We start from the raw sequence: 59,396 nt of genomic DNA on the forward strand, positions 1-59,396 counted from the left end.
TTTACGTTGAAACTGCCGTTAGCAATGAGACTGGAATTTTGACGCAAAGATTAGTATCATATATTGGCCAGAACTGTACACGGGTTACTTTGGACAGGAATTTTTGCAGGTCGAAAGTTTCGCCAGAAAAAAAATTCGCAAAATTTTGGCACAAATTGTAATTTTTGGACGGATTTCGATTAAAAAACTTTCGCGAAAATCAAAAATCACTATATTTGCAGAGGAAAATATTTCCCAAGTGGTAAAAATTCTCTTCTTTCCTTTGTTACAAACCTGCTGTTTCCCTGTCAAAGCAAGAACAGTCGGCCAGAATTTTCTTATTTCGCGAAATAAGATCCACCAGGCTTTCAACGCCGGGTCACAATAACTTAAGGCTTTACCTGACGTTTCAGCGCCAAATCCCCCAGATAGTGATGTATATTTTTTTACAACTTTTTATTTGAGGACTCGCGTAATGCAAATATTGTGGTCCCTTCCATGAGTGAATAAATGATTTTTCTTATGCTTCAAAGGAAGGTGTGAGACAATTCCTAAAAATATTTTGGAAGTTAGGAGGGTAAAATGCAATGCTTCTATTACCCTACGGTGTGAGATGCACATCAATTTAATTTGTTTTTACTTGAAAGTAAACAAGGTGTATTTAGCTGTATCCATTCTTTTTTGATTGATAGACCAATATTTAGCGCAAAAGTGTAAAAACTATGTTAAAATGATACCCAAAGTTGGGTTACTAATAACACATATACAAGAAGTGTTACGGATGCGAGGACGGACACAAAACTATGCCCGAGGGAAGCCAGAAGCGTGAATGCTCATACGCGCGCGCGGAAAAAACTGACATGCATATGCAACTCTTCTGTTATATTCTTTAATAAAAAGAAATTCAATAACTTCTTGTGATGCCAAGAATTGCGAACTATTTATCCTTTTCTTAATCGCGACTTGCAGCATTTCAAAAACTTTTGAAATAGCAGTTCTGTTCGTTTGCTTACCTTTTATCCCGCTGATGAACTGCCCCAGCGTAGTTCTATAAGATTATCTATGGAGTTTAACTCGCACAGTTTTTGTACTTTTTATTTTGTTCGTCATCATCCAATAAGAGACTTAAAGTTTGTTTGTATGTGCATGCTATATAGGCTGTTTCAATCCCTGCAAAGCTCTGAACATTTTATCCTTTTCAAACTGTCAAAAACGTGCAGCAAAAAGATGTAACATTTCATAGGTGGCGGCACTAGATAATATTTTATGCACGTGTAATGGAACAATGTTGCATTGCATTGCATGCACACGAAAAGCTCTCTCTTTAACGTCAGCAATATCTTGATTAATGAAGCCATTTTCAATGCACTTATAATTGTGAGACCAAATATCTTGCAAACGAACAGACAGTTGTCCTCTTTTTACTTTATTTTATGTTTGTATATAACTCAGAACTTTACAATACTTTCTTGTTATTTGTGAGTGTATTTAAACTTGCGCTAAAAATAACGCGCGTTCGTCGTGTTCCCACTGCTTGAAAATTAATAACGCGCCGAAAAATACAATGACCCTGGGGATGAGGTTGATTGGTGGAAATCGGGTTTGAGGGCCCTTGTTCCATAAATTATCACACAGTTTCGGCCTTCGGAGTAAACAAGATGGTTGTGTCAGCTGCACGTGTCCCATCTGATCTTTATTCTCATGTTCACCACTTTCTTGTATCAAACGGTTTGAACAAGACAGCTAAATATTTTAAGAAAGAGACTAACCAGGAATATACATCTCCAATTGGTACAACGCTAATAGACATTTTTAATAAATTTATTGTCCAGAATGGCGAGGAGGAAGTGGTGAAAGATGATGTTAACAAGAAAGTTGACAAAAAGTTGAAAAAGAAGAGAAAGTTAAATACAGAAGATGAAGAAAATTTTGTAACAAAAAAGTCAAAAAAGGAAGAGATACAACATTTAGAGGACCATGATAATACAGAACAAGAAGTAAAAAAGAAGAAGAAGAAAGGTAAGGGCCACCGTCAAAAATATATTTGGTTAGCATCATTTCTAATTACAAAAGTGAGTCTGTCGGATAAAAATTTTTCGCGAAAAATTACAAAAATACTATATTTCGCAGCCATATTTTGTTATTTGTTTTAAGTGTATATACACCAGCTCTTTTTTTAGCCTCCGTTTTAAGTTCGATTTTTGTCAGTCAACGTAGTTTCCATGTTTTTTGCTTGTATTGCCATATAAATGCGAAGCAGGAAAATATAGTACTGAGTAGCGCAGTGCAGTCACCTATCGAAATAACATTCGGACGTAACAACCGTAATTTGGAGGACCAATGAAAAGGTAAATGGTGGATTTTGTTGCGTGTCGAAGATTGTTTGTGGATTGCTTGGTTTATTTTTTACAAATTTACTGACTCCTCTACAAATTTACTGACTCCCGACCCGACTTTCAGCTTTTAAAGGGAGTCCATCGGGTGACGGTAACCAATTATATTTTTGAGGGTGGCCTAAGAAAACTACTACAGTAAGGTGACAATTGCAACAACGAGGGTGCCGATAAGCCACATACGCCGTAAAAAGTGCGGGTGTTTTCAGGCGAGTTCGGCGTTTTAAAAAAAATCAAGTATTTGCCCGAAAAACCCGAACAATGCCCGAAACAAAAAGAAAAACAGACACAAATGATTCAAAACACTATAAAAATTAAAATAAACTTACTATGTGGTAGCGAAGTTCCCAAAAGAACTGTTTTTGATATTTTAAAATAAGATTTACTTGATAAATAACTTATGTATAAACTTTATTAACTCTTTTATATTCAAGCTCCTTCTTCCAACTATCGTCTGAATGGTATGTTACAAGGAATTGCATTTCGGGAATGACCCGGGCTAGTTAAGGAAAGTGCGAGCGGTTTCAACCGTCAATATAATTCGAAAAGTTACCCGAACTCGCCCTTATATATTCGGGTGTTTGCGGCTTATCGGCACCCTCGTCTGCAACAATTGCAATAAAACTGCCGACGTGAGATACATTTCAACTGATTTGCGTTGGCATTGCGTCGGTATTTTTTTTTTGTAGTAAAATTTTTCAGCTGGCAAAAACTTTTGTCATTCACCTTGTATTAGGCCTAGACCTCACATAAATTCAATGTATTGATCTCCTAAGACGATGACAAATGGAAATGGAGTACAAGTCCCATTGACCTACCTTCCCGATGATGTACTTCGTTAAGTTAATAGTTCACTGCCAACTGGCTTTCTATATATTTCGAGACTCAACTCATTAGAAAGTACGTTGTGCACGTGCTATTTACGAACTGAAGGTCAGGGCATTCAATAAGTTTAAACTGCTAGCATCTGTACAAATTTATGTATTTTTAAACAAAAGGTCAAATATGAAAGTGATTTTGTTTAAAGTTTTTTTTGATGACGTCATCAATCTGTACAATTCGAAACGGATTTGGAGACCCAGGTTTGGGAAACTTACCCAATTTAATCCCAAGGTGCCCCTAGTTACCTGCACAGTGAAAAATGGCTGATGTCACCGTATCGTTGCCAAGTTATTTGGCCTCGGAACAATTTAGGTGCATTGTAATTGATTCGTTAATTTTAATTAGAATATTGACGGTACAATAATATTTATATAACTTCGCTTTAAACATAACTATTTTGGCAATATTAAAGGAAAATGAACACATCCACTTTGCCTGTTACAGACACAGTCTTTGTATTATTATAAGAGATACCTATTCTTGATATTTTTTGTGTGTGACTGACATGACTCTTTAATCTTCTGTACACCTTATGTAAAAAAATTTTTTGTGTTGGGCTGCAAAAACAAGATACACTTAACCAAGCAAGTTTTCAAATTCCTTGCAACATTTACACTTGGATATATTTCGCTCAAATCATAGATAGATCTATCTATCTATCTATGATTTGAGCGAAATATATCCTTTACAAATCTTGTTGAGTTATGTACGCAGTGTGACATCACAAATCAACAAAATTAAAGTTAACTTTTGTTTAATAATCCAACAACCGTTATATTTATTTTTTGAAGCCACAATATGGATTCAGGGCTCTGATAGGTTTAAATATTTATTGTCGGTATTTTTTTAAAGTGTCGGGAACGAGAATATTCCATACACTTATTGCAGTTTTTTTTGGACCTTACGGGAACTTACTAAGTCAGGAAAATAAAATGATGTCAACCTCACAGCCACTTCGTAAAACTTTGTTGACAGTAGAGTAGATCTCTTTGCAGCTATCGTTAAGCACTGTAGGCCACTTGCCATTAAGGCCTTGTTAATGGTTATTTTGTTGCATCATATAGAGTAAGGTGATACAAGCAATATCGCATTCTCTTCGCATTCCACCCTACGGCCTGAATATAAGCACCAGATTTGTGTTTTTTGTATAAGCCAATTGTCAGGCGTGACACTTTTTCCCCTAAATTTATTTTATGTTGTGCGATTTTGGAGTCTAATTTTTTACGACTATGTTGGTTAGGTGTCTAAGTATGCCAACTTTTATGATTCAAAATTCGTTTTCGTACTATGAATTCTTATTTTGGAATAGTAGTTTAAACTTAATATCTCGTGAAAAACCGAAAAGTTTAGGAGGCCTTTTTAAAATCTTGTAAATAACCTACAAGAAATGGACCCAAAATATTGATTTCTAAAATCTGAAATTGCCAATACTGACATAAGTAAATAATAAACAAGAAGCCCTGGGGGCTCTAAGAATTTCCGCTCGCTACCAAAATATTTGATGACAACCTGCTAATTCGTTGTGTTATCGTGCCAAACATTCGAAGAAGTTTGGTGCTTGAAGACACACAAGTGACATTACATCTTACAACAAACGCAAACAAAACGAAACGTGTCATAATAAACTCACACTTTAAAAGAAATTGCGAGCAAAAATTATACCCAATCATTCATGGTTGAAAGTGGTCTTTCGATTGAAACGTTTATGGTCTTAAACGGCATTTAGTTGACAAAAAAACAAAATTTTGATGCCACCATCATGTTCAGCATACTTTTTTTTGTTAACTGTGCCAAATTTTGTGGAAAATAAAGTAGTTTTAATTTTTGGACCAATTTTGGCCTAAAATGACATTTAGGTGGCCAAAAATCGAAATTTTGATGCCACCATCATGTTCAGCATACTTTTTTTTGTTAACTGTGCCAAATTTTGTGGAAAATAAAGTAGTTTTAATTTTTGGACCAATTTTGGCCTAAAATGACATTTAGGTGGCCAAAAATCGAAATTTTGATGTCACCATCATGTTCAGCATACTTTTTTTGTTAACTGTGCCAAATTTTGTGGAAAATAAAGTAGTTTTAATTTTTGGACCAATTTTGGCCTAAAATGACATTTAAGGTGGCCAAAAATCGAAATTTTGATGTCACCATCATGTTCAGCATAATTTTTTTGTTAACTGTGCCAAATTTTGTGGAAAATAAAGTAGTTTTAATTTTTGGACCAATTTTGGCCTAAAATGACATTTAGGTGGCCAAAAATCGAAATTTTGATGTCACCATCATGTTCAGCATTATTTTTTTGTTAACTGTGCCAAATTTTGTGGAAAATAAAGTAGTTTTAATTTTTGGACCAATTTTGGCCTAAAATGACATTTAGGTAACAAAAAAACAGAGGAACGTGAAATCCCAGGGTCGATTTTTTCTCAAAAAATGCTCCAAAAGAGAAAACGACGGTTTTAAAGAATTTCCTACGCCTTCGGGCGCGGAAATTCAATTAAAAATTTAAGAGTTAAGCATGTTCTTATTTTTAGAAAAGAAAAATAAGAAGAAAGAAATCGAAAAAGTCGACGAAAATTCGAGCGAAAAACCAGTCGTGCCGGAAACGTCCTCAGAACTCGCTGAAGTCGGCAAAGACCAAAGTGTTTCGGAAAACGGCTCATCCAACGATGCAGTGCAAACGAAAAATGTACCGTTCCGCCGAGTGAAGGCCGAAGAAATTTTCGTTCCCGCACAGTTGCGTAATAATAGTTTTGAAGCGAAAAGAGGTTCGAGTGGCGATTGGGGTGAGAAAGCAAACCGCGATCTGAAATTTACACAGGGGAAGAGTTTTCGACACGAAAAGACGAAGAAGAAAAGAGGTAGTTATAAAGGTGGTATTATAAACACGTCCGTAAACTCTATCAAGTTTGAAGATAGTGACTGAACAGTACACCTACTGCTTTGCTTACCCTTCAAAAATTCGAACTTACTTGTATAGAATTTTAATTTTGCGAGGCCGTCTTGGTACCCTGGTAGCCTGGTAGAGTACAATAGAACCGCAGAGCACAATCGAACCGCCTAAGACGTTGAGATTTTGTGGTAATACTCTAAAATGCAGGATAAAGGCCCAGCCTGGTTTAAATGCAAAATGCATTATCCCGATTTTATGCCAACCCGGATATAAGCGCATGAGCCTTATAATCAGGATGTATTGTTAAAAGGAAAAAAAATCAAATAAAAATGTAGTAAGCACCTTTTCGGTTATATTTCAAGAAAAATAAGCTGCAGTAAATTACCTTTAAGCTAGGAAAATTGTTTTTTTTTATTGCTTAATTTTGGTTCTAGAAAAATCCTTTATACTCCATCCATAGGCTCACCTCAAAAGACCTTTCTCTGGATATAAGTCCAGGACCTATATCCGGTATTTTACGGTAGCTACGATCGCATATCAGTACGTTTTTACTGTTTCTAACCAAAGAATTAAAATTTGCTTAATAATTCTAAAATTAAAAAAAATAATAAGCCACACAGGAGATATTTCGCTCTGCTTGACAAAAAAAGTTCGAGAATATTGAAGTCTGCAGTTGTTCTTTTAACGCTATAGTTTAAATTACTTGCACGGACATGACTTCAAAATATATGTGTGTTAGCTTTTATGATGTAATGCTAATGTAATAACTTCTATATGAGTTATATGTAACTCATGATAGGTAATATGTCGTATTCGCGTGAACTGTTGTTGTTTAATGCAGTGTGTTCTTCGGCAAATATAACAACTGATATGATGATATCTTAAACGGATTACGAAGTAAACCCCATAGCCACTCGGTCAAGCGCCACTGATTTTTTATTCGCCCCAACCCTTTCACAACTCGGTTGCACAGTCAGCCCGAGAAATGTGTTTCCGAACCACATGTGCGGCTTTTAGTATGACTCTCACGTCATGTCATAGAGAAAAAAATGCTGATTTATATGCCGCATGGCAAGTGCCGGCAATGCATCGTCTATTGCGACAGTCGCGTGCAAGAAAAAAAACTTAAATTAGAATTGACCGGCTTCAGTTCTTACTAGCAAATTTCTTCCACCCTCTTTTTCTTATACAATGCTTTCCTAATTAAAAATTTCCTAAAATGTCTCAAAATGGCCAATTCCCGAAAAATTGTTCTTAGTGTAATGCAATTTTTAGACACCACGAACATTGATCAACCTTGGTTGCGAAAAAACTGAATTGTCGTCCACTGTTACGGTGGACGAAAATGGGTCGTTAATAAACATTTACGGTAGACGTTCAAAACGGTAAATATGGTAACACTGTTATATTTATAAATAAAAACACTCATTATATACTTGATTTTTATGAGTAACAATTTTTCACTAACAGCTCGATATTAGCAAAAAATAAATGCCTTAAACTATTTGCGTATGGTGAGACGTGAAAAAAACAACAGCTTCTGTAAAATTCGCGTCAATATTAGAAAGTCTTTAATGGCAAAAATGTCTTTCGCGAGAGTTACATTATACATTTCACGTCGGATGGTGTATAGCAACCATGGCCTTGCCTTAAATATCTCTGTGTCATATAGGGGTAGCCTCATGACACCCATTTCAAAACAGAAAGGTTTTTGTTAAATTCCTCCAAAAATTATTTGAGGATCATTAATTATTTTATCTATGGCAATCTTCATTTTGTCTAAATCATGTTTATCAATGCCATTAAATAGATTTAAGCGAGGAAAGTCTGGAGGCTGCATAAAATATGACAGACACACTCCTTCGTAGAGGCTTTCACTTGTACTTTTTAAAATGCCTAAAAACCGCTTCGCAATTTTTGATTCGCTCCAGTCTCTTCTTCTTCTCAAATGATCTGTTTCGTGAAAGAATATTGTTTTTAGATGATAAGCCGATAGCAATGTTAGATTCGGATCGTTATCGCGAATTTCCGTCAAAATGCGAAGAATTTTAATACGGCATCCGTCCGACACAGTGCGCATTTTGTTTTTCTCAGCAACGAAGAATGATAACTTCCAGACAAGTTTGCTATCGTCATGGATACTGTCGCTGTTGTCACTGCTGTTGCTTTCGTCAGAATTAATGCTGGTGTTGTTGTTGTTATTTTGTTGGTAATCGTTGTTGCCGTTTCCGTCGTACAAAGTGTCGGTATATGGAACTTGCACGGCAACGACATGTGAGGTCGACGGACAGTCCAGTCGCGACAGATCCCTTCTACAATCAGGTATAGTTATAGACGGCAAAATTTTGACATGAATGTCGTGATTTATAATAACGCTGACATTGTACCTTCCCTCTTCTAATTCGAGTGACTGCAGTTCAACAGGTAGTTTTTCGCGCTTATTAGTGTCAATATGCTTTCGAAGGACATGGACAGCTCTTTTGACGTAATGACGCAGAAGCCTCAAGACAGATTTAGGTGAAATATATAAACTATTTTTTCCCATACAGTCCGCCCAAACTACTTGGTCGATGGGTTGGACCCTCGCAAACTGTGGGTTTTTATCTTTTAAAAGATAAAGGGAATTATTCGAACCAAGTGACAATTGAAGCATCATTTCAAAATAAATCGGTTGACCAGCCTGTAATCCATCGTAAGGAATTCCAAGCGACACAAGGCTGTTAGCACGAAACCTTGAATCTGCAGTTTGAACCTTTCGAATGATTTTGTGTACCACGTTGTATGCGATGTCTTCATAAGAAGTTTTTCGATGCAAGCCTAATTGAACTTTGTTGTCATAGAAATCTTGAAGTTGTTCTTTTAAACTAAGAATTGGTTCCTTTGGTGGAGGAATATCTGGAACAGTTATTTGCACTATAGAAAGATTAAAAACAATATACCAAAAGTTAATGTCACATACGGAGACTTTGGCCTAGATGTGTTAATTGTTATCCAACAAGGCGACTACGTGAAATGGTTAAAGACGCTGTTTAAAAAATGAGCCTTTTGCGTTGAAAAAAATTGAAATTTAATACTACTAAACCAGACGTTATTTCACCCTGCTAAGCATTCTCTACCCCAGAGATCTGTCGAGGTTTTTATCTCAAAGAGCTTTGGGGACGAGAATGCCTGCCAAATTGACTTTTTAGTAATCTATTGTATGCTAGGAGCAAAAACGAGATCTTATTCCCATTTAATATGTCGCATCTATTGAAATGAGCATTTATTATACATACGCCGAGATAGAACTATAATTTCATATCCATTGAACTGAGCATTATACTGTGCATCCAATTGTGGAAAGACTTTTTTTAAATTTGTGATGTTTAACAAAACAGAAAAGACTGGGCACGAGCGGAACTCTTTATGTATTTAGCATCTAAGCCTAAATTTGATAGTGATGTGTTCTTATCTTCGTCCTTATAAGATTAGATTTAAAACGAAAATAGGATCAAAATTGAGTACATTAATAGTTGTAAAAAAAATATGAGGACAAAAGTAGCTATGTATAATAAATTTGAAAAATAAATTTTTTGAAATAATAAAGAATGCTCTTTTAACCTGTAGAACCTCTCCCGTTATTCTGGTCAAAAAATTATTAGCTTTTCGAAACTGGAGGGGCAATTGGGGGCCGAGGAAGAAACCTAGTTTGGTTCTCAGGACAACTTAACTGTGAAGCAGTATTTGCCTGATTTTAGCCCGAATATTGCTGTAACTCTCCTCGTAGATAGATTAAGAAACATCTGTTGCGATATATGTTGTTCATCAAATTTTTTCCTACTTCGGCCGAATAAGTTAACTTTCAAATAACCATTGTTTTGCGGCTATATGGAGGTGACTTATTAAAAGGTTGTGTATTTTTGCTTTTTGTAAGAACACTTAGATAAAGGATCATATTTAATACTTTATGCAATGCTAGATTCTAAGAGTTTCAAGAGTTTGAAAGAACGTCGCGATTAAGCGAAAAACTAAGAGCATAGTAAGAACCTACACAGTCTGTATATACTCTAAGACTATGTGAATAAAATATTAGATTTACTAAAAAATTATTTTTTTCAAGCATTTTTACATTTTCTACTACATAATAAAAATTCCATCCTGAAGATATTTATTCCTATCCGTAAATTTAACAATAACTTTATTTGTTGGACGAACACAATTAATATTTTGGAAAAAAAATATTTCGCTTGATAAAGACAGACATACTAGTTTCATACCTTCAGTAACGTCATCCTCAGGCTCCTCTGGTATCACTTCCATGTCTTATCCTTTAGAAAGATAAGCACCATATGGTATCGCTTCCTCTACGTCTTCGCAGTCACATAAATCAGAATCAATTTCATCTTTTTCTTCAACTTGCAAATCCGTTACGCGTTGATGATTAAATTTAATGGCTTTTGTGGTGTCTCCAGACATTTCTTGAAATTGTTTGTGAACTTGACTACAAAAAGCTGTTAAGTGGTTGGAAATTGTTTGAATCTCGCTGGTTATCAATTCTGCTGTATTCTTACAAAATAATTAGCGCTTTTTTGTATATTTTGTTGTCAGTAAAACTTTGTGTGACAAAACTCTCCTTTTGTATAACCAATGTTAGCTACAATTTCTCTATTCCTCTACGAAGGAGACTTGTTAGCATAATTACTTTAAAATTATCTCAAAATGGCGGACAATCAACAACAAATGTTATCATAAACTTAATTACCAGATTCTTTTTGTATTTACAGAACGGGAGAGTGTTAGTAAAGGGTAGCAAAACATTGCTATAGTCCTACGTTTTCTCGAAAAACAATATTATATATAATATATCATATATACATATATATACCGGTTGAGTCGCAGGCACTTTTCTAATTGATTATACAGGGAAAAGTTTCTTCGCGCCTTAGTGTAAAATTGCAAAACATTCTGCGCACACATGTAAGTGTTCAAACGCTTTATACAGTTTAGTTTTTATACCTTTGTATATTAGCTCATAATCCTTTTTTTAGTTTAAAAATATTCCTTTTATCAAGTAGAAGATTGGGATGCCTCGGCGTACAGTCAAGGACTTTCACGGTCCAGCCATTGCTTCAAAATCCCTCTGCAGCTACCCCTCAAAAACCTGCGACGTCATCAACATATATTATCAAAATTACTCACATCATCAAAATTTGACGCATGCGCAAAAAGGATCCTAACTTGAGTTCAAGGACATCTGACAAAACTTGAGTAGAACGGGGAAAGTCCCTACTCAAAAAAGCTGATTCTCATATCATCTCACAACTCCAGACATGTACAACAAGGCAGTTTGGTGGACCCTTGGACTCTCAAGCATGTTCAGTTCAATGTAAGACGCAAAGCATGTGCAACAAAGCTGTTGCTTCGGTGCATAGTCTACGGTTGATATGTAATATCTTTTGCTGGTAGTTCTGTTAGGAATACATCCCGTATAACGGAGACAGTTGCGTATTCCATGGCACAGGTTTGTCCATTACTCGATGGTAGTTGTACCTTTAAACACAAAATAAATGAAAGGATGCAGAAATTTAAAGACAAGACTGTCAAATCAAAAGACTTTTACAGTGGCGTAACGTTACAATACTGAGGATGTGAATGTCGAAAACCTGGTCCTAAGCGACCCTATCCCTGAAAACAAGGGGAAGGACTGAGAAATATGTGTTCCCCTGTTAAAAAGACTCTAAAACATACTTACTCCCATGGTGTATCGCAATAAAGAGAGGGTTTCGTTAACTATGCCATTGGATCTCGGTGACTACCTGAGTGTTTTCGCTAAGTATTCCCAGATCTGGAGCAAGTCCAGATCTGGGAATACTTCCCAGATCTGGACTTGCATAGAGATGTCGGAAGGGTATTGCTTTACCAACATAGGTGTGAAGAAAAAACGGTATATTAATACTAAACTTAAAGAGTGAGAGAGTAACATCAGAACAACCTTTCACAAAACAGGTACCCTACCTTGTGAATGTACGGCAATCATAAATTTGGTGAGCGTCTATAGACAGGAATGTAACTACTACGCACAGACATACTTGGAAGAGCGTAGTACAAGGCGATCCCTATGCATGGCGCTAGCTACCTTAGCGACTTCGATAATGATGACGAGAGCTTGTTGTAGTAGGGTTTTGTAGGTTATGCATTCCTACCAAGCAAACTTAAACATACTGAGGAAGGAAGCAGCGATGTTAGGCATCAAAGGAAGATCGAAGATATCAAAAAATGAAATGGATAGAGCCATCGGAAAAGTCAAGTTTAAGGATGCTTCAACGCAGACCATGGGTCCGTGCTGCAAGCCATGTGTAGAGATGATACAAGAGGTGAATCTAGAAATGTATATGAAATCGCTTAGTAAGAGACGTTATGCACACGATGATGGGAACATGATCATAGATCAAATAACAGGAGAAATGATCGGTTGTGCTGGCGGAGACGTAGATAGATTAAGATACGGGAGATGTAATTAATATGATAAGGTTTAACTTATACCGAATACTCAGGAGAATTCTCTAGGTACTGTTGGCATACTGAACAGATTGTAGTTTTTTAACACTTTGTCCTTACCTTCCTGCCTACCTCTTGCGATTAGCTCTGCACGCATTGTTCATCGATGTTATCAATGATACCTTAACTCTTTGTCGCACTGTTCCTTCAGCACTATATAGCGTTACTTTTCCTGCATAATTAAGCTAATAGTCTTACACGACACTGTTTTCTATGGCCTTAGAGATTAAAGCAACGATGGAGTTTAGCTTGGACTATACTGATACTCTCATGCTTCTGTGCCTTTACCCCTAATCTTTTCGAAGCATCTCTCAGATCTGCTTGGCCGATTCCCATAGCTAACTTTATACCTCCCATAGCTATACACAGCGGAGTGCTAAGCCCTGTGGCTAATGATCCAAGACCACAGCCAGAATCTTAGACTTTTTACCATCAAGGAGGCGATCGTGCTTATCCAGCTGGGAGCAAACACCAAGACTCAGCTATAAGATTCTGCAGTGACTAAAATAGTAGGGACTTATTCCACATGCCCCTTAAAAAGGGTGAAAACCGATCTTTATCGACTGAGCATAAAAATTGTGGTTGGACCTCTAAATATAACAAAAAATCTCTTCTTCTCAACTTACCCTGTTCAACGCCGTACCTGTCAGAGCTATCGAAACTTTGTACGATAAAAACTTACGGCCTCGCTTTAAGCGTGCTGATGTGGTGAGATTTTTGGCATTTCTTGACATAAAAGCAACATGCGGAAACGTGTAAACCACGGTGTGATATTAAAGGGGTGGCTTTAAGTCACCTCATATAGCGACCTAAGCATGCTAATCCTCACGATATATTTGTAGTAGTACACGGTGCTATGGAAATAGCGTGTAAGTCCCGGAAATCCAAAGCTGTAGCATTGACAAAGTGGCTTGCAAAGAAAGATGTTGAAAAGTTGGAGGATGGGGTTCAAGAACTTTGTCAGCTAAACGGTAAGTAGCAGCAAACCATTGTGATGCTTGGAGATGATCTCGATGCTAGGGATCAGATAGTGCTGGGGCTGCAGACACAGCCTGCGGCTCTCAGGAACTATGAAGCGATGTCGATGTCAATGAGGATATACTTGTACGTATACCAAACAACATGTCGTGTGACATAAACAGGAAGTCAAATTGGCGCGTTTCGTTCGATTTGATAATGTTAAAATGTGGGTAGTCGATCCGATGCCGAAGCCAGAGCAGCTGACGACATAGTCAGTGTTACACTTTTTTTTTGAGACAACTTGCTTTCTGCAACGAGCAACTTGAACTTCCTCAGGCACAAGAGCTTAGGGTGAAAAAAGTGTGTGGCAAATAGATGATAAAGCAAAAGTAAAATTGACAAAAAGAAACAAAGTCAGAGAGAAAACATGACACATTTCTCGAGTAGGATGAAAAGAATTAGTATAAACAAAAATTTACTGTAAAAATTATATAAATCTTTATCGTCTGGTGCAAGTGCTGGAGATAACACAGGGGTTTTTCATAACAAATTTATCTCCAACCGATTTTATGTACATGGGAAGTGATGGCAAAAAAGTTAAGAAAGGATGGAACAAATTATATGCGAGTAAGTTTTTTTTTTAGTTTTTTTATTCCTAGCTAGACTAACAAAACTTTTAAAACGGTAGCTAGGTATATGCCAAACAAGACAAAGTTCCGACATGTTTAAAAAGTCTTAAAGTAATTTAACCTGTATAGCACAACTATATCCTGACTGCTTGATCTGTAGGCATGCCTTTTTTGCCATTTCCCTAAACGCAGAAAGTCATGTTGCCGTATCTACTACAAGTTCACTCTTTCGTCAACACACATGACATTTCGTGCGACACACATGGAATATAAAAATAAAAGGTTTGACAACGGCATTGATCTCAATTTTTTTAGTACTTTAATCAGGTTTCCGTATTTAAAAGACTGGTACAAATCCCTGTTGGCCTTTTATCAAGTCATTGTGATCCTTAAAAGAATTGCATAGAAGTTGTTGCTAAAGAGGTTGTATAGGATCGCTGACGATTGGTGAAGAAAATATTTGTGACATTTTGAAGATGGCATCGATTGAATGATTTTAGGATGGACGGCATTAGTCATGACGACTTGATCAATTTCCAAGGTATTGTGACCAAGACATGGTACAACGGCGTCGAGGATCCTCTTCAACTTTTTGGAGATTTTCGAGGTTACATTTCTTGCAAAAATTTTAATTCGTCTAAATAGTTCAAAAATGTGCTTAATAATTTCCAAATTTTGTCGAAACTGTTGCGATTTAATATTTTCAAATAATTAGTCCACAGTTTTTAAACATCCAATTCGTTAACTTTTATTGGAAAAGCAGGAATCAATGACATTTTGAGCAACTCGTTCGAACTGAACGTCTCCAAAATCGTTTCAGGGAAGTGATATTTGTTACCCAAGAGGTTAAGAAAAAAAGTATGTAATATTTTTTCAATTTTCAAATTTCTTGCTGAGAAAAAGTTTGTGTTTAAAACAAATGCCCTACAGAAGACGGAGATTTTTTTGTTTGTGAGCTTTGATCATTAAAAACAACGCAAGAACTTCTTTTATGTGTTCTTATAAAACAGTAGAAAAAAAGTTATGTCCACAGACTGTCGAAGCACCATTTCTTATTTTTTGAAAAGCGAATATTATAATAATATTTTCCGAGTGTCAAGAATTTTGCGATTTGATGGTAAAACATAGCTTTTGAAACTAGACTTAACAAAAATTTAGTGGATAAACTTGATTTAATAGAAAACATGGCATTTTTATGTTAGTCACAGAAAGCAGACATTGGCCAAAAATATTACTTAGTCATACGGTTGCTATTAATAATAAAATCGTAAATATATTTAGATAAGACATTTGTCAATAATAAAAAAGACGTCACGGTTTAAATTGACGGCAAATAAAATCAATACACAATGACAATGTCAAATTGGCCTAAATTTTTTAAAGAAAGGGAAAAAAATATGCATTGTATAAATATTTTATTCACAAGAAACAAATAAATTAACTAAATACAATTCTCTAAAAAATGGAGAATATAAATATATCCCAAATTGTGTGAAATAAAAACCAAGTTCGTACCCAGTACAAAGCATAATTGTGCATCTTATAAACTGCAATCTTTCACAGGACTCACGCAAAAGAGCCCTCATACTGAAATGGGTACTTAAACAACAACTATACCTTCGTATCTACGTTCACTTGTAAACTTGGTGGGTTATAATTATTATTTTGTTTTGTTCGTAATATACCTAAAATCAATTTAATATCATCCTTCATAGAAGATTCGAGCCTGTGTAATTGTTGTCTCATATCATCAATATCTTTCTTAAGTTCTTCACAGTTACAAGGAGAATGGGTACTAGAAGGGTTCCTTGTCACGTTGGGCGTGGTCGGAGTGTTACACTCGTTTACAGAGTCTAGTATACTCTTCTTTCTCTGACTATTTAATCGTTGTTCACGAAATGATGAACGACTGGTGGATATGTGCTCAGAAGACACACTTTGATGCGCTGCGACATTTGGCATAGAAGTGTTCATATCTCGTTCTTCAAGCTGAAATGAAATGGCAGAGAACTTTGTAGTGCATTGTAAGTGGAGCGAGTGATATGGGATGCTAAACTACGCTTTTCTATAGCGTAAAAAGTTCTTTTAATCAAGAATAACAATTACGTATTACAAGTAAATTGTAAGACGCGGTTAATATTGTGCATTACCAAAAACGTACTTTTCTCGCGCTTTTTTATAATCAAAATTTGCAGGACAAACGGTAAAATATTACTGTGGGCATTAGGTCAAAAAATCACGTGAGAAGTGTTATTCCTTACCACAAATTATTTTATCAAGAGCTTGGTTTAAATTGACAGGGTTTTATTTTAAGAATACTTAAAAGTTACAGTGACCAAATAAACCGCTCCACTTACCTCTAAATCTCTCAAGTCGAACGTGATTTGCATTTCCTCGTTAAAGGTTTTGCGAAATTCAGGATATGCTCTCATGATGTAAAGTAGATTGTCGCGTGATATGGAATGCAAGTCGCAATATGTCAACGCTCGAACACTTGCTCTCGCTTTCCCAGTCACACGAACAGCAGTGAATCCAAAGTTTTCACCAAACGAGTCTCCTTTACCTGATCAGATTAATAATAATATATATAGATATATATCGGTAACAACACGCTGTAATTCGCACGCAAGTTAGTATTTCACAAACATACACGTGTTCTTTGTAAACAATACTACTTTCAACCTAGTACTTGAGGATTTAAAACAAACTGTTCTAAATTGATTAAAAAGTTGCTTAACGGTTGCTTAAACACGTCGTACATTTTTTAAGGTTACCATAAAACTTTGCTGAAGATATGCGTATTCATACACATTTTTTCTTTATTGTTGTCAAATTCTTATTAATATCCACAGTAAATTGTTTTTCGGGTTAGAATCAGAGAAAAATGAGATTTTTTTATTTGAGTATAAAACGGATTACCACGAAGAAAAGAAAAGAACACCCAAAAAGTTAAACAACAATAAAAGAACAACAATAACAAATATATAAAAACAACAACACACCTAATATAGCTATGATTGTCTCATTAAGAATGATTTCGACAGTTCCTCTACCAATCCAATATAAATTCGAGATCTCATCACCGGTATGTATAATATAATCACCGGGAGGACAGTGAGTTGTAAGTATCTTCAGCGATAAGGAGCGCAAACAACCCGGACTGGTGCCACGGAAGGCCGGATTGCTAGATAATAAATGTCGATTCAGATGCAAACATATATCAGCTTGAAGACCTTCAGGAAAATTTCGTAATACCTAAAACAGTAACAAAATATTGATGAAATTCTTTATGCAAACACTACGTCGAAATTGGAGCATCATAAAACAAACCATTTAGGTCTCGTTTTATCCACCCGATATAATTTAGAAAGGGATATATGCTATGACAATAAAACGTGGCCTAGTGATAACCAAAATGAATAAAATTTACATAACGACTTTTTTCAGTAATACAAATGTATATATGTATTTGCATAAACGCCGTCAATGTACATGTCAAGGAAAGATTTTTTTTACAAAAATTTACGCAGTGTTAACGAAGAAAGGAATTGCATTTCTATAATTTCAAACAGTTGTTATAAAGTATACGAAATTCGAGATGTTTCAGTTTATTTAAAAAAGTAAACAATGACGAACGCACGCCGTACGGTAAAATACACGACGCTGCCGACAACATACCTCGTTCATGTCGATACCGTTTGTATAGGAGTAATCATATTGAGAATAATCTTCTAATCGCTGTCGAAGTGGTGACGGTATTTGATAGAAACGAATAAATTCTCGAACTTTCCTCATCGTCGCATGATAATGCGCCATGCCAGAATATAGACGTTGTATAATCGCCGTCACGTTACCAAAAATCACAGCATGCATTAAAGCTACAGATAAAGAAAGTGATTGTGCCGCAGGAAATAATTCGCATAGGGTAAATTCTGCAAAAGGTTTTTGAACAAGTAAGAATCTTTAGGAAATACTGAATTTTTTAAAATTAGTAGAGTACTATGAAAAGTTTGAACGAAAAACTTATAAGACATTGGAAATATAATCAACAAGTTTAAAAGGTTTCATCCCAAGGTAATGTGGTGTCATTGTAAAGACGGAATGCCACCGCTATTGGATAGAACAATGGAATCAACGCATCATGTTCCTAGTTAAATTTGACTTTTAGCTATACACAGCATCTAGGGCTTCGCAACGATCCGTCAACCAAATGATTTTGAATTCACTTGTGCAAAGGAACTCCAAAACAGCACACTTCGAGTATACATTGGTTAGCTTGTGTGTAAAAAAAGAAACTCTTACCTCCTAAAAACATGATCAAAATGGTGAATACTTTTTCGCCATTTGTATTAGCTGAAACATTTCCAAAACCAACGCTTGTTAAACTGCTGAGTGTAAAATACAACGCCGTTAAATATTTAGTTTGCAAGTCCGGTCCACTGTCCGGTATGGAATCATTATACGGCATGTGAGTGGCATCCCCAAGCTGAGTTAGCCAGCCTAAAGAATTCTCCCCCGGGCGTTCAAAGTTTCCAATCGCGTACCACATACATGCTAGCCAGTGAGCGACCAATGCGAAGCCGAACATAAGTAGCAGTAACAGTGCCGTACCATATTCGGAATATCGGTCAAGTTTGCGTGCTACACGGACCAATCGTAATAAGCGAGCGGTTTTTAGCAAACCAATCAAGGTTGTGGTCTAAAATTAAAAATATTTTAAATTAGAACAATAATAGGGTCTGTTAACAAAATCACATTAAAATAAAAAGGGAAAATTTCCATTTTCCTAACCTTTTCCGAAACAGTTATTTTACGACCAGAATTACAATTTCATAACAAGCTACGACAACCAGATCTATATTCTAGTATTTTTCTAAATTTGTTTTGGCGCGAAATCTAGACAGAGTTTAAAAATTATACACCTTACTTGGTCCGTGTTGCCAATCATTATGAGCAATTCAAACGGAATGGCGGCTAACAAGTCGACGACGAACCAACCTTTCATATAATTAACAGCAACTCGACACGGATCACTGACCACTTCGTCGTTTGAATCAACAAACGTCGTACGGAAATTGATGAAAATGTCGATAATAAACATAACGTCAACAATATAATCAACGATGACCAACGGATCGTCGGCTATAGAAATCGGTCCGTGATTTACACGTGTTTCTGGATTCTCGTTTAACGCCTCTCGTTTTGTATCGCGTGTTAGAACGAATGCTGCCATATAAGGCGTTATAATGGCTGTGTACATCACGAGGAATAACACTACCCAATCCCAGATGGCTTTAAACGGCGAATAATGCAAGATTGTCCACGGATGTATTTTCGGCGATTCGACCTTGTATTCAGGTAAAACATCGGACCCTAGAGACATCACCTAAAACAAATCAACACAATTAATTGCTAACAAGCAGCTTATATATGGTGCACAGGAGAGCCAGGGAGTTTTTTTCAACTTTAAAATCGGAGTATGGTTGGGAAAAATAATGCCGAGTCGCAAATATTTTTTTTTTGCGTTTCGATTTGTTAGTGTTATTGTTCTTTGTTCACATGGTAGATATCCAGAAACACCATGGTTGCACCTACCGAAATAAACATAAGAAATTCTTGAACTGTTAAAGAGGGTAAAATGTAGCCATGGTGGCTTTGTTGTATTTATTGCTTGAACTGGATTCGGGGTTCGCTCTGAGACATTCGTTTAAAGTAGAAGCTTTCCTGTAAGAAAAAATTGATCTTTTTAAGATCCCTGAAGAAAACTTGGTCAACGAAGCTACGTATATGGCGAGCAGGAGACCCTTCCTCGTTTATTTTACCATCAACATGAAGAACTTGCTTACATCAGGAAAACACCTTTTTTCCCTTAATGTATCTAGCCATGGAGGCAATCCGCTTTTACGACTACGTTTGTAAATGGCTTTGTGCACATTGGTCCATTTGGATTCAGAGTTTAGTCTGATACATATACTTGCGTCTAGGCTTTAATTTGACAAAATTCTCGGAGAATGCTTGAATAACTTGAGCAGAGTAAATATCTTGCAAACTACACGGGAAGTCAGCTGGCAAAGATTTTAATTTCTGTTGCACCATTAACAAATTTAGAAAACGTAGAAAACACCACTCGATCCACTTGGAGTGGTAATGTTTATCTAAATTTTCGAAACAGACTACTGCTGCAAAGTCGTAGTAATTTGGAAATTTAGATATGGAAAATAAAATTAAACTAATAAATAAACACACAAAAGAATGATAAATAATAAAAATATGTAGGTGTTTATGAAACACCTGGCTCTTGTAGAAGAATACTCAACTTTGACACTAAATTCCATCCACAAGATAACTGTCGATTTTCGAGATTTAAGATGTCAATTTTTGGGATTTACAAACTTACCACAAAAGCCTATTGTTGATTTTTGAGATATACAAGAATTAGCTGGTCATTTTCGAGACCTTTACCCGGTAACTGTTGATTTTTAAGATTTACAAGAATCAACTGTCGACATTCGAAAATTAACTATCGATTTTTGACATTTAAAGGATCGATTTTCCGTCTTTACAACTGTGGATTTTCCAGATTTATAAAACTTACTGTCGATATTCAAGAGTTTGGTGTAAATGTCATCTTTCGAAACAAAAGAAAACAGTCATCGATTTTGTAGACAACAGCTGTGCAAAAGAAATAAACTACACGTGGTCAAGTGTCTTTTGGGTAACATCACGTACGATCATAAACGCCCGCTGTTTTGAAAATAATTTTCAAGAAAATCTTTTGGTTTTGCAACCCACGCTTCTTCAATTTATTTTATTTTTTTAATTTTTTTTACCTCCATAAAAACCCACTGATGCAGCTGCATAATTATGAATAAAAGAGAACGTTCCAATTAATGGCTTCTAGCAAATTGTTTATGTTCACACGTTTTTCTTAGCAAAAAAGCCAGGTAGAATAAAATGCCCCCCCCCCGCCCCCCTTCTCTCCCCATCCTTAAAAAATATATCAAACACGAAAAATTCCACTTTGGACGAAACACAGTTGCGGTGTATTGTCGTATTTTTCGATGCATTTTCATACTGTAGTGCTATAAATAACAATCTTCAACTAATAATCTGTGGCTACGCCTACCAGTAAAGCTCACATTTCCTGAGCTTCATCCAGAAAGTGGCAAAGCACTTTTGAAAGTTTAAACACTGAGGTCTTTGGAAACTTATAGTTTATAGACATTATATGCCCACTTGGGCTAACAACAACAACAACAATAAAACCAACAACAACAACAACAACAATAAAACCAACAACAACCACAACACTTACAGTAAACAAACATATAAACCCTATTAAGTTTGGTAATAACCACTGGTTAATTAGCCGCAACACTCCTTGGTTTGACAATACCAGCAGGTTTTGTAATCATAGTTTTTAATGAGAAACTTTAACAATATTTACTATTCACAAAAAAAGCTTGCATATACGTTATATGCACGCTTTTTTATAACAACCAGTATAATCTCAGACTGGTTGTTCTTATTTTTTGAGTTTTTTCAGCCTGGTTTGTTTTGATTTTAGTAAGAATAACAGTAATAAGAATGCAACTTCAAATTTGAACAACAATTTGTTCTTCTTTATGGAATTTTTTTTCCTAAATTTCTTCGAAATTTGTTTCTATGAGAAAATCGGGTGCTTTTGTTGCTGATGAAGCTCTATGATTGTGTTCATGAACAATCGAGACAATACGGATTAGATAGAAAAAGACATGATCAAAAGGAGATACAGTTAGCGGTAACTTGAAAAGAAACTACACCATAACACACATTCTATTTTAGCTTGGAAAGAAATTGCAAGATAACGCACATTGTAGATTGTTCTTATTTTAGTACAAAATTCACATTCGGGATGTCGTTAGGTTGGAAAGCAATAATCTGAGACTGTTGTTATATTATTCTCCTTTTTTCAGCAAGCTAAAAAGCATATTTCAATTTCATTATAAATATTTCTTTCCAACCTTTAGAACAGCCAGAGAAGACCTTGTAAGCGTTTGAGACATGCCACGGCTTTGTCTTCTTTGAAAATGCCGCCTGACAACTGGCCCTCGTCTTCGTTTGTAAGCCTTCCATTTTCCGTGCATGTTCGTTCAGCAGTCCACTGTGTCTCAGTATAACCTAACTTTCCAAATAATTCAGTCCCTTCTCATAATACTTATAAAGAAATTGTTTTTTATCCGCTGTTGTTCAACACTGCCCATTTCTTCTTTAAAAAAAAAGTATAGAAGAAATTTTTGTCCTAATTGTTGAGGAATTTTTCTATTGTTGTGAACATAACAACGAATGAATAAATTAAAATCGAAAAGAAAAATAACAAGAAAATAGAACACTGTTTTTTATTTCTATTTTTTTTCTTCCATTTTGCGTTTTACGAAAATAAATAATTTGTAACAGTAAGACTTCTTAGTAATGTTCACAATGCTTAACACTGTTCTGTAAATTACTCACATCACGTGACATTTTTTTTCATCGCACCACGTCAGCGATGCTTGTTTTCTTTGTCACTCGACATGGAACAGCGAGACGTGTCGGCAAGATAAAGATGTGGCGCGACGTTTGCTTTTTTTATCGTATGATGTGTTTTTTTTTCTTTATTGCGCGACATAACCCGGAGTGCCGTGGCAAAACGTAGGGTTTTCGCACGTCACTCGACACTGTTTTCTTTTCCGTGTCAAGCGACTCTTATAGACACATCAAAATAATTTAATCGTTTAAATTAAAATATTGCTGAAATGCTGAAAAAACAAAATATTCAGGTGATATTGAACATTCAAAACATTTTTTAAAGAAATAATTCAGATTGTTATAATTCAACGTCACCAAACTATCAATATCGAGTTTCCATGGCGTTTCCATGGAAACTACATGCCAGCTCTGAAGATAAACATATAACATGCAACCTTGTCATAAATTTAAACATTCTTAAAAAAAATGTAAGGAGTAAAAAAAGTTTTGTAATATGTCATTAAAAAATTATTGGTATGGAGACGACAGACATGATGGAACGAAAAGCAGGATGAAAAGGCAGGCGCACTGGACGAAAGGTGCACTTGACGACAGATGAGCCGGCACGACAGGCGTAAAGGGACGACGCTAGACAAAAGACGAGGTGACCGTATTGCGGTGATATTAGGGTAGCTGTCGAGCAATTAACCTTTACAACTAGCGCCAAGGAATTGTCGTTGAGTAATCACAACAAACATCTACCTGTAATTACGACCACGTTTCTTTAAAATATGATTGGTCGAGCAACAGCTGTTTTATTTTTCGTGTAACTGAAATATTGTATTTTATTAACTTATCAACTTTTACTGCGTTGATTTTTCTATAAGAATTTAGTTTCAACAAGGTCAGTGAAGAATTAGAAATTTTTAGGAAAAACTTAGCCTCAGTGCGTAGGCAGGAAAGAAAGTAGTGTCCAGAAATTCTAAAATAAATTCGAACGTCATATATTTCATCTACTGCATATACTCAATCAAGACTCACTCTTTCTCCCCTATCCCCCGTGGTCATAAGAAATGATTTTAAGGGTGGTGGTGGGGGAACTTATTGGTGGGAGAGGGAGGCTTACAATCAGCAACGCAATATAAAACCTACAAATGAAAAATAATCCCAATATTATAAAAGAATAGCGTACTGAAAACTAAACACAAAATTATCCAAACGGTGAACTTCTTTTTAAAACGTGTATACCTTTTATATTAATTTGTTATATAGCCTTAGGAAATATTGTACATAAATGGCTTTCAGTATCTGGGACAGTTATTGACATAAAAATATGAGAGCGTTACTATGGGGCAAATGAGGGGTTCCTTCAAAGGTTGGGGCTTGTTAGTAAATATTTTTTGAAATTGTATCGCCAAAACATTGACGTTATAACAATGAGATTGAAAATGCCCTAATAATCTTTCGTGTGAGAATTATTTTGTTAGAAGACCATGGGAGGCACGTTTTATCAAACATATATACTTCTTTTACATTTTTTAACATGTAACTGTATCTTAGGATCTAACTTACATTGCGAATTTGTAAACTCTACCAAGCATTTATGTTGATGTTGTACGGGTAACGTCGGATTTGAATCTTAAGACCAGAAACGGCGCTGGTTTCTCAATAGCAACTCAATATTCTGTTAAAATAAACCACTGTTAAGTTAAAAACTCATTTAAATCTTTCAGGAATTTTAATAAGTAAACTAATAGTATTATTAAGAATTGCCATAAAGGCTGAATCTTTTCGGAAAATTTGAAAAACTTGCAAATTCACATAAAAATTACAAAACATTGCTCAGTGTTTTCATCTTCTACCAGCTATAGTGGCCGACTCTTAAGATTTGTTATCGCATTACCCTAAACTGTGTTTCCTACTATTTTAAACAAACAAAACAAACAACCAAACAAACAAACAAACAAAGAAACAAAAACAAACAAACAAACAAAACAAAACAAAACAAAACAAAATAAAACAAACAAACAAACAAACAAAACAAGACAAAACAAAACAAAAAAATAAGAAAACAAACAAACAAAAACAAAGTGTAAAACAGAAAAACAGTTTTGAAAGAATGAATGTTTATGCAAGTCAACGATTAAGGACAGAGGAAAATCACAAATTACCTGGAAAACAGCCTCTGAGGTTTTCCTAAAAGCTGCTGACACTGTCCGAACGCTACTTTCTCTTCTAATATGTCTTCGAGGTCTACCAGAAGACATCTCTGCTATCCTCACAAAATCTTTCCACTTCCTCTCTCACTCTCTAAGTAGTTCGAAGTACTTATTTAAATTGACGAAGGCTTTTCTCATCTCACAAGTAATAACATGAATTTCGTTTGATTAGTATCTTCTCTCTCCCCATTTCAAAGCAATTAAAGAGATTATCTTTTAGCGAAAAAAAGAAAATTGCTTTTTTATATTTTTCAAAAACTTCAGCATCCTTTAACAACTTTCACAAAATAAACGTTAGAATTTAACAAGCAAAATAGATTTCCATGTTATTAATTAAAAAAAAAACATCTGCCAGGGAGAGCGACATCCATATGCTTATGCTAAACAATATATAAAAAAATAATAACCAGCAAAATTATGAAATCGAGAAAATACTTTAACAAATGTCCATGCAAAACAAATAGGAAAAAATGTTAAAAGATTTAATTTTACAATTATAAGCAAAGAAAAAAAGACTTGTTCTGTTATCATTTCACACTTGGTCACAAAAACATTAAAAAAAAAAAAATGGGAAATGCACTGTTTTTACATAAGTACAGTTAACTCCCGGTAACTCCAACTGACGAAAATAGTTCAAATTAACGAATGTTCGACTTAAACGACGCTCCCGTTCAGTCCAATTTAGTCTAAAAAGAGATTATAGTTCGAGTTAAAGCGATTATTTCAAAAGGTGGGCAAGGCAAAAGGCGCAATCTTAGAGATGAATTATTCATCTATTACTCAGAAGTTAATAAAAAGTAAAGTTTTTTTGTAAGAAAGTATCCACGAAAGTTCAAGGGATCCAAGAAAATGTTTCGGGATAAAGAAAGCTTATTTTATCCGGTGTTCGAGTCACCGAGAGCTAACTGTATATCGAGGGCTTGCAAATGTTTACAGAACTTTACGAATTCGTGTACATGCGCACAAATTCTTGATGCAAAAAAGCAGGACCATATGCTGAGATGGTATGTTGTGTACCATTTCCATCTACAAGAATGAGGGCGCATGCGCATTGTTTATGACGCAAAATAAAAACATTACGTCGCACGTAAAGTGGGTCCCTAAAAATTTGCTGCAAAAATCTGTATTCTTTAACCCTAGAAAATTCTGCGCAAACCGTGCAAAGATTACACAAAGTAGGACAACATTATTAAAGTATATGGGGAGCATTGGGGAACTTTTTATACGAAGGCTGAAAAAAATACTCTATTGTACATAAAAATAAAATCAAAAAGAAAAATAACTTAGTAATGAAAGTAATATAAAAGCAATCCTTATTATCAGAAAGTTTGGCTCACGTAAATCCTGAGGAACATATGAGGTATAATAAAAACCAACAACAAAACACTCTCCCTCCAAGCACTTTAAGCCTTACATTTTACATTTCAAATTTTCAATTAAAATATAACTCTCTATAAGGACACAAAAACAATCAACTTTTTTAACTTAATAACCTGTGAAAAGTTGATAAGCTCCAATATTTTTCTACAAATTTTCTTCTAAGGAACAATATTAACTTTACATTATCACAACTTTGATGCAACGATATATAATGTCGATAACATCTGCTCTGTTGGTCTCGCTAGCCAAATGGTTAAATTCTTTGTCCATCTTTTGGCAAAATTTGACAATTTTAAACTTTATCAAAGCACAAATTAATTTTGTAGAATTCTTGTTGCATGTTCTAACGCATTTGTATTGCTTCTGGGAAAACAAACAAAAACAAACAAACAAATAAACAAATAAACAAACAAACAAACAAACAAACAAACAAACAAACAAACAAACAAACAAACAGACAAATAAACAAAATAAACATACTGACAAAATAAACATACTAACAAAAACGGATCTCAGCTGGTAAACTTTACAGGATGTCAACTGTTGAAGGTATGAAGATGTCAATGTCATAAGAAGGTCAACTTCACAGGGAAAAAAACTTAAAAAAGCTAAGGGCTGTTTACAAGGTGTTTAATTAATGAGACCGTCAGCTGTTATAATTGACTACCAACTTTACAGTGGTTTACTTTAACGGAATATTCAGTTGCTGGTGAGATAACCGCCGTTGGGAAGTCTCTAGCTGGTGTTAAGATTCAAATCTAAATCTCTACACCTAATGGTAAAAACATATATTTCTTGAATGAGAGATGTTGTACGGTAATACAAACAATAACACCAGGAGTAATGCACGAAAAAAATTGCACACGTGGTCTGTTATTGGTTATTATAGGATCAGCTATATTTGGAGCTTGCGGTTTGTTGGGTACTCAGTGTTTATTTTGTAAACTATTCCTCGTAGAATTACTTTTGCGAATTTTAAAAAGAATTTCGCAGGTAACAACTTTCGCAAAATTAGTCACAAATCGCGAAAATTTTACACTCGAAAATTTGGTGTTTACCCTGCCCTGCAGCGTAGTAGCTGTTAACATTGAGTCAGCGGTTGTAGCAGTCATATGCTAAAAAAAACATGGCAGAAGAAGTAATGACCGAAAAAATAAAGCAATGCAACCCGTTCATACCTGTGCCACTTTTTGTGTAGTTCCGGCTGACACTAATGGTGGTTTCGCTCCAATGATTCTGCTTTGACTGCACGACCTCTCTAAACAGGGATTGGATGATAATTCAGTCTTCATTGTGGCTACATTTCCTTCTGAAGAACACAAACGCATGTTCTGTGAATCAGGTAATAGTAAACGATCAAACTCTTCCGGGCTCGATCGTAGATCCGTTAAACTTGATGAAAAATCACGGCGTATATCACCGTTGCGGAGAATCTGACTATCGCTGGGACTCTCCGTTGGAGTGTGATTTGTTACGCTTATAAATATTTCGGGCGTGTCTGCCGAGTTGCGAGGCGGAGTTGGTGATTTCGTGGGATGTTTGCAATTATTGTTTGGTTTTGAAAAATCAGCCAATGATATGCTTTCATCGTTCTCCTCTTTTGCAAACCTATTAAAATTTGAATCTGAATTTTTTTTGGCTATACTTTTTTTGCGTCGTATCGAATTGCGGAGCATAGTAGATATCTTTCGCTTAGGCAAACCTGAAAATAAAAAATTGCAAAGGAAATATATAACAGCATTACATTTTTGAAAAAAAATGACTAAGTAGAAAATGTGAATTATGTTGTGGCACATAACTGAAGGAGACGCGAATGCACATTTTAACGGAGGCCTTGATTTCAAAATAAAAATTCTTTGAAATAAACAAACATACAAATAAATAAATAAACAAACAAACAAACAATAATTCACCTCTTTCTTCTTCACCATTGGATATATTATCATCTTGTCTTATTTCTTCATGATTCACAATATACATGATAACATTACCTTGCTCGTTTTTGATTGGTGCAACGATCACCGAACACAGAAACTTCTCGCCTATTGTAATAAAAATAATTTCAATATTTAACCTTATAAAAACCAGGCTTTTGTAGTCTGTTGTAGCAGTGTGGGTTGGGGCATAAAGTAAGTGCCTGAATATAGCATTTCAAGATGTTTAAGGTGAGGGAAATAATATAATTGCGATCGCGATCAGAAATGACGGCATTTTCGCTGGATCGATATTTCCTTTAAATCTGCTCTGTATTTTATCCCTAGGTATCTCCTTAGCAACACCTTGGTAAAAACCTGCTAATGAACATACATGTAATAAAATTTTTTATAACCAATACAACATCTTACGACACTCATCCATGCATGTCAGCATTTTTTTAAATTTCCCAAACATGTATAAAAAAAACTGTAAAGTATTGTACTTTGCCCTAATAAAATTTCGGAAAAGGCAAAAAAATTTCAGCGCTTAATTACAGAACAGAAGTCATGTTTAATCAGAGGGACTGCGGTACTTTATGTCCCCGAGGGGTTTATAGGGTTAAATAAAACGTAGCATGAATCAATTGACACTGGTGCTAAATTTATTTGTAACAACTTATAAACATGGTGAAAAGATGGCATACATTAACGAAAAGAAGAAACTTTTGCGAGTCGAAAAAGTTGCAAAATCAAGAAAAAATTCCTTTCTCGTATCATCTTTTTCAAAAAAGATGAAAAAGATGATTTTTTGCGAGTATTAATTTTCGCGATGGATAATAATGTCGATTATTATCCATCATCATTGGAGAATTAACTTTTTACATCAAGAGTGTTAAAAAGATGACTACCTTTCTTAAAAACAAATTCAGCGTAACAAAACTTTTCGAGTAAATTCACGAATATCTATTAATTACCTTATTTCAGGGGCGCTTAGTTAAGGCTTATAAGGGGTCGTTTATTTAGGGAATATAGGAAAGAGGTGTTAACTTAAAGAAGGCCTTTACTTAAAAAGGCGTTTAGTTAAGAATACGTTTAGTACGAGGGCGCCAATTTGAGGGGGCGTTTATTTTAAATGAACTTTTATATCATGACAATTGCAGTAGGTTTACAATTATACTCACTAAAAGGATTAGAAGTTCAAATAAACGCCCTCTTTAAGAAGGGCGTTAATTAAAAGAAGGTATTTAAAAGAGGTTAAGAACGGAAGAAAAACAAACAGGGAGAAGCGGTATTGGTTTCGCGTACGTTCGATTTTTAAAGTAAGTCTTCTTCTATTTTTTATTAACTTTTTGTTGATTGATCTTTTTCTGCTGTGTCATACCATATTCGTGAATGTGTAAACCTCTCAAAAAAATTCTCATGTACGAATAGGAAAACAAGGGTAGGAGAAAAAACAAACTTTTGCGAAGAAGGGGACAGGGGAAGAAAGTCGCAAATGCTGAACCTTTGAGCGCATGTGCTTTCAAACGCCTCTTTTGGCACTCCACTTTAAAAAGAAGCATCAACTCCAATCAACCAACATCTAGCCTGAAGTTTTATTGACATTTTTCCACTTCCGCGCCTCATCTGCCTGACCAATTCTTCTAAAAAACGTTGAATTGCCACAATTGTTGAGATAGAAAGACAGAAATCATAACACACAAAGCATAAAGAAATTCCACTGAAGATATCATACTTAATATAATGGTCAATAAAACCCAACCTTTTAATATCTTAATCAAGTTGAAATTGAAACCAAATTGTGTTTTGTTTCAAAAACTTTGTATACATTAGAAAGCCATCCATCTGTCTATCAACTGAAACTCACACAAATTCATTCTTTTTCCTTTTTTTGTGTTCAACGAAGATTTTATTATCAGAACAAATAAACAGGGTTAAATAATTTAAAAAGTTGATTATCGTTAAGAGGCAAATTTATAATTCATAGAATGTAATTGTTAAAAAAAACTCCGGCCTTATTCTTCGCTTTATAATCTTCAGTTGCTACAAACACCTAAGATACGACTTGGGGCAACCAGAACTATATTTAACCGATTTTTGCAAAAAAATCTCTACGTCAAAATTCAACACGAAGCTCAACATGACATTTTTTTTTATTTTTTACATTAAGTTTTGTTTCAAATTTGGCCAGTAAATTTCAGCATTGCAGTATTATCTTAAAAAATTAAAATCTTTGAACAGCTGATGTTCCTTTTACTTTAAAATATCAACAAACCACCTCTCTCTCTTTTTCGTTGCATTTTCTTTCTTAACACCAAGCAGGAAATCATATTTCCAAATTTTGCTGAACTTCAAGTTTTCTAGACATGCTTCTTCAACGATTCAAAATACGCAAGTCAAAAATTTAGGAGGGAGAAAAGGAAGGGGGGGGAGGAAAGGGGGGAAAGAAAATGTCGTGGGTGTTTTATGGAATGGCTGATGCCCTGAAAAAATACTTCTTATCCTTAATTAGCGTTATTTTATACATCAAACAAAGAAAAAGCACCAGTGAGCTAGTCTCTTCTACATTTAAAGGCAAATTTCTATAAAAGCAAAAAAAAAAGCGAAACAAAACGAATTCTTTAGACAGTTTTCCAGCGAAAAAAAATTCTATTTAGCAAATGTTTTTGACAATGCCAACATAGAAAATGTTTTTCGGTGAAGGTGAATAGTTTAGTATTTAGTTCAGTTACAAATGTTTAAACCTCTTCCATGAAAAACCCGCCATCTTTAACAGCTAACAATGACATAGATTAAAATTGATTGGCTAATTTAAAGACGTAATGTTTTTTTCTAGTATTTTGCCAGATTAAAAAAAAGTCGTAATTTTTCGTCAGGGAGTTCAAGTAATTTAAATTCTTCTTTAAATCCAACGATATGTGAACATTGCACAATATTGCGACTGCGCATGTGTATCAGTCGCTCTTCGATCGATTTCGATGTTTTTCAATTTAAAAGACGTCGTCATAACGACAAAAAAGCGCTAGCTCAATCAGGGACAGCGAGGTAGTGAACTCACTTTCCCAGTTAATATGGCCACTATGTATGATTTATTAATAAAAAAAAGGAATAAGAAACAAAAAAAATATAGCAAAAATAAATATCTGCTATTTACAGTGGTTTAAAAAATAGTATATTTATACACCTTATACACAGGTTGAATGTAAAAAGTCTGTGAAATCGATTGTTTCTGCTCCATACTCAATAGATCAAATCACAAACCCAATGTTCTACTACCTTACAAAAGTTTTTAAGAAGTTAACGGCTTAAATAATTGAATAAATAACGGGAAGTTTTAACGTCCTTGGGGATTCCATCTTAACGGTTGGTTCTTCCTCCCCTCCGACTGTAACTATTTTACATTACCGCTAGAGATACGTATGGCATTGCTCTAACTTACTTGCCTGCCACACAAGCCACAATTGTTGTCCGTTGGACTTGAAACTTACCACAAGTGTTTTCCAGGTATTAATAAACAATTTGATGAAAAAAAAATTGATGACGTCAGCATTTTCGGTGATGAGGTCATCAAATTCGATGACATAGATAAAAAAACTCTAACTTTGAATTTTGTTAATTGTTGTATAATTGCGATGCAACAATGATAATAGAAACACAAAATAATATGACAATATAAACTAAGAAGTGACATGTAAACATTTTTTAGTAAAAATATTTTTTTCAAAATTTTACTCAACATAAAAAATTGTTGCCATGACAACACTTCGGCATAATTCCCCAAAAATTTTTTTTGGGAAAATAAATAAAAGTTTATTTACTTTAACAAATGCTAAAAAAAAATTAGAAAAAAAATTCGTAAAAATCAATGAAGATCATTTGCAATGTTTTTATCATATGAGAAAACCAAAATTCTAAACAGGCTGATCATTTTTTTTCACTATTGTTCTAAACAATAGATATTACAATAATAAAACCCAGCCTGATATTCTTATAAAGCATGTTTTCATAAAAGAAAAAAACGTGTTATTAACGTCTAACAAAATTACTGTGTTAAATAAATTAACAAAAGTAAGAAATTAACATCGTAAAATGTAAATTTTCTCCCCGTTAAAAGGTCTTCTTGAAATTTGACAACAGTAGGAACAATTCAACCCAACCAAGCTGAGTTTTTAATAAGGAAGTGAATGCGTAGCTTTATTGCGAATTTTCTAACAATGTACCTATAGCAATAGCCATATCTTTAGTTAAATGTCAGCCTCACGTTCTTATAAACTAGCTTCTTACAAAAAAAAAACGTGTATATCACAATAAACTGAAAGCAATACTAACGCTTTTTTAAGGTCGCATAAAAGTATGACATCATGGCTTGTAAATAACATTTTTGGGTTTAAAATAGATTTAAAAGTTAAAAAAAAGCCTACCATCCTTTCTGTAATAGTAAGTTTCAATATGGTGTTCTTCATTATCCCTCAGTGCATCCTGAAGCTTTCTTTGAGCCTGCTCATCTGTCTCGGGACCATATAAAAAGTTGCACGAACAATTTCTTTGCACGAGCTCGTGCCTTTCATAGCCTGTCAGCTCACAAAAGCTGGAATTGCAATATATAATCGGATTACCCTCTGATAGAGCATTTCCAATGACAAAGTTTCTACCAGCTAAAATAAAGAAAAAACAAACAGTGAGCAGCCAGGTCTGTGGAGAGCTTCTAACAACCGCTTATAAAAAGCCCTGATACAGCCCAAAACACTCCCTACAATGGTTATTTCAGTATCACTTCCAGGAATTGTATTATGCTTGTTGTCTGTCGTGAGTCAAAAATGTTAACTATAAGTAGCGCCGGATGAATTCACATGTTTTTTCCACGGTATTACGGCTAGTTTTTTAAAAAAATTTAAAGTTAAATTTCATTATACAAAAAACAACAAAATAAACATGCAATCAGGAGGACAGCAAAAAAACAAACATACAAAAAAAAATAACAAATAAACAAACATGCAACCAAGAAGACAGGAAACAAAAACAAACATACAAATAAAACAACAAATAAACAAACATACAACCAAGAAGACAGCAAACAAAAACAAACATACAAAAAAAATAACAAAAAAGCAAACAGTCAACCAAGAAGACAGCAAACAAAAACAAACATACAAATAAAACAACAACAAAAACAAACATGCAACCAAGAAGACACCAAACAAAAACAAACATACAAATAAAACAACAAATAAACAAACATGCAACCAAGAAGACAGCAAACAAAAACAAACATACAAATAAAACAACAACAAAAACAAACATGCAACCAAGAAGACACCAAACAAAAACAAACATACAAATAAAACAACAAATAAACAAACATGCAACCAAGAAGACAGCAAACAAAAACAAATATAAAAATAACAAAAAAACAAACATGCAACCAAGAAAACAGCAAACAAAAACAAATATAAAAACAACAAAAAAACAAACATGCAACCAAGAAAACAGCAAACAAAAACAAACATACAAATAAAACAACAAATAAACAAACATGCAACCAAGAAGACAGCAAAAAAAACATACAAAAAAACAACAACAAAAAAACAAACATTCAACCAAGAAGACAGCAAACAAAAACAAAAATAAAAACAACAAAAAAACAAACATGCAACCAAGAAAACAGCAAACAAAATCAAACATACAAAAAAACAACAGCAAAAACAAAATAAACATGCAAACAAGAAAAACAAAAACAAAAACAAACATACAAATAAAACAACAAATAAACAAACATGCAACCAAGAAGACAGCAAAAAAAACATACAAAAAAACAACAACAAAAAAACAAACATTCAACCAAGAAGACAGCAAACAAAAACAAAAATAAAAACAACAAAAAAACAAACATGCAACCAAGAAAACAGCAAACAAAATCAAACATACAAAAAAACAACAGCAAAAACAAAATAAACATGCAAACAAGAAAAACAAAAACAAAAACAAACATACAAATAAACAAACAAACGGACAAAAAGACTTACGAAAACCATCAAACTTCCTGATTACAGTTTCAATGAAGGTATTCTGAGGAGCCAAATGTCCTCTCCGAATAGGCATTCCAATTTATTATAGATTCCTTTGTATTTATTACAACTTATACTATAAAATAAAACACGATAAATAAAAATTGAGTCATGTTGAGTCTCCACCACTTCACATGCATTTCAAAAATATGAAAAGCGCGAAAAGAAAAATATTTTACACTAAAATTGGATTTTAGGAAAGTATAAATATAAGATACGGAAGCCATGTTTAAGCTGTTTTCACAACAAGAACATCTAAACCAGATTAAGTAAAAAAACATACGAATTTTCAAACTTTCCAACAATATTATGGGAACTTCTGGTTGAAGATAAAACCAGATAACTACGCTCAAATTAAAAAACAAATAAAGAAACAGAGAAAAGATAGAAAGAAAAACAACCATAATGTTATGTATATATAAAATAAAAAAGTCATAAAGAAAACCTTTTATGTTTTGCTAGAAGATATTATCCCCCAAACAACAGCAAACCAAATACAAAGAACCTCAAGCCAAACTTGTCTGCTAATTTTACAGCTGATAAGAAGTAAACTTCACAATACAACAAGATATATATTCATTGACAATTTCTATCAACAAAAGCTGAACTGTAGCTTAGAGGAGATTTTAAACAATTCTCTTTGATCCGAAAAAAAAGGATCAGAAATCTGATAGCATAAATATTAATCTGAACGTACTATAAAAGGATAAAAATCCTTCTTTAAAATTCTTTTTATGCAAAAGTTATATATTCTTGACTGTTTATCTTTTAAAAACAACTAGCTCATGTCCCCTCTTCTTTTTCATATAGAGCAAAAGCTTCCTACAGAAAAATCTTAAGATCGTCTTGACCAGCCGTAACAAAACCTCCTTGCATTATACATTGTGTATATTTAACAGAGTCCTGGATTCTTCTGGGAGAAGATATTTGAGCAGATGTAAATATAAAACAGTCAAGTGTTTGACAGGTTAAAGAAAAAAAAGACATGTCAATTATTGTCAACCAATTTATGTGTCACAACAAAAGCAATTAAAATATATGCCAACACAATAGTCACTAAGTTTGTTTACTCATAGGGGCTGTAAATTGATATCTACTTGTCACCATGTATCAATTAAAAATGACAACGAATGAACTATAATCAACATGCTATAACAAGCTGTTCTGTGACCGAAGCTACTTTCACCTCCCCTATTTCTTTTAGTTTTGGATTTCTGTTGTTTGTGTGTCCTATAGCCATTACATGATCGTGTCTAGTTTAAGCTTATTCTTATAGCCCCATTGTTCAGTACATTCATAGTATACTATATTTAAGAATATAAATATATAAATAAATGAATTATATTAAAATAATTTTTTTATATTATGATTATGTGTCACGAATGTTAAAACATTGGGATGACCTGAAATAGAAACTTTTTCTTGTTGACTTATTATTTTTTTATGGATTTTATTTTTAGAATTTTACTGATGCAGGACTACGTAAAATTTGATTTGCTGTATCAGCGTTTTTTTAGTACTTATTAATAATCTCCGGACTTATAGAGTATACGAGTCTAATTTGCTGGAAGAGAGAGGGGAAAGACTGAAATGAAGCTGTACCGTATATGAGGATGTGGAAAAGAATATATTCAGAAATTAAAACTTATTCACATATAATAAAAAAGGAGACAATATATTTTTATTCTTTGTCTTTCTGCTAAGCTTTCTCTTCAAAGCTAAAATACACGATCATTTTTTCAATGATTATTTAAAAAATGATCATGTAAACAGACAAAAAATAAAGAAAAGTACCTGTCAAATTTACTGACCGTTAAACTTTCATTTTCTAGTGGACATAGCAAAGCATTGGGGACTGGGATACACAATTATCTTAACTAATCGTTTAAAAGATGATTTTTTTCGTCATTTTTTAAACACGACAAAACGTCGCTACCTATGCGCACACGTAGACCAGGTAAAAGATGTGTGAAATTCGCTAGTAGCATTCATTAGCCCTCACAACGAAATAATTCACGTCACCGCCCACGGTCGCGAAATTTGAAAAAAATAGGGTGTTTGGTCACACGAAAACATGTGACCAAACACCTTACTTAGTACAAAATTTGTTTTGGAACAACCTCTGTTAGCAACGTGTGGACATTTTATCTTAACGTAAAGCCTTTTAATTTACTCTCATAAGTTGTTGTCTATACATTATGGCGTTTAGTAATCCGTGAATCAAGACAATTGTAATTTTTCATTAGAGCTTCATTTTACATGAAATCCCTATTGTCACTGGCCTTTCGTTTCTTTTTGTATCTTAAAATGTCCTATTTGAAGTAAAAAAAATTCACAGTAAAATGTTGTGAAAACAAAAAGTGACCACGGGTTCACAACATTATTATTAATATAATACTTAATGACTCTTTGCACTTAAATAAAAAAGATACAATTTCATAAATATTAAAAGCAAAGTATTATGATTTTGAAAAAAATTATTTTATATGTAACATTTTTAACATTTTGAAGTTATTATTGCGCTACTGTTTTTATACCTTTTGTTCTTATCAAAAACATGGCCACGTATGACTCACACATAATGATGCACATTACATAATGTATTTTGAACTTCTTTAATATTTAGAAAGTGAAAAACTAGAAGTGTTACCTTAAATATGTGAAGCAAAAGTTAGCAAATGTTGGTAAAACTTCAAACTATGTTGGATATTTAATTTTAAAAGTTGTTTTGTAAACAATAAACAGTCCTTTCTTCTGCACACACAAGGTAATACCACAACAGAGACACAATATCGTAAACTTTTGCTATGAAAATCACAACTTATGTTCAGTAAAATGTTGTAAAGTAACCTAAATGTAGTATGATATTAAATAAAGGATTTGGCAATAATTAAATAAGTCGAAGGAATTTAACAATAATGAATCGACAATAGGGAAATCCACTACTCCACTATGCTATACATTGTTGTGATATCTGTGTGAAAAGTCGTGCAACTTGTGCACATTCCATCACACGAAAAATGTTTTTCTTCTATAGTGTTGTACAATATTTACTTGCAACATATTTACTTTTACCTTACACCCAACTAAACCAGTCTTAACATCAATTAAAATGTGTTGGATTTTAAGTTATGACAAAAAATTATATAAGTAGAAGAAAGAATGCTTAGTCAAAAAATATAAATCCGAAAAATCTTATTAAGAAAAAGTGCAAAATGGTTCGAGACAAACGTAACAGAAGGCGAACTGTTAAAAAAAGAAAGTAACATGAAGCAATCTTTTAGAAAAGGGAAAAAAATTTAATCACTCCATTGTTCCCATTTAGGTCTGAAAAAGTTAATTATATAAGTTAATTACTAGACCGGTTGATCCTCTGAAGCCAAAGATAAATTGGATCATTGCCTGTCAATAACAGCTGTAGCTGTTGAAACGTAGCCTAGAATAAACTCGCTTGTTCATGACATGATAATGTCTATATTATTCAATAACAATGACTGAACAAACAAGGTATAATATTTTTAAACTTCGTACATGTTCATTACGAACTAACAACTGACAAATGTATTTACACGATTATACATCCTCTTCTATGAAATTTCCTTTTTCTCTTTATTTACATCCATACCGTACTTCAGTCATTAACGCCATCCTCTCGAATAAAGGTGAATGAAACAACAATAGAAAAGTAAAAAATATATCCCTACAGCAAACCAACTTATTTTGTAGCAAATAAGAGCCAGCCCACAACACAATTACCACTTCATTAAATTAGTTTTATAATATAGTGTAAAGCAGTGTTTTTTTTTGTAAAAATCTTTCGACAGATGCTATGGAATTTTACCAACCTTTATGCTAACAATTTCTAGATTTATTCTCAACTAAATGCCTTTGCATATAGTTGAATATTTTTACTCAAACAACAAGACAGTTATACAAATGAAAAAACGAAAGAGGAAGAATTAAAGGTATATTGCTTAGGGTGTTTTTAATAAAAACATGAAACAATAAAAAGCTACAAAAATTTAATACTGGTTAATTTAATAATTATTTGAAATTGTTTACCCAGGATAGCACTTTTGGTTCCTCTTGGTACTGCTATCAACGAGGATCCGAAGTGGCTAGCAGTACATTTAAAGCTCCCATTAGAGCTGCGAAAGTCGTGCAAGCACAGTAATCGCTCAACTAGACAACTGTCTTAGATATCAATCCTATTCTCATGCTGAACGTTAAGCAGAAAGAATTGAATCGAGTTTGAACTCAAGAACTCAAGACCACCAGCACAGGAAGCAAACGCTTTACCACAAAGCTACGAGTAGGATAATACAACTAAACCAACATAGCAGGTACAAAATACTTTACCAATGTTTACAAATTCAAATCCAATAATAGCATGAAAAGACTTAAAAAAGATAAAAGTAAGAACTCTGTTATAAATTTTTTCATTAAAACCTTCCATAGCAACATGCTACCAAATATGTGAACCAACAACACTTGATGAATCAGACCATTATAAACTATTACAGATACATCTGGCATCGTAAAAAGATGTACAAAGATTTTGTTATATCTTAGTAACAGCTTTAACAAATCATTTATTCTTTCTGCAACCAGGAATAGTATCTCAATAAAAGTTAACATCATTAAAATAATTTTGGTTGGATACTTCTTTCCATTTTAATTATATCATCCATCATTCTACTGCAGTAGGATGAAAACATGTTAGAGCACATAGAAACATTAACATATAAACATATATCTAATTACACCTATAAAAAGTTATAAGATGTAATTATTCAACAGCAAAGAGGGTCTTTGACATATTCTTTTTTTTAATTTTTGCATTTCTTTCAAGGTTTCCTTTTCTTACCATTATTCGTGGTTTTTAAGCACGCAGACACATAGGTACATTTGAACGAATTGTAAAGACATGGTAAAATTTTGACGTAAGATAATGAATAAACTACAAGTACGACTAAATAAAGAGATATATCATATTTAGGGGGAAATGTTCATAGAAATATTCGTTCTGTCTGCGGTTATTTAAAAGTTTTTTCTAGAAAAACGATGGATATATACTCAAGATGTTTAAGTGTATCTCGTTTAATTCCAAAGTTTCAAGGTTTGATAGACACCCTGGATTAAATTTTACATGAATTTTATGTACTATTAATGATAGGGGTTAAAAATGCCACCTATTTTTTATTTTGTAGATTGTGGAATATAAAGTTTTCTATGAGCCTTCTAATACTCGAGTTTCCCTAAACCATTTACTCCTTGTTGTGGGATATGTTACTTGGCTGAGGATTGCTTTGTAAAAATTAAAAATAAGAGACGAAAGGAAAGTTTTTACAAAGTCACAATCTTTCAAAAAACAGGGAACAATGACATCTGTTAAGGCATGCAAACAAAATATACTTGCCACAAATTTTAGAACAACAACAACAACAACGACAAATATACTAATGTTGTCATGAAAAAAAAAATTTTCCTACATGTTTCTGCTTTGAAATTTTAAACATGATAATAATATGTATAAAATTTTGCTTGACTTGCATGATGTTTTATGTAAGCCTTTTTGAACTCAAAGGATTCGCCTAATTAATCAGAGTACAGTGGGCTTCTACTGAACTGTTAACGTCACGCCCTGATGAATACTAATTATTGCATTTTATTAGAAGTTTCATGCTTTAAACTAACAAGCATTCAGAGAAAAAGGTGGAATAGAAATAGGACTAGATAACACACCCCAAAAGAAAAACAAAACAGTGGTGAGAAGACAATGCTATAAGCATATATCAGATAAACTATTAACATACATTTAAAAAATATGAGTAGGGAAATAGTGTATGTGAACAATGTTGAAATAACTTTTAGCGTCTATGGCAGTTATAACTCCAATTTGTCAATACATGCATGTGTGTTATCTATACTACTACACTGCAAAGATATAAACACTTTTTCGAGTATCGCAGATCCAAAAAAGCTCTTTTTTCTGTTATTTTTCCTTCACGGAGTCCTGTTCACCAGTAGGTTAAAATTTTTTATAATATATTTCTAACATTTTTAATACTCAATGATATAGATAATAATTATACTTGTTTTCGTTTTTGTTAAAGAAAAAATACACTACCATACTCTAAGCCACTGTTTTTTTTTTTTAAAAAAATGTTTAGTGAAGTTTAAAAACAGCTCCATTTTTTAAAGAGAATAATTAATATTACTGAAGGATTTTACGTGTTTGTACAAGAAATGTAAAAACACGTCAATTGATATACTAATTTTTCTGAAAGTAAAATAAAAACATATTTTAAAAGAAGCATTCACAATTATTAACTACATTTTACATTCTGACTGTTTTTAAAATTAGAGTTTGCCTGAGTTGAGATATTTTAAGATATTTTAAGGTGATTTTAGGGTAAATGCAAGGCAATGTTCTTGAATACAAATTTGCTATTTTAACTCTCTTAAAATTCTGGTCCTGAATATCTACTGGAACTGCCTTGTTTAGTAGATCACAGCAGGTATGATCAGCCATTTTTTTCAATTATTGTGGACTGGGACAATAATTATATGAGGCATTATAGATTGTTCCTAGAGATTTAGAAACTCTTTAAGATTAAATCTAACATGTAGAATGGGAGAATCAGAGAAAGAATGGGAGAATTAGAAAAAGAAAGGGAGAGTTAGAGAAAAAATGAAGGAATCAGAGAAAGAATGGGAGAGTCAGAGAAAGTCCTGTAAATTTGTAAAAGCAATTGGTGATGAAACTTGCCACATGTTTGAGTTTTGAAGAATACCCTTAAGGCACATAAACCTAAAGTGATTGTGACAATCATAAACATAAATAGAAGCAAGATGTCTAAAAAAGATTATAAAAAATAATCAAAGCTACTACCTAGAATTAACAAAAAAATTTCTAATTTCCATATGCTGTCCAACAAAGTAAAGTAGGCAAAGTCTTTTTTCAAAAAATATTATTCTTAAGAACAGAAAAATAAAAGAAACAAAACATACAACAAATCCAGCAAGTTCATACTTTGTTTTTAACCAATTTCTTTGCTTTATAACCTCACATCTTCTTATCTCTTTTTTACAATCCACAAATAAACATTTCCATTGAATATAAAACAGAAATATATCAGGGTTAGTTTACATTTATATATCAGTTGTTGAAGAAATCAAATTCACAAAGGCCTGTATAGAATATTCTTTTTACACTTATTCTGAACGTTTCTAGTCTTTATCAGTTGGCTTAATACTGTATTTTAAAAATCCTTTTATAATTTTTGACATATGGCCCTTAATAAAAGATAAAATAATAATAAAAACTAAAAATAAAAATGAAATAAAAAGAAAATTTAAAGTTTGCTACTGCACAATGTTAAATTAATGTTATGATTTATAGGCTACGAAATTCTTTCCAAAACAGGGAGAAAAAAACATTAACACCTTACTCATAAATCTTCTAATCAGTAGATGAAAATGACATTTATTGCAGACGTCATAACTCTTGTTACGTAAATTTTTATTGTGCAATGTTAATATAAAGTTAAATCTCCTCCAGAAAATTAGTTTCATGCAAAATGACAATGACTGGTAAGATTTTTGTAGAAGGCGTAGTCAAAGATATTTCCAATATATTTATAATGTCACAATGTTAAAGAGCGTTCTAATAAAATTAATGGCTAGCAACTAGCTGCCTCTGTATACCCCCTCTGTATACCCATACAGAGGCAGCTAGTTGCTAATTGAGACACAGACTGTAAGTAAAAAAATAGGTGCCAGCATAAAATTTGTGGGATGTTCCCTAATCAGAGCTAATAATGAAGAAGTTTATTCAGCCAAAAAGTTCATTTTGCCAATATTTTGATACTTCCCCTTTCCTTACTGGAATTTCAAAGGTCCACACTTCTGGTTAACATAATGTTCTCTCAACACAAATTAAACAGAATCAAACCATTCTAACTTAAATATTCTTTCACATACTCTCTGGAACAAACAATATAGAAACCAACTTATCAGTTACAAATGTAAAAACATATCCATACAATACTTTCAACATGATTATACAATCAGTTTCTCCTCCACTCCTTCCGCCAGATTTATTTCCATTCATAAGATAGTGCATTATAAAAATACCATTTTTTTAAGCTTGTCACAGCATATAATATGTTAAACTCTGCATGTTTTTAGATATACAACGTGTGATTTATCTCCCCACGACTTTATTTCCTTTTTGTAGTTATCAAAAAAAAAATCATTGATGAAACTGATAACGCTGTAAAAAAATATCTGATATATATCCCATTCATAAATAAGGATAAGAGAAATAAAAGGTATTTACAAGAAGAAAAGTCTAGTAGGCTTATAAAAAGCTTTACAAAAACAAACATTCTCAAAAAACTGTTGAAAAAATAATAAGACCAAAAATAAAAACATAAACGTATATATAATAAAAAATAATAAATATTTCTATGATATGATGAAGCAGGTGCAGCTAGTACAACGTTTTTTTAAACATCATTTTTCTCACTAATTACATATATACCAACCATTTTTGCAAATCATTCTTATTAAGCAATTCTTATTAGGGAACTTTTACATTACAAAGTCGTTATATTTTGATATATTATTACATTATATATATATTTATATTTCATTATAGGTTAAATTTATTATTAAATAAAAACAGCAGAAAAATAATGTTGTGAACAGTCCGTATAGATAATATAATTGGCACATTACTTAATAGACCTAATGCAGCAATTCAGCATCTCAGTCTTGCATCTAAACTAGAAAGTGATACAACGAAAGTAGATTACAAAATAATTCCCCTAGGAATCTATAAATATTTTATGTACACTATATATCGCACAACATTAAGTGTTGTGAAAATCGTGGTAACTTATTGTACAGTACGAATAGTAAACACCACTTCTTTCTCCGCAACATAAAAAGAAATGTTTTGTCACTTATGTAAATTAAGAAAACAAATGGTTCCGGAGCTGATTATTATTTCAGTAGATGAAATATTAAAGTAAATAATGAACTCATACTTCAACCTTAAATTCTTCTCATTGGGCGCCTAGGAAAGTGTGAAAAGCTTTTATGCAGAATCTAACACCTTACACAAAAAGGATATCATACTTAATTTTTTATTAACTTGAACTGTGTTTCTAATAACTACGAGATGAATTTAGTTGTTTCAAAGATAACATTGCAAAATACATGTATGTAACTATGGTGTATATTTACCCACAACAAAATCAATTGCTATTTTTGACTTCATTGAAGTGGGCATGAACTCTTCTCCCTACAAACTATTGTACCTTGAGAGGATAATATTTTTAAGCGCCACCTTAAACATGTTGGAGGCAGGAATAAATATAAAGTTAGATAAATACAGAATACTGATAAAAGCATAAAGGAAGTATCCTGAATTTGCTGTATTTTTTACTGATTGATGATTGATTCAATATTGTGAAAAAAATTAAATTCCATTGTTTTAACTCCCTCTTGAAGCCTAAAGGCATGTTGATTTTATTTTCGAATAAAGAAAAGAAAAACATTTGCCACAACCAACTTTTACCACGTCAGCCCTTATGGGGTATTGGGTGAGTATTTCATGGGTCCTATTTAAGGGTTAGGGTAATTTTTCTACCTGCATACCACCCCTTCATTTAATTTAGAAAAGGACAAATGCTATGACTATGAAACTTGGCACTATAACTAAAATAGAAGAAGTAATTCGATAATAAAAAACAAATAATTCTGATGTTATTATTTTTTATTTTTTCCTAATTTTTCATTAATCCAATTTGTCTAATTTAAAAGTATCATTAGATCAAAAAAGATATTTCTTTGTAAAAATCTCTTTTGGAGGTGTTATGATGAAAAAAATTGTAGTCTATACATTTACCACAAAAGTTATTAAAAATAAAAATTACATAGATTTAATGTTACTGCAGCTGTGAAAAATAGGCAACCGACTATAAAGTCAATTCCACAGTGTATTCCTTGTTATGGCCTTTCTTTTCATAATCCACTAAATTGACCATACTTACAGGCGAGTGCATGGGTAGAATATCCATATTCCACCACAGAAGGGTTGAAGAAAACAAGTAGCTTGCTAGAATAACAGTAAATACATCCCCTGTCCTTACTAAGACCAGATGTCCACACATCTCTGACTGTCTGATTACCGCACAAAAATAAAACTTTTTTTTCTTTCACTGTCTGCCCTAAATGTAGGTCGCTAACACTATGGAAATATATACCATCGCTGCAATAATTAATGCTGTTGCTGATTAACGCTATTCCAGTACCATACATCCGTTTCCCAGGATAATGTCACATCCCCTTCAGGCTGCTGCTTCCAGCAATATTATCAAATGTGGCATCAATTGTAAGCCCAATGGTGAAATAAATTGATTTCATTACATGTTACAAGAGATAAAGAAACCATTGTAGGTCTTCCCTTTCTAAAGGTGAACAAAATTAAATATTAGTCTCCTTAGAGTTGTCTGCCGGGCTGTACCAACTGTAGTTTGCTGATTAAGGAGAGCAACAATTCTTTTCTTTTAGACTAAATGTGCTTAGTATCTGTTGAAGAAAGGTTTGAATTTCCTGTGATTTTAGGCCTGGGATTTTTTCCTGTATGTGCTTTTTAATTTAGCTCAATGCCTAATTAAATCATTTTTTTAGCCTGTTCCTGGACTGGCAGGTTCCAGTACGCTGCCACAATGTGGAACTTGCAAGGTTCACTCCTTTATCTACTATCTACGATTGCTTGGTATGCTGCGTCTAAGGCTTAATGTGTAATCTTGTATAAATAAGTCTGGTGACACTCTGACCTTTGGGATGAGAGAGATCCAGTATAAAAGTCTATATTTACCTGATTCCTTCTTACCTGTAACTCGTTGGTTGAGACCCTAACACGGTGGTTGAGAAAAATTACCTGTTATGTTCCACCTCCTTCAAATATTTCTCTGCCACTGGTACTTGATGATTCAATGGGTACAACCAATAATGTTAAATCTTGCCTTGTTTCAACTGGTGGCATTGATGGAATAGTAAGGTAAAGATCTTTGACTTTTATAAAGGATTAATCTTGCGCAAGATACAAACTTGACTGGTGAGAGTTAGGTAACCAAGGGAAGCTTAGCATTAAACATCGTTCCCTCCATTGAAATCAATTATACTGTGCAAAATCATTTTTAGGAGAGCCACAAAATAGCACATGACCACAGCGTTTCCAAAAAGTTAAACTCGTAGTTGTCTTGAAAATACTCCATGTGTGAATTTGCTATGTTAAAGGGAAAATTCTTTGTGGCTATTTAAACTTAAGGTATGCTAAAAACGTTTTCATGGAATTTAATTTTATTAGCCAGAAATTTTGGTAGTTTTTGCAGAAATTAAATTTATAGTGTTTTCCTTGCTAACAAAGTTACCTATTTATACATAATCCTGGACAACAAAACAAAGACTAATGATGTAGCAACAGTAATTAAACTAATTATAAAAAAATTCATGGGAATGTAACTTAAAAGGCAAAAATCCAGAAAACTCCAAAAATTTGTTACCTTAAAGTATTACACACCGATTTTTTTCTCAAAGAGCTTGAAAAAACTGTTAGGATGTTGAAATTAAACTGAAACCATAAAGAATATACTAACAAACAAGGAAACTTAGGTTTTTAAACAACAGAAAAAAATTAATAAAAACAGGACCTAGCTACATTTTATTAGTTAGGTCTCCTTCCCTGGTGTTGGAGGATCAAGAGTACCATGTACAGATTTGTGTGTGTAGAGAGATAGCCTAAAAAAAAAGGATTCGTCAGATAGACAGACTGCATACTACAACTTTGAGCAATAGTTGTTTTAGCTTGTGCCTGTCTTTTTTTATAATTCTTATTTCACTTCCTTGATAGGCCTGCGTCTTATAGCTTGCTCTGTGCAGGCATGGAGGTGGCGGGGCTCTGAGTGACTTTACCTGACCAATTCATAGTTCAGTCCTAGTTCAGTATTGGTTGCATTTTACATGTGTTAGTTTTGTTGTTATTCTGATGAAGTCCTTCTTAGGTCATCTCTTTACCCGGACAAAAACATTTCTCTACATACAATACAATGATTCCTGAACTGGAAAGCAAGGACATTCAGTCTAAAAAGCCTTAAGTTGGAGTTCTTAGCATTCTAGTGATAGCTGATATAATTTGTAGCATTTAAACTTTAATTTGAAGAAACAACAACTAGCTAAGTAAAAAAAACTAAGCTGCATCTGTTACCTATACTCCATTTCGAATGGATGGAACAGTTATCAATCTTGCAGAAAATTTTTAACATGTATTGACAAACAGCAATATACATTGCTTCATTATTGATTCCTGTCAGTAGATATCTGCTTCATTGTGCAAAAATGCTTCTTCAATCAGGCTTAAAGCTCACATCATAAATCTAGACCAATTTGCTATAGATATACACTTCTTTTCTAACTTTCAACTGTAACAAATGCAATGTCACTAAGTTACAGATTATATAGACAAAATGTCCCTTTTTTCTATAAAAAAACATTTAACTTTATTTTTGTCTCATTTTGTCCATTCTTAATCAATTTTTTCTTGTTCTCATATTTTTTTACATTTCTAAGAATGGGAGGCCTGCAATAAATGGCAATATGATGATGCTAAAAATTGACAAAATAATGATACAATGTCAAAATGCAAAATGCATTTTTTTTACTGAACAATTTCTTATTCATCTTTATGCATCTCTGTTGCACAATGTTAAAACAGGCATATTCACAATAAAACTTTGAAAAAGTTTTTTTTTGCAACAAATCTTTTATTTCGCTAGACTAAACTTAGTAGGCTAGTTACATGGTTGTCAACAAAAATAAAGGGGTATGGTGCAAGTAAACTAGTATCATTTTTAAGATTTTCTTTTCAAAGTTTCTATTTTAATTTTGTAACAGGAATATTGGTAAAATTAGAAGGAATTCAGTTTTAAAAGTTAAAAGTCATGACAGGAGAAAAAAATTTAGCAAATTTTGTGGCATCAATAACATACTTTATGCCAAATAATAAGATGTGCATTATATTAAGAATGAAAAAAGCTTTTTTAAGGTTTTAGACAAGGTTTTGAGCTCTAAAAAACAATCACTCATTCTTACCTCAAATTCTCTGTTTTAGGCAAATTACTTACCTTTAACTGTCTATGTTTTCACTTTAACTCTTGAAAATGTACAGCTTTACTTATGATCAGTACTGAATTGGAAACAGATAAAAAATTTGAAAAGAAACCTAAATTTAAAACACCAAGATTTTTTAATAAACAGTTTGCAAGATAAAATCGAAACACACAAGTAAGCAATTACACAAAAATCACTGTGCATTCAGTTTAACAAAGTTCATTGTGCAGTTAGTTGTAGTTTTTTAAACCCATTGAGCGGAAATCAGCTGGGTGTTTTGTTGGTGTTTTCTTAGATCAATAGAAGTCAGTTAAATCAAAGACCCATCAAACACTCATTATTCTTTCATGAAAGCTAAAAAACACCCTTCTTTTCATCAAAAGCTGATAAAAAAGGGAAAGAAAAACCTTATCGATAGCGCAAGTTGCAGAACCTGAACCTATTCTGTAAAAAATGCAACATCTGTTCTAAGCAGCTTAATGATTATTTCTTGATAAGAGTGCATCCTGAAAATTTTACACCTTCGTCCTGATACTACTAAAATCAACATTAATCCTTTAGGCATACCTGGTGAACACTATCTCTGCCCAGCATGTGAAACATCAAACATCAGTTATCAGTTGAGCTTCATAAAGTTTTTTTAGGTTGAAGGTATCACCTGATTTTCCCTACGAACTATAGGAAAACTCACAAACTTTCTTATCAAAATCTGCACCTAATACTTGAGATGCAAATTTGAAATAGCAGGCAAACGATGCAACTTTTACCACCCTAAACCATGTAACAAGTTTCTCAGACATGGCACTGGGAAATCTAGGCTGCACCCTTAAAAAGCAATGTCTCAAATTACATCCCACATGTTTCATTCTTTAATCAAAAGCAACCAAGGTTTTGACTTGAGTTGCTATCAACTCCCTGTTTATGGCACTAAAGAAAGAAGTCAAAGGAGCGCATCTGTTTAAACAATCAAAAACACTTTCTGTCTTCTGCAAGTCACACAAAGTAACCTCCATTTCTTTTATAAGTCTTTTATAACCCCATATTAATATGCAAAACACAAAAACTAGCTACAATAATTTTAAAGCTACCTCATACAGCACCAATGTGGCAAAGCAGTCAACTTACACTAAACATCCTTTTACTAAATCTCACAACCTTCACAAAATCAACCAGCTGCAAAGCAACACTTTTGGCTGTGGTCAGAACACTTTTGGCTGTGGTCATGCAATTTTACATTATTTTTTATTTCAATCTGAAGACTGTGCCTTCAAAATTACTAATAATAACTGGATTTCTTAAGAAAACAAACACCAACCTTTTGCTGGAATTAGTGAAACATTACTCAAAGATATAAAAATGCGGAGATACAGATCCCTGGTTACATACAAATTGCAAAAATAGGAAAAACAAAGGAAGAGACAGTTGAGGAGTTGTCTTTTATGTTGTGCATTGCCGCAACCATTAATATCATTCTCAGATGGAGTTACAGAAACTTAATCAGTATATTCAAAGTATAAACTCCTACAATTAACTGTGCTTAACCATCAACCAGATGATAGTTTCCATAGGTTCAACTCATCTTTACCGCAATCAGGTCTTTGTGAATTAAAACAACAGTGACAACCATGGATACAATGTAAATGTGGGAGTCAAATAGTGTACACAAAATAAGGTGCACTTCATCTGATATTGAATTTCAATCTAAAAATTTTAATTTTTTAAAAAAACAAAGTAAATTCGTGTGTTCAAATTGTTGTGATAATAATAATATAATAACAATATTATCAAATTTGAATAACATAGTGTACATTATAACCAGACCAAGGTACAAAAAATTATATACCTACTTTATTGCAACAAGGTAAACAACCTGTTAATTTTTAAGATTTTCTACTTCTTCGTTGTTGTTTTTTTTAAAATAAATCCATTCTCTTTCAGTATTCTTTTTTGGTTGTAAAATAAGATATATATACAGTCTGCAAAATATAATACTAACAGAAAAACCAAAAGATAGTTTTGATGAGGAAGCCAAACAATACGAGGGACTGTATTTTTAAGATTGTCTTTACTGAATAGCCTTAAGAAGGTACTGCCTCTAAAAAGATTTAAAAGTCTTGCTGTTGCTGGCCTAACTGGCATTATATACAATAAATTGGTATGTTTCTATGCAGAATTTAGAAGAAAATAGTTAGCTAACTAAGTCAAAAAAGTTACTTTTATCAGAGAAAACTTTATATAAAAGCAAAATAATGGATATATATATAGGATATTTGTAAGCCATTATGTCGTTTTTAGTTATATTTTGGCGTCAATATGATATTCAAGATGATTAAAAATATTGTTTTGGGCTTATAATTTTTTCTTTATTACAAAGCTCGATTTTTGTGTAAGTCAGTAAAGTAAAAAATCCACAACGTGTTTTGTAATCCCTTATTAAAAAAGCAGTAAAGATTGAAATAACATGCAAGAAATAAAGATAATGTGCAGAATTGCATGCACAAAATCTTACTACAAAATTTAAACAAACGAAGCGAAGAAGCAAGACTGAAGAAGAACAAAATAAAAATGATACTCATCACACAAACCTTACAATCTGATCTCAACTGAAACCAAATGGTACAAAACTCCACACAGAAACCTGGTATTATATTAAACTTAATACTCATGAAGACCTTATTCATTAAACTTCAAAATAGTACTTACCCTTTCAGTGAATAACACATTTTACAGTTTTCCATGTCCTATAAAAGTAAACATGCAATGAATCAACTGTAACAAACACTAACTTCAACAAAAATAGTTTTAACAGCCTAAATTGGTGTTAACCTACTGTTCGTGTTTAGACAGTAAAACTAATTACAATAGTGTTGGATGGGGTTTTTGTTCTGTTTGGTGCAGATCTGATACATTGGTACAACGTTGCGTTGCTGTTGTGTTGCTGTTGTGTTTAATGATTGTTGTGTTAAACCCAAGTCAGAGCTACAACGATTATCAGGTTAGTCACATATTTCGGCTTTTAACACTGGCAGCAGAGGGTGTACTAACCTTTTAAAGATGGCACACTACAAAGCCCCACCGACACTTGGTGATAACACTAATTATGTGTTATGAGAACTGGAAAAAAGAAGTACAGATATGGCAATTATTTACTTCGTTGGAGAAGAAGAAGCAGGCACCTGCTATTTTTTTGACTTTGACTGGTCAAACACGAGAAGCAATTTTAGAGATGGAACCTGAAGTGTTAAGTTCTGATGATGGTGTTAAGGAACTCGTGAAGAAGTTAGACTCCTTGTATCTTAAGGACTCGCACCATTCAGCTTATGAAGCATATGAAAAGTTTGAAAAATTTTGTAGACCTTCATCAATGACAATGAATGATTATATTATTGAGTTTGAAAGACTATACAACAAGCTCAAAAATTACGATATGGAATTACCTGAAGGAGTTTTAGCTTATCGTTTCATTAACAGTTCAAATATTTCGGAATGTCATAAGCAGCTTATTGGAGCAACTTTAAGAGAACTAAAATACACCAAAGCCAAAGAGCAGCTAAAAAAGATTTTTAGTGATCCTTCAAATTTTATGACTGGTCAATGTAGTGATGATATCAAAATCGAGAAGACTGATACATTTACTATGAGCTATGTACAGACAAAATAAAACTCAAAGTCGATCTAGAGACAACAGAAGAACATATACCCGAAAATTTGCAGATGGGAATAGAAGATTAAACCCATTAGATAGAAATGGTGAGCTTAGTAGATGTGCTATCTGTGGATCAGTTTTTCACTGGGCAAAGTCATGCTCAGATACACATCAGGGACAGGAAAACAAAACAAAACAAGCACCTGATGAAGTTCAGGTAACCCTTATTGAAGAATGCATGACAAATCTTGTTGGAGAAACTTTAAGCATGGCGATACTTGACTCTGGATGTACCAAAACAGTTCATGGCGAAGATTGGTTGCAATGTTATCTGAACACATTGAATGATGGAGAGTTAAAGTCCGTGATTGAAAGAAAAAGTTCAACAATATTCAAGTTTGGAAGTGGTAAACATGTGACATATGTTAAAAATGTCACCTTACCTACAATAATTGCTGGACGAAGCGTGATGTTATCCACAGATGTGGTGCAAATACCATTACCCTTATTGCTAAGCAAGGAAGCTATGAAAAAGGCAAACACTAGAATAGACTTTGCCAACGATAAAATAATTATCTTCAACACAGATATACCAGTTTCTTTCAGTTCCTGTGGTCATTACTGTATTCCAATAGGAAGAGTTGGAAAGTTCAAAGAAGGAGACATTAAAGAAGAAGCACTTGCTATATGTAATTTTTTACAACAGAAAACACCACTACAAAAGAAGGCTGCTGCAGTCAAACTTCATCGACAGTTCAGTCATCCTAATAGTTCAAGACTAAAACAGTTGCTGATAGATGCAAATATTAATGATGTTGAGATCTTTAATCATCTTGATGAGCTTGAGCTTGAGCATTCCTGCCAAATTTGTTTGAAATTCAAAAAGCCAAAGCCAACCCCGATTGTAGGTTTTCCAATGGCAAGACAATTCAATGAAACAGTAGCATTAGATCTGAAAGAATGGTCAGATTCGCCAAAGGTTTGGTTCTTGCATTTAGTTGACCATTTTACTCGCTACAGTACTTCGTGCGTCATCAAAACAAAAAGGAAAGAAAAAATAATCAAACGAATCTTTCAAATATGGATTTCCATATTTGGTTCTGCTGAAAAATTTCTTATTGATAATGGCGGAGAATTTGCAAATGAGGATTTTGTATCGATGTGTGAAAATGCCAACATCAGAATATGCACAACAGCTGCAGAAAGCCCTTGGAGCAATGGTTTGGTGGAAAGACATAATGCTATTCTTGGTTATAATGTTAGCAAGATGATGGAGGATAAAGTTACAGTCGATTTGGACATGGCAGTAGCCTGGTCAGTGAGCGCCAAAAATTCCCTGAAAAATGTCAATGGCTACAGTCCAAACCAACTTGTTTTTGGATTCAACCCAAATCTTCCAAACTGCGATAATGCGAAGTTACCAGCTTTAGAAGGAAAGACTTCCAGTGAGATTGTTGCAAAAAATCTAAATGCTATGAACGCTGCACGAAAGGCATTCATACAAAGTGAATCAGCGGAAAAGGTTAGAAGAGCATTAAGGTATCAAACAAGAACGTCAGGTGATGATAGATTTGAAACTGGGGACAAGGTATTTTACAAAAGAAACACATGAAATGCTTGGAAAGGCCTAGGTAGTGTCATAGGACAGGATGGCAAACAGGTTTTAATAAAACATGGCAGTTCGTGTGTCCGTATGCATCCTTGTCGTATCCAAAAAGATACAGGCTTTTTTCTGATTGATGCTACTCCCATAGAAAGTTGCAGAAATAAACCAATAACATCTTTAACCGACACCGATAATCCTGTGAATGAAGAAGTAGTAGGTGATGGAGATAGTGATGACAGTGCTGAAAATTTTGATATTGATTTGCAGAACTTCCAAAGTGATGAACCAGAAAGAAGGGATGCCATTAGAAAGGAGAGACAAGAAAATTCTGATATTGATTTGCAGAACTTCCAAAGTGATGAACCAGAAAGAAGGGATGCCATTAGAAAGGAGAGACAAGTTGCATCAGATGAAATTAATGATATAAATAATCTAACCAGTAGCATAAGTCGACTTTTCTTAGATGTAACAAACAGTGACACACAAGACCAAAAGTGGCTTGATGGTTCCGTTAAACCCAAAGCTAAGTCATTTGTAAAGTGTAAGTTCAAGGACTGTGATACAGTTAAAGATGTGGAAATTATATCAAAAGTTCGTAAAGCAACTGGAAAATATAAATCCTATTTGAATATACGAGATGTAGATAGTAATTCATTGTCATGTGTTGATTGGGAGGAAATTGAAAGTTGGCAGCCAATAAACACAGAAGAGGTACTTCTTTCACAAGTAAAATTTGCAGATTCAGACGTCTTGAATGCTAAAATTGACGAATTGGAAAAATGGAAAAAGAACAAGGTTTATGAAAATGTTGAAAACCATGGACAAAAGGCATTGTCTGTGAGAAGGGTTGTGACTGAGAAAATACTGAATGGGAAGAAAAAGATGAAAGCCAGATTAGTTGCACGGGGCTTCAAAGAGATAGATAATGACATTTTAAAAGACTCCCCAACTTGCTCGAAGGAAAGCTTGCGTTTGATACTCACCCTCATTGCTTACAATAATTGGAGGTGCAGTTCTATTGATATCAAATCTGCATTTTTATAAGGAAAGGAAATTGAAAGAACTGTTTACCTAAAACCTCCAAAAGAAGCTGATAATGGAAATTCTTTGTGGAAGCTTAAGAAATGCATTTATGGTTTGGTGGATGCTTCTCGCTGTTGTATTTGCGTGTAAAAGAAGAGCTCATAAATCTTAATGTCTCGGTGAGCAAGAGTGATCCTGCAATATTTTACTGGCATCATGGTCAACAATTATCAGGAGTAATGGCCACAAATGTTGATGATTTTTGTTGGGGCGGGAATGAAGATTTCATCGAAAATGTTATAGAGCCTTTACGGAGAGTGTTTCTTGTTGGATCTGAATGTTCAACTGTATTTCGTTATCTTGGATTAAGCTTGAACCAGCACAGTGATTTTACCATTCAAATCAACCAAAATGCATATGTTGAGGAAATTGAACCTATTGAAATAGAAAAAGAAAGAAAGGGGAGGAAGAATTATCCACTGAATGAAAATGAGATCAGGGAATTCAGAGCTTTAATAGGACGGCTGTGCTGGTTAAGTGGACAGACCAGACCCGATATCATGTTTGAAGTCTGTGAATTAGGAGCATCAGTAAAGGAAGCCACAATAGATGATTTATTGAAAGGCAACAAAGTTCGGGGAAAAGCCAAAAACAAAAATGTTATTTTACAGTTTAAAGGTACTATGAAAAATTTGACTCAAGTCTACAATGACGCATCCTTTGCAAACCTTAGAAACGGAGGATCTCAAGGCGGATATATAATATTTCTGAAAGACGACTGTGGAAATCTATCACCCATTATGTGGCAGTCAAAGCCCTGCAAAGAGTAGTAAAGAGTATAATGGCTGCAGAAACTCTGATTCAAGTTGAAGCTGCAGAAGCAGCATTCTGGTTATCAAATTTACTGACTGAAGTATGTGGTCGTAATGTTTTAAATTCCATTATATGTTACACAGACAGTCGAAAACTATTTTAAACAGTTCATTCGATCAAATCTGTTGTGGATAAGCGACTACGGATAGATTTGTCTATACTTAAAGAAATGATTGACAGAGGAGAAATAACAGATGTAAAGTGGATTGATAGCAAGAAACAAGTTGCAAATTGTCTGACGAAAAGAGGAGCATCTGCTGAGGGACTATTGAGAATCCTTCAGCGTGGTGGGCTCCATTAATTTCAAGTTGGTGATGTGTAAATAGTGTACATAAAGATGGAAGAAAAGTGGGGAAGATTGTTAACCTACTGTTTGTTGTTTTTTTAAAAATAAATCCATTCTCTTTCAGTATTCTTTTTTGGTTGTAAAATAAGATATATATACAGTCTGCAAAATATAATACTAACAGAAAAACCAAAAGATAGTTTTGATGAGGAAGCCAAACAATACGAGGGACTGTATTTTTAAGATTGTCTTTACTGAATAGCCTTAAGAAGGTACTGCCTCTAAAAAGATTTAAAAGTCTTGCTGTTGCTGGCCTAACTGGCATTATATACAATAAATTGGTATGTTTCTATGCAGAATTTAGAAGAAAATAGTTAGCTAACTAAGTCAAAAAAGTTACTTTTATCAGAGAAAACTTTATATAAAAGCAAAATAATGGATATATATATAGGATATTTGTAAGCCATTATGTCGTTTTTAGTTATATTTTGGCGTCAATATGATATTCAAGATGATTAAAAATATTGTTTTGGGCTTATAATTTTTTCTTTATTACAAAGCTCGATTTTTGTGTAAGTCAGTAAAGTAAAAAATCCACAACGTGTTTTGTAATCCCTTATTAAAAAAGCAGTAAAGATTGAAATAACATGCAAGAAATAAAGATAATGTGCAGAATTGCATGCACAAAATCTTACTACAAAATTTAAACAAACGAAGCGAAGAAGCAAGACTGAAGAAGAACAAAATAAAAATGATACTCATCACACAAACCTTACAATCTGATCTCAACTGAAACCAAATGGTACAAAACTCCACACAGAAACCTGGTATTATATTAAACTTAATACTCATGAAGACCTTATTCATTAAACTTCAAAATAGTACTTACCCTTTCAGTGAATAACACATTTTACAGTTTTCCATGTCCTATAAAAGTAAACATGCAATGAATCAACTGTAACAAACACTAACTTCAACAAAAATAGTTTTAACAGCCTAAATTGGTGTTAACCTACTGTTCGTGTTTAGACAGTAAAACTAATTACAATAGTGTTGGATGGGGTTTTTGTTCTGTTTGGTGCAGATCTAATACATTGGTACAACAATAAACAAGCATTTATTCCATGTGAAGTCTCTTTCCCAAAGAGAGAAACTTATACAAGAACTTTTTTCAAATCAAGTTACCCTTTCAACCAGGGCAAACAAACATGAAAGAAGAAGCTATAAAAGTAATTTCTATAAATCTAAAATACTAATCCTCATACACCAATTTATTAATTAAAAATATAGATAAACATAATGCTGTAATTCTAATTAAATGATATTCTTCAGCTATCGTTTATATATCTTCTTCCACTATATCTAATAACTTGGATAAGTTGAGATCATCTTCACCACCACTACATAATGCAAAATTATCCAAATGCGTAACGAAAAAAATAAGAAATTGTACCAAGTGATGTTCCAGTGTTTAAAAAGCTTCTGGATAGTTTTCTGTCTTTAATTTCAGATGAACCATTAACCATAGGGATCATAGCAAATAAAAGGGCAGATTTAAGCTCACTCTCACACAATATAGTAAGTGTGTTGACAGATGACACTGGTGTGTGCCACCCATCAAAAGTAAGTAATTATTGTTAAATGATTCTTACCTTGATGAGGTAACTTGAAAGCTTCACCAGTCTTAATACTATTGTATTGGTTACTGAAAGATAACAAAAGAATTAACACAAATCGCAATATCAACAATTATTTCTGATGTATATCAAGTACTTTCTTACAAACCCAACCAACACTGTTATGGTCAACAATTCACTTTCTAAATCTGTGCACATTATTATCAGGAGCTTCCCAAAGAAGCATTCTTGGCGCTATAACATTTCTAATACTAATGGGAGACACTTGCATCTTAAAACAAATAATATTTGTATTAGAGGAACCTGTACACTGCTTTGCAACCCTTTCCATATTGATATGTGTTTTAAGTGGGGTTACTACCAAAAACATACTAAATTTTTATGCTGTGAGATTATTTTTTCAGAAAAAAAGAAATGTTCACAACGCCGTGTTTAAAGCCTTATTAAATTTACTCTGTTTACTTCCTTTTTGCCGAGCGCAGCAGCGCCCATTTGGCATTTAGGCATGTATTTTTTAATCCATTTTCTACACAGCGGGAAAAAATCGAATCTTTTTAAAAAATTTTTCACTCGTTTTTCAAATTTTTTCCTGCTTATTCTACGCCCTGGGAGCGAGGTCGCTATTTTTAAGAACATTTCGAAAAACAAACAAATGATGTTTTCAAATGTCCTATTCGAAAATATCATTTAAATAAAACTGTGAAAAAGCAAAGCAAACTAAAAAATATTTTTACACTCTGGCAGTCAGGGTCAACACTTAATTACGCGACGGTAGGCTAATCAGGGCATACCACCTATTTAGGCGACTCATTGTAGCCTAGTTAGGCTATATGTAACCTAGGTAAGACATTAGCATTTTAAAAGTTTATAAACAAAAAGCAGCAATAGAAATGTTTTTTTAATTCGCATTTTAAAAGTTTATAAACGTAAAGCGGCGATAGAAATGTTTTATAGATCGCATTTTAAAAGTTTAAAATCGAAAACGGCACTAGAAATGTTTTTTTAGATCGTATTTTAAAAGTTTAAAAATGAATAGCGGGGATAGAAATGTTTTTTTAAATCGCTTTTTAAAAGTTTAAAAACGAAAAGCAGCGATAGAAATAATTTTAAGATCGCATTTTCAGTCTTTGAATTTCACATATATTTGCTTCGGCATATAATTGCTAAAGTAACTTCGCAATTTTTCAAAATCACTTCGGCAGTCCTTTGGCAGAAAAAATGCCGAAGACAATGGTCAAAAGCACTGAAAACCTTCGACAATTGCCTCGGCAGACTTTGGCACTTTCTTCGGCACTTTTTTAAATGAACAAAAATGTAAATATCCTGGTGTTCTTGTTTTTCTTGGGAACGATAATACAACCTTACTTGGTCACTCCACCATTTTGAACTGCAGGCCGAACTGAATAAAACTACGGGGCCGATATTAAGTTTGTCAACACAGTGAAGTGCATTGGTTGAAGGGATCGTGTTGTCTACCTTCACGTGGTGATCCTGTTACGGCTAATTTCATTGGCTAACCAAAGACAACGGGGGAATATTTCAGGTTCATGTTTATGATAAAGGATTAAAAAATGAAACACATGGACTTTTGTTGCTTATTAATTATTATTAATCATGCACATAATAATACAACAAAAATGAGTTTTCGAAGTGGGCAGTGGAAAGTTATTTGTGTCATTGTGGCGATATCTGTTTGGTAAAATCTAGGAGTATGGATAATAGGAATATTTATAAAAAAAGGGAAACTACAACAGTGGACGGTCGAGTTTTGCTTCGGCAATGTTATTGCCGAAGCGAAAGCCTTATAACTGCTAATACTTCGGCAATTACTTCGGCAATTGCCGAGTGACAAAGCGAAATTCGAAGGCTGCATTTTTTTAAAGCGGCATTTTATAGTTGTGAACAATGCTTCTCATATGTTTTTTTTTAAATTAAACGCGCTGGAATCTTTTTAACTAATTAAATCAACAATACATTCTCGCGCAATGTATTATAAAACTTCGCGAAAGATTTTTATTATTTAATTACTTCACGCTAATAAGGGAATAGCTTATCAATACATTTACACAATGTATCTTGCTATTACAAGAAATATAATTGCTCCGATATTTCTTCGCGAGTTCATTGTTTTTAACACGCAAATATAAACTCGCAAAACCCTAAAGGGATTTAATTATAACAAAAGACAAACGACTGCCGTCCTCCACGCAAATGTGTGATATTAGCGTGTAAACAATAGATTACATTCAGACTGTACTGTAGTCTACGCAAGCATGATTCCAAAATTGTCATCGTGCCTCGATATGTTCGCGCAAAGAAGAATTATTTTAAAATGAATTATATAACCTAATTAGGTTAGGTGTCACCTATTTAGGTGACGATAGTATAATACACAATAATTTAATGAAGATATTCTTTCAAAAAACACAAAAAAAATTGTTTTTTTTTTAAGATGGATGTGGTAACAAATACTTCTTTGACGTATTTACAACAGAAAGTTTTCGTTCGCCTAGTTAGACTATGGGTAGCCTAATTAAACTACATCACGTCCCCTAACACTAAACGACTCGCCCAATTAGGCAGTACAGGACCTTTCCCAGATCGGGTGAGTGTCCCCCGATTGAGTTAACCATTCGATCGAGTGAGTCGGCACTGGCGGCAATTTTTCACGACCACCCGATTGAGTGAGTCATAACTGGCGGTAAATTTTTAGCTAGCTAAATACATAAACAAACCGAAGGTGCTTGGGAGAGACTTAGTTCTTGCCTAGCATCTAGTCAGCTTAAGCTCTAGAGACAGCTAACTA

At 33.6% G+C, this 59,396-nt stretch overlaps 3 protein-coding genes across 3 annotated transcripts; 1 reads left to right on the forward strand and 2 right to left on the reverse strand.

Annotated features, from left to right (window-relative positions):
• Nucleotides 1-1,595: 1,595 nt before the first annotated feature.
• Nucleotides 1,596-6,963, forward strand: LOC130622063 (nucleolar and coiled-body phosphoprotein 1-like). Its single transcript, XM_057437457.1, has 2 exons — nt 1,596-1,998; nt 5,783-6,963. The coding sequence occupies exons 1-2, from the start codon at nt 1,638-1,640 to the stop codon at nt 6,172-6,174; spliced, it is 753 nt and encodes a 250-aa protein (XP_057293440.1). The 5' UTR covers nt 1,596-1,637; the 3' UTR covers nt 6,175-6,963.
• A 509-nt stretch (nt 6,964-7,472) lies between these two features.
• On the reverse strand, nt 7,473-11,275 carry LOC130622062 (mitochondrial dynamics protein MID51-like). Its single transcript, XM_057437456.1, has 2 exons — nt 10,398-11,275; nt 7,473-9,054 (listed from the first exon to the last, which is right to left on the reverse strand). The coding sequence occupies exons 1-2, from the start codon at nt 10,438-10,440 to the stop codon at nt 7,856-7,858; spliced, it is 1,242 nt and encodes a 413-aa protein (XP_057293439.1). The 5' UTR covers nt 10,441-11,275; the 3' UTR covers nt 7,473-7,855.
• Nucleotides 11,276-15,669: 4,394 nt separating this feature from the next.
• On the reverse strand, nt 15,670-34,893 carry LOC130622760 (potassium voltage-gated channel subfamily H member 6-like). Its single transcript, XM_057438259.1, has 10 exons — nt 34,293-34,893; nt 32,691-32,924; nt 28,267-28,395; nt 27,532-28,055; nt 19,195-19,653; nt 18,570-18,966; nt 17,946-18,145; nt 17,270-17,522; nt 16,625-16,830; nt 15,670-16,256 (listed from the first exon to the last, which is right to left on the reverse strand). Exons 1-10 carry the CDS (start codon nt 34,366-34,368, stop codon nt 15,879-15,881), a joined length of 2,856 nt encoding a protein of 951 aa, XP_057294242.1. The 5' UTR covers nt 34,369-34,893; the 3' UTR covers nt 15,670-15,878.
• Nucleotides 34,894-59,396: the final 24,503 nt, after the last annotated feature.

Source organism: Hydractinia symbiolongicarpus, chromosome 12 (genome assembly GCF_029227915.1).
Source record: "Hydractinia symbiolongicarpus strain clone_291-10 chromosome 12, HSymV2.1, whole genome shotgun sequence".
Classification (NCBI taxonomy): domain Eukaryota; kingdom Metazoa; phylum Cnidaria; class Hydrozoa; order Anthoathecata; family Hydractiniidae; genus Hydractinia; species Hydractinia symbiolongicarpus.

Coding starts and splice junctions, on each gene's coding strand:
- LOC130622062 (XM_057437456.1), bottom strand. CDS start 10,440: ATGGAAGTGATACCAGAGGAGCCTGAGGATGACGTTACTGAAG. Junction 9,055..10,397: donor TGAGGATGACGTTACTGAAG/GTATGAAACTAG, acceptor ATCTTTCTATAG/TGCAAATAACTGTTCCAGAT.
- LOC130622063 (XM_057437457.1), top strand. CDS start 1,638: ATGGTTGTGTCAGCTGCACGTGTCCCATCTGATCTTTATTCTCATGTT. Junction 1,999..5,782: donor AAAAAAGAAGAAGAAGAAAG/GTAAGGGCCACC, acceptor TCTTATTTTTAG/AAAAGAAAAATAAGAAGAAA.
- LOC130622760 (XM_057438259.1), bottom strand. CDS start 34,368: ATGCCTATTCGGAGAGGACATTTGGCTCCTCAGAATACCTTCATTGAA. Junction 28,396..32,690: donor TTACTATTACAGAAAGGATG/GTAGGCTTTTTT, acceptor TTATTACAATAG/GCGAGAAGTTTCTGTGTTCG. Junction 28,056..28,266: donor CAATGGTGAAGAAGAAAGAG/GTGAATTATTGT, acceptor TTTTATTTTCAG/GTTTGCCTAAGCGAAAGATA.